This window comes from Cynocephalus volans, chromosome X (assembly GCF_027409185.1).
Source record: "Cynocephalus volans isolate mCynVol1 chromosome X, mCynVol1.pri, whole genome shotgun sequence".
Lineage (NCBI taxonomy): Eukaryota > Metazoa > Chordata > Mammalia > Dermoptera > Cynocephalidae > Cynocephalus > Cynocephalus volans.
Genome location: NC_084478.1, coordinates 98,853,924 through 98,926,012, shown reverse-complemented (window position 1 = coordinate 98,926,012; position 72,089 = coordinate 98,853,924).

Genomic DNA, 72,089 nt, shown 5'->3' with positions numbered 1-72,089 from the left:
CTCAGACCCTCTTGAAGAATGCGGACAATCCTGCTATAATTTGGGATACAATGCAGGATGGCATGAACTCGCCCATGATTGGTACTTCCTCACTGACAATTTACCCATCTGTATTACACCCAGTTGGACAAATAATAATTTATATGTTCCTTTCTCTCCTCAATGGTATATGAATTATATAATAAAAAATCCAAACCGACTTTTAGCATTAAAACATTAACTGTTTATTTCAACTGCTGGAATTCCAGGAGTTTTTCGTAATGGAAAAGATCACTCTAAGTCTAATATTCCTGTCTGTTCCCATCCCCGGATTTCCATAGAAGATGGCAGAGATTTAAACTGGGTCTCTTGCTGTTCTGTAAATTTTACTGAAAAACATTACTTAATAATATTACATTGGACAATTGGGGACCATAAAATTTATTAATATTTCATTCCAACACCACTTGGAATTATACTCTTCCTTTTAATTATTCCGGATCCTCTTATAACTGGAATCCCGGTTTGGCTGGTCCCATTTTGAGATTAAAATATAATTCTTATTGCTCTCCCCTTAAAAGAACAATTTGGCATCTTGCCATCCCGTTTTTCCCTCGCATAATTAAACAAATGACAAACTTTAAATTAAGATGGATGACACAGGATAATATTGATTCAGTTATGATTTGTACCTCTCGTCCTTACATATTTGCTATGTTATCTGCAAACTTCTCTTTCTTCTTTAATTCTGAATTTAATATCACTCTCCTGGCTAATTCTACTTCGTTTACTCCCTGCATTACTCACCTTAATGTTACCACTCTTAATATATCTTATATTTTCATACTAAAACAGAGAGTAGAAGCTTGGTTACCTGTAAACCTTCCACAACAATGGATGGGGAATTCTGCCCCAGAGCAAGTCACCTCTGCTCTAGAGCGAGTTCACATGAAGAAATTCTTGGACATCGTCATAGCCTCCATAATAGCAGTAACAGCTGTGGCTGCTACCACAGCTACTACAGTTGTGGCCTTAACTCAAACAACACATACAGTAAATGATTATTTTCAGAATGTAACTTCTAAATTTGTATCTCAAACTAAAATTGACCAAAAGATCTTACAAATATTAGATGCCTTAGAGACAGCTGTAACCTGAATTGGTGAACACCAACAAGTTCTCTGAACTCAAAGTCAGCTTAATTGTGATGCAGGATATCACTCCATGTGTGTAACTTCTATTCCTTTTAATTCCTCCACCACATGAAAGGATGTACAAAAATTTTTACATGGAGCTATTCATTCTGATTTACATGGAGATATTCAAAACTTAATAATCAAAATTCAACAACAAAAGACACAGCTTCAAAAAGAAGCTCAAAAGATTAATATTAATTATTTAAATGATTTGGCCCATTGGCTTAATCCTACCCATTGTTTTTCCGGTTTAAACACAAGGATTTGGATTTATTACCGGAATTAGTGTCTTATGTATCTTATGCTTTCTTATAGTGATTAAACTATTATTTTCCATGTTCCAACGGACTTGTCAAGCTGAAATAATGCTGACTAATCTTCGTCAGAACACCCTTGACTCCAACTCCATTGACTCTGACTCCTTCATCACTTCCAATTTTTATAATAATAAAAAAGGGGGAAATATAGACGGTTAGAAATCTTGATTCTCCTTTGATCTTAGAATAGGATTTTTAGGTAAATGCATCCATTGGGCCAAGGCCCTCGAATAGAGGACCAAAGTCCACAGATAGCTTGGCAAAAGCCCATCTAATCAATTCTAAGTACTGTTTAGGGATGGGATTGTGTACTCTGACTATTTTAGGTCACTGGTTCAATTCTGGCTTGAATGACTATTCACTATTTAACCTACTGATTGTTGTCAAGATATATTGAGGAAGTTGCTTGATTGTTGTTTAAACATGATGAGGAAATTGCTGTAGAAAAATATGTGAAAAAAAATGTTTGCTAAGGACAAGCTGTTTGTTGGTGGATCAATTTAGCTTTTCACAAATTGCATTCTGGAATGTCACACTGTTAAATTTTACTGCTGTTACTATTTTCCATTGTTTAAGCTATACTCAGCCATAATCAACTTCTATAGCCCTGCCTTTATTTTTATGTAATTCTTTGTTGATTGAATCAACTGATTTTTTTTTGTGAAACTTCCTTGTCTTGACAATAAAAAAAAGAAAGCTAATTTTAAATCAGGGCTGTGGCCCCTGATGGGCTGCAGTCCTTCCAGGCTTCATTCATGGTGCTTTGAGTAATTCTTTCCTTTTTTTCATCTCCATTACACAGAGGGAAGTGTAACAAGTGGTCATATAACTACAGCATAACAGCTTACTACTAGTCTTAAATTTAGAATAATAATTCAGCAAAAAGACATTTGTGCAAAATTGTCTTTTGTAATACATTTGGATGAATGTGCTTGGTTCCTATATTAGCTTCTAACAAAGGCTGAGTAAATATACAATACATTTTACTTCCCATTTTGTACTAACAACAGATATTGACAATTATTCATGACCCTTTTCCTCATTGAAATCAAAAGTGATTTCTTAATCCTTTTCAAGAATTCCAGGCAGTCATTACCAGTAATTTGGAACTTGCACATAGGTTGAAAACTACTTGTCATCCCTGATTTAATGTTTTATTTTATTTTACTTTATTTTATTTTTCTCTAGAGCAAGTTCATATAGAATGTTCTGACTTGATTGGGTGAGTGCAATTAGAAAATATTTGGAGTAACAGAAGTATTTGCTGAGTAATATGTGTGTAACTCTTGGATAATGTGCATTATTTCCACTTATGGTATTCACATGTATATTTGAAAATAGAAAACTTTCATTCCATGAAACTTGCCCAGACTTCAATAAGCTTCTAGTATATACAAGTTGTTCCCAATTTGACAGTGTATTTCTGGAAGTAGACTCTTAGATTGTCATAAGGCGAAATATTGGTTGTGTATATGTTCTTATTTAGGCATCAAGAAAAACCTTGCAAAGAGTAAGTTGGGCAAGAACTTATGTGAGTGTAGAGCTAACGGGGAGCATTTAAAGTCAGGCCTGACTGTACTAATCATAGGAAGATTTGCACATTTTGCCTTTTATTTCTATCCATTTCCTTTATTTTTCTGATAAAACATATATATCATATAAAATATCTTCTTTCTCTCTCTCTCCTTTTCTCTCTGCAATTCCGCTGGAAGCAGAAATTTTCTTTAGTGAAAGGAAATATCTATGAAATCTAGGAAAAAAAGATTAATCTTGAGATACATCTAATATTGTGTTACTGTAAATAAGTTGAACCTAACATATTAGAACTCCTCTTGAGATCTTGGGGCCATGAATTTACATTTTGAATAATTCACCATTAAGAAATGCTCTCCTGTATTTGGCAATCTTGATTAATCAACCATCTGCTTCTTTTCATGAACAACCACAGCCAAACTAGAAGTATAAAATATCCTTAAAAAATGCTAAGCTTGTTAGTATCCAAATAAAATTTGCACACGTTTTTAGAAAATATCAAATATGATTAAAGAAAAAAATGAAACAAGTTTTAAGTTTCTAAGCTTGAATAGGGACCATATTATCTATTTCTAAAAGTATATGACGTATTTTCTCAGATATGGGATAATAATCTACAATAGGACCATTCTTGCCAGTTGCCTGCATGGAGGCTAACTTTTGCTGAGCTGCAAAGTATGAATGCTTATACTCAAAGGCATTGCCTTTGTCATTGGCCTTTCAGTTTACTATAATTCTTGAACTAATCTGTAATGTACCAGTCATTCCTAAGACAGTTATTGAGGTAATTGAGGAATCTGACCCTGTTTTTCTACATCTGCACAGGAGTTCCTCTGTCTCTACTTAATGGATGTTTACAGGGCACTACAGGGAAAGTAAAATTTTCCTCATATTTCCTAATCTCCTCTTTATTCATTTGTTCAAAGGTAAGAAAAAGGAAACTACATTACCTCCTGCTTGGGTAACTTGTCTTAATTACCCATGAAGAACCTCATTTCAGTTCCCTTATTAACCTCCAGGCTCAAATATTTCTTAATGATTCTTTTACTTCATAAAAGGGAACTCTTTTCCTCCTAACCTCTCTGGTCATGAAAATCTTTGTGGGTTTAGCTAGTGGCAGTCGGCATTTATTTGAAATCTTTTTATTTTAAGCATACTGTACTGCACAAACTTTTATTTTTCTAAAGCAGATGAATTATTTTTCTTGCTACAAGTTTATCAGATTAGCACTCTTCTTTCAAATTTCTGCCTCAAGTGTTTGCTTACAGTTATTCTTTCACACAGAACACTAAAATCTAGTTAGACGTGATCTGCTTATAATATAAATAACATATTATTTACATATTTATTTAATCAGTGTTCCAATTTTATCCTATAATCTTTTATCTATGCCGACAGCTTATTTTCTCTTATATTAATAAGCAACAAGGGGAGAGATTTAAATTTTGTATAGTTCTTTTTATACACGCCTAAAAGAAAATCATGCTTAGTTATTTACAAATTGACATCCTCCTGGTAATGATGGTGAACTACATACCAGATTAAGCATGACAAATTCCATTAGTGTATGTCTTAATGGATTTTAAGAACATGTGTACATATGTAGCTATTATGTAGGAATCTAAGGGATGATGTTCCTGTGTTAATGGTATTAGAAAAGAGTAATTCCAGGAACTCAAAGAATCTATTGACATCCTAAGAAGTATCTTGAATGCTATGATTGTTAGAATTTTAGTTGATGGTGTTTGACAGTTGATTGATGGTTCATTTAACTCTCTGAAACTCTGAGTCATGGGGGGAATATTCCTCTATTCATTCAGTGCTTAGTATGCTGTTTAGCACATAGTAGCACTCACAAAATTATTGTGGAATCAGTGAATTCAGTACCAGACTCATTTGGTATATTTTAAGAAAAAAGATTCAAAATCTTTTAGGATAGAATTTCCCTCATACCTAATTTCATACCACTTCCATAACATAAGATTAATTAATTCAATAATTATTTTAATAAATGTTTGTTAAATTTTTAGTGTTCTCAAAGCTCTGTTCTGGTAACATTATAGCTCAAGGAACTAGAAAAAAAAAGAACAAGCTAAACCCAAAACTTTCAGAAGGAAGGGAATACTAAGGACCAAAGCAGAAATAAATCAAATACAGAATAGAAAAACTATAAAAAATCAACAACAAGAAGAGGTGGTTTCTTGAAAAAATAAAATCAACAAACCATTTTCTAGACTAAGAATAAAAGAGACTCAAATAAATAAAATCAAAAATGAAAGTGACATTACAACTAATCTCACAGAAATACAAAGGATCATAAGAGACTACTATGAACAATTTCATGCCAGCAAAATGGATCATCTAGAAGAAGTGAATAAATATCTAGAAACATAAACTGACCAATACTGAATTGTGAATAAATAGAAAGTCTGAACAGACCAATACTGAGTAAAAAGATTGAATCAGTAATCAAAAATTTCCTAATAAAGAAAATCCCAGGAAAAGATGACATCACTGATGAATTCCACCAAACGCATAAAGAATAATTAGTACCAATCCTTCTCAAATTTTTCCAGAAAATTGAAGAGGAGGGAACATGTCAAAACTCATTTTATGAGGCCAGCATTTCTCTGATATAAAAACCAGACAATGATATTGGGGGGGGGGGGAGAAAGAACATTACAGTCCAATATCCCTGATGAACATAGGTGTGGAAGTTCCAGAAATACTAGCAACTCAATTCACCAGCATATCAAAAGGATAATACACCATGATAAAGTGGGATTTATCTCTGGAATGCAAGGATGGTTCAATATATGCAAATCAATCACTTGTACACCACATTAACACAATAAAGGATAAAATCATATAATCATAACAATAGACACAAAAAAAGATTTTGACAAAATTCAACATCAGAGGTCAGGGGTGTGAGGATTGGGGTAAAGAGTACAAACTTTCAGTTATAAGATGATTAACTTTTGGAGACCTAATATATAGCCTAGTGGCTGTAGCTAAAAATATTATATTATATACATGAAATTTTCTAAGAAAGTAAGTAGACCTTAAGTATTCTCATCACAAAAAAAGGTATCTATGTGAGTTGATATGGTAATTAACTTTGTTACTTAACAAAATGGAGTCTATTTGCCCATGTGCAATGGAAAGCTAATCACCGAAGCAAGTGTCTTAGTTCACTCTTTGAATCTGGATCTTCCCCCTTGAAAGCAAACAATTCTTGAGACTCAAGGTTAAAGTGAATGCAGAAGAATGCATCCTTTAAGTTCAGGACCATAAACCAGTGAAAATCTCCATACAGAGTGATAAGTAAGGTGTATGAGTTTGGGATCTCTGGATGAATTGCTTCTACAATCTGGCTAATTGCTCCTAAATCTTGGACGAACCAATACTATTTAATACCTAGCCTTTGAATAGGCAAGATGGGAGTGCTATAAGGCAAATGGTAGGGACAAATAAGTTGTTATTCAAGGAATCCCATTCAAGGAACATGCCCTTTCTGGCATGTTCCCTCACATGTACTGCCTCAAGTTAAGAATCTTGATTTCAGGGTGTAGCCTTACCTGAACAGGTGTGGCAATCTTTGCATTTCCTTACCTCCTTTTTGCCCATGCCTATGGGTTTACTTTTTGTAGGACTTCTTCTGGAATGGCCAATGGGTGCTCTTTTCCCTAATACGGTGGTGCCACTTGCAATGCATGTGACTGTTTGGGTGGTACATTCATATCCATTTGCCTTGGGGCAAAAGACACCCTGGCATTTAATGTGGTTAATAAATCTCATCCCAACAAAGCAATTAGGCACTCAGGCATATACAAAAAGCTATGTTTTAAGTGCATCTTTCTTATTTGATAGTCAGAGGGTTGGAGGAAGGGCTTTTTCATAGCTTCCCCATATACTCCAGTAACAATCATTTGTCTCAGAGGAGGGTTTAGATGGTCAGACATTTAGGACTGAACACATGGCTCCAGTATTAATCAGAAAATCAAGAAGCTGATTTTCCACTGTCATAGTCACCCAGGGCTCCATGTGGGAAATTCCAATGCAGCTACAGAGATCCAAGGGAGCCTCCAAGCACCATCATTCTTGGTCACTCTTAGTGAGCCTGGGCATCTGAGGTGTTGCCCAATGTTTTCCTTCCCCAAAGACCTGTTTAAGTTTGGGCATTCATTTTTCCAATGTCTTTCTTGATCCCAGCATGCACATTGGTAGGGTCCAATTGCATGGTGTCCCCTCAAAGTGGGGTCCTGAGTCTTGGGAGCTCTCACCATTGGCCAGGTTCCTTGAGGGTCCAGGGCACTTCTAAACCCACCTTTGGCCAAGGAAGCAGCCATCCTAGAAGGTTGTTTTTTCATTTTCCATTGTTCCTTGTCTTCATGTTCTTGATTTCTCCCATTGAAGACCTTAAAATCAATCTCATCCTGTTGAAATAAAAGTAGTCCCCAAAGCCATCAATTGTCTGAAGTTTTTTATTTTTTCTTTGAATATCAGGAGCACTTTGGCCAATAAAGGCCATATTGACCATTTTTAAATTTTCTGGTGCTGTTGGGTCTATGTCCACATATTGGTAGAAAGCCTCAAAAATTCTTTCTAAAAATTCAGAGGTGTTCTCTTTGGATTTCTGTGTAACCTCTTGAATGTTATGAAGACATCTCTGCTTCAGGACTCCTTTGGATAATATGACAAGCATGCAATTGTGATAATGATCAAGCTTGGTCCTCTCTCCATTATTATTGTCCCAGCCAGAGTTGGCAGTTGGGATGTCTGTGATAACTGCTGTCCTCACTAAATTGCCAAAGGTTTCTGCATGCAGCCTATCTGCCCCTTCTAGCTTTTTCTAAAATCATTATGTGTTCTTCAGAAGTGAGGAGGGTATTCAATAAACTTTGGACATCTGCCAAGGTTGGATTATGGGTGGCAGAAATCTAGGAAAATATGATTTTTCATCTTTTTAGGACCATTGCTATATGTGGGAATGTTGTTTTACTGATTAAATAAGTCTGAAGTTGAAAAAGGTGAATGGACCCAAATCAACCCTGCCAGTTGTTCCTTGGTATCTATTTCTCCAGTGGACACTCTCCTCAGGGGAAATTATCATGCCTGAATTTGAGAGGTTCTCAGGCCTAATTGAGTACACATTCAGGTGTGGGAGAGGGAGATCATTCCTATTCCACCCAGATCTGGTGAGACCTGGGATCCAAGAATGGCTGGCTATGACCCCTCAAGTAGGGTTGCAGTGACTCCTTTATAAGGGAGTGGAGTGGAATGAACATTCAACTGAGCTAGTAACAAGTCATTTTCTTCTTCTTGTAAATCAAACAGGATCAGTTTCCTGGGCTGCCTTTTCTACTGAATCATGATTTCACATGTGTTTTGCACAGTTTAATTTTGATACAACAACATAAATGCTTGCACATGTGGAATTTCATCCTGTTTTTTCTTCTCTTTTACAAAACAAATTTAATTGCAGAATAGTATTATAATTCAAAACCCATTTTCTGGCCATCTCTCCCCCGAGCCTAGGTGGATATTGGAGACAGGCAGTATTAAAACAAAACACCATTTTCTCTTTCTTTATAAGCCCATAGCTAAAAGTTACCCAATTTTGGAGTATGCATCCTAAGGAGCTGCATGCATGGGGTAGGATTTGTATTTCCCATTTTACTGTTTCTTTCAAGTACAACCGGGTCCTTCAAAAGATGTTAAATTTGGTCAGTCAAGCAAATATTAGACAACAAAACTCACCACCATGTTCCAGGCCCTTAGTTTGATCCCCCTTACATGGCAATCTGGAAAGACTCAAACTTGCCCTTGCAAACACTAGGCATCTTTTACCCACTCAATGTAGGGAGGAGTGACCTCTGGTCAGTAATCAAGTGAGTGGTTCCTCAGTCAAGCTGAAGTGGGATTCACAGCTACCCTGAGTTAGGACTGCCTTTCTGCTGCTGGCTACTCCTTCAGGGATTGCTGAGAAGGTAGCCTACATAAACACAGAGCTCACAGACAGGATAAATATAAATTCACACACACACACACACACACACACACACACACACACACACACACACACACACACACATACACACACACATTCAGTCACTCAGATTATGTCCTGTAACTAAGTCAAGTTTTCAAATACTAAGGCAACCTCTGTGAGCAAAAATTCCCTAATTACCTAGCCTTTCCCAATCGTTGGGCCAGCCTGAGGCTTTCTAGGCAAAAGCTGACCAAGACCTCCTTTTCGGGGCTCAACAAGACCTCCTTTTGGAGGCCCAAACCAAGGACTTCTTGCAGAAGTCAAAAACAAGAGGAAAGAAAAATACCCAGCCACATGTACTGAGGTTATTCAACAAAAGACGTCTTCCAAACCAAGACCTGTTTCTCTATTGCAGATAGTAAATTATGTTCTGAAGGTTGTTGGCAACTCACTAGAAGAAGCCCTGGGATGAGTCTCTGGATCAATCCACCCAGGCAGCTTCTGTACACATCCGTGGGCTTCCAGTCCTGGCGAGGGGACAGCAAACCATGGGAAAGAGTCTAGAAAAGACTGAGACCCCACATTTGGTGCCACTTTTGTTAGCAAACTGAATGGAGTTCATTTGCCCACACACCATGGAAAGCCAATCATGAAAGCATGTGTTTTTGCAGCAGAGAAAAAAAAAGTTTTATTCACAAGGCAGCCATGTGAGAAGATGGGAGGTTTGTAGTGGGAAGAATGATACATTTATGGGGAAATGGTGAGGGGAAGTGCAAGCTATAGGGTATCTTGTTGATTGGTTAACAGGTTTGAAGGAGTCCTTCAGTAATCTGTACTGGTGCAGGCCATCTGCATGTTCAGAAGATGGCAGTTTTAGCAGGATCTGGAGGTGGAGCCCCCAGACCTCTGGTGTCAAAGGTAAGACATTCATGCATGCTCAGTAGAGATATCTGCAGTCTCAGCCAGCCTAGCCTGGTTTGTGTTGAGCCAAGCTAAACCCAAAGATCCTGAAAAAAAAAAGCACCTTAGGCACACAGTTCATGATACCAGAGGCATTATCTTAAAAGGCAGATAGGAAGAAACAGAATGAGAGGTTAGTTATGGAAACTTACTGAAAGAATGAACAATTTAAATAGGAAATTAACTATAACTGAAAAGCCACAGTTACAGCTTGATTTTAGCAATCATTTCACAATGTGTACATGTATCAAAGTGTTTGTTTGTCAATTATTCATCAATAAAACTGAAAAAAAGTAGAATGGATAAACAAACTGGTTTATTTATACAATAGAACGGTACTTAGTAACAAAAATGAATTACTAGGCAAAAATATCCATGGATCTCAGAAACTTTGTTGAGTAAAAACTAGACACAAAGTAGACATACTGTATAATTCCATTTTTATAAAGTTCTAAAATAAACACATATCTGTAGTGATAGAAATCATCTAAGTGGTGGCTTTGAGTGGGGGGATTCCCTAGGAAAGTGTTCAAGAGCATTTTCTGGGGGTATGGAGAGTCTCTGTATCTTGATAAGAATATGGGTAACATAGATTTGTCAAAAATGTATGAATTTTACATTTCATCTGTGCATTTCACTTTCTGTAAATTATACCTTGATAAATGTGAAGGCAGAAAGTTAAATTCACTGCCTGTAAATTATACCTTGATAAATGTTAAAGGTAGAAAGTGAAAAAACAAATTCCCAGATTACTGAGGAAATTAACAAACTAAATTTAAAATTTATATAGAAATGCAGTGGACATAGAATACCTATGACATACTTAAAGGAAAAAAAATGGAGAATTAAAATGTAATCATTTAAGACATACTATAAAACTACACTAATTAAGACTATATCTTATTATCACAGCTTGCAGACAAATAGACCTGATGGAATTTGGATGTTTTGTCCTCCCAGAATTCATGTGGAAATTTGATTCTCCAATGTCACAGTGCTGGAAACTGATTGAGTCATGAGGGTGGATCCCTCATGAATGGATTAATGATCTTCCTGGTGGAGGGGAGATTAATGAGTGAGTTCTCACCGTATTAGTTCCCATGAGTGCTTGTTGTTTAAAAGACCCTGGCACCTCCTCTCTCTCTCTCTCTTGCTTCCTCTCACCATGTGATCTGCTTGTACCTGCCAGCTGCCTGCTGCTTTCTGCCATGAGTAGAGGCAGCCTGAGGCCCATGCCAGATGCCGTTGTCCAAGAATCATAAGCCAAATAAACCTCTGTTCTTTATAAATTACCCAGTTTCAGTTATTCCATTATAGCAACACAGAAAGGAATAAGACAGAAAATTGGTACCAGAGAAGTGGAGTGTTGCTATACAGATGCATGAAAATGTGGATGCAGCTTTGGAACTGAGTGTTAGGCAGAGGTTGGAGGAGTTTGAAGGACTTAGAAGAAGACAAAAAGATGAGAGAATGTTTGGAATGTTTTAGGGATAGGTTAAATGGTTGTGATCCAAATGTTGATAGAAACGTGGACAGTAAAGACCATGTGGATGATGAGGTCTCAGATAGAAATGAGGAATTTATCAGGAATTAGAAAAAAGATAACCCTTGCTACATGATGGCAAGGAATTTGGCTGCATTATGTCCATGCCCTTGGAGTTTGTGGAAGGTAGGACTTAAGAGCTGTGAACGAGAATGTTTAGCAGAAGAACTTTACATGCAGCAAAGCAATAAGGAAGCTGCATGGTTACTTTCAACAGCCTACTCTGAGTTATGGTGGCAAAGGCATAATGTAAAGCCAGAATTTAAAAGGAAAGCAGAGTGTAAAGATTTGGAAAATTTGCAGCCTGGACATGAGGTAGAGAAGTGGAGAGCAGGAGAAAGATGCACGTGTGAAGCAGATAAACTGGCTATTAAAGACATTAGCTTGGCAGTGAGGCAGCCAGATGCTAATTACCAGGACAATGGCGAAAAAAAGCCCTAAAGGCACTTGAAAAGTCTGGAAGGGTGCCCCATCCACCACAGGCCCTGAGGCCTAGAAGGAATGAGTTGTGTTGGAGGACAGACCTGAGGCACAGCTGCCCTCGAGAACCTGCTCCCTGCATCCCAGCTGCTCTGGCTGAAGTAGCCCTGCCTCAAGTGACCCCAAGTGTGGTTCATGCAGCAGCTTCTGAGAGTAGAATCCTGAAACTTTGGTGGCATCCACATTGTGTTAAGTCTGCAGATCAGCCAAACATGAGAGCAGTGGAGGCATGGCAGCCTCCACCCAGATTTCAGAAGACACATGGAAAAGCCTGGGGACTGAGGCAGAGACCTGCCACAGGGACAGAGCTGCTGCAGAGGCCATCTACTAGAGCAATGATGAGCAGAAAAGTGGGGTCAGAGCCCCCACAGAGAGCTCCTACCATGGAAATGTCTAGTAGAGCCATGGCAGCAGGACCACCATGGAGACCCCAGACCCATGGAGCTACCAGAGTGGAACACCAGCCTGGAAAGCCATAGACATCAGTGCAGCCCACTGGGTTGCATCTGGCAGAGCTTTGCAGGTTGGGCTGCCCAAAGTTGTGGGGGCCTGGATACCCAGTTGGGCCCAGGATGTAGGACTTGGAATCAAAGAAGATTATTTTGGAGTTTTAAGACATTATATCTGACCTACTGGGTTTTGGACTTGCGTGGGGCCTGTTTCTCCTTTATTCTGGTCTATTCCTCCCTTTCGGAGTGGGAACATGTACCCAATGTCTGTTCCACCATTATATCTTGGCAGTGGATAAATTTCTTTTTGATTTTCACAGGTTCACAGCAGGAAGGAGTTTTGCCTTTGGTCTTGGATGAGACATTGGACTTTGGACTTTGGAATTTTAAGTTGGTGCTGGAGAAAGCTAAGATTTTTGGAATTGTTGGGATGGAATGTTTGCATTTTGTATGTGAGAGGGACATGAGTTTTGGGAGGCCAGGGGCAGAATGGTGGAATTTGGATGTTTTTTCCTCCCAGAACTCATGTGGAAATTTGACCCCCAATGTGCCAGTGTTGGAAACTGATTGAGTCATGGGGGTCAACCCCTCATCAATGGATTAATGCTCTCCCTGGAGGAAGGGGGATTAGTGAGTGAGTTCTCACTCTATTAGTTCCTGTGAGAGCTGGTTGTTTAAACGACACACTTAAGAAAATCCTGTGGGTCAAAAAGGAAATTATGAGGAAAATTATTTTAAAAACCCCTCAAACTGAATGGAAATAAACACACAATATATAAAAATGTATGAGATGCTGCTAAAGCAAAATACCTCAAATAAAGACTGTCAAAACTGTAAGGAGAAAGAGACAAACACAAAATACAGAGAAAAAGTACCAAATTAGAGGGGAAATAATAGCATGTTTTTTTAGTTAACTGAAAAAAAGAAATGTCTCAAATAATTTAAGCTTTCACCAAAACAAAAACCTAGAAAAAAAAATCAAAGGAAATCCAAGATAAGCAGAAAAAAAGGAAATATTAATGGTAAGAGCAGAAATCAAAGAAATAGAATGAAAAAAAAATAGAGCAAATGAATAAAACAAAAAGCAGTTGTTTTGGAAAAAGAGATAAAATTTGACAAACTCCTGCAAAACTGATGAAGAGAAAAGGGAGAAGACATATGATCAATATCATGAATGAACAATAAGCATTATTACAGATACTGCAGGTATTTAAAGGGCAGTCTGCAATTAAAAAATAACATTGCACTAATAAATTTCACAATTCAGATAACATTGAAAATTCTTTGAAAGGTACAGAATACCAAAATAGACAACAGACTAAAGAAGAAATAGAATTTAATAGAATTATAGCTATTCAAATTAAATAATTATTTAAAACATTCTTACAAGGAAAGCTAGACATCCAGATCACTTAACTGGTAAATTCTATAAAACATTTAAGGGAGACATTTTTTTTGAAAACTTTCAGAATATAAAGGGGGAGACATTTTGCAATTCTTTTTATGAGGCCAATATTACCCTGATATCAAAACCAGATGAATATATTCTAAACAAAACCAACATTAAAAACTTGTCTGCAAATATCCCTCAAGAATATGCATGCAAAAATTCTTAAAATATTATCAAATTAAAACAAGGAACATTAAAGGGATAATACAGCGTGACAAAATAGTTTTTATATCAGGAACTAAAGGTTAACATTTAAATGTCAATCAATTTATTTCCCCACATTAAAATAATAAAAGAGAAATATCTTATCTTCTTCTCCAAACATGCAGAAAAAACATTGGAAAAAATCTATTACCTATTTATAATAGAACAAATATATATCAGAAAAGTAGGAATATAAGAGAGTATCATCAACTTTTATATAAATGAATATCAACCACGAAATTGTTACATTTCATTGAGGAAAACTGCTTAAAAAGGCCAAATCAGCTCTTTAACTTGTCACTTGTTTTCACAAAGCAATACACCGTGTATTATTTCATCATTGTTATTATTACTATTTTTGTCCACTATTTCATATTGTTTATTATTATTATTGTCTCTTATTTTACATTTTCTCACTGGCAACTTAAAAATATTAAATATTTTAAAGAAGTTATTCAACAAGATACAATGTAAATTTAGTTTTTAAATATGTATTATTAATGTTAAGTGGTTAAATGGTGGCCTTGTCCTGTCAGTATCACTTTAAGATTATTATCCACAATTTGGCTAAGTGTAAATAGAAATAATGTAGTATATGTTTGTCATTAGAAAGTTATTGTTACAGTTTACGCTTGTTCGTAAATCTAGAAAAACTGGAGACATAGTTAATTTTTAAATTACTAATTGAATGAGTACTTGTGTTACTAAATCATAAATCTCCATCAGTCATACCATTTCTAAAATTTTGTTCTCTCCACTGGAAAAAAATAGAAAGATAGATAGATGAGAGAGAGAGAGAGAGAGAGAGAGAGAGAGAGAGAGAGAGAGAGAATGAGAAAGAGAGAGAAAATAATATTCAATGCTTTAGTCAGGAAAATCCCTGGAACCTTCTACCATACTGGTATAGTACAATAAATACTGGACTGCTTCTGAGGAGAGTCTTAGCCATATAATGCAGAGAAGAGCTTTGGTGGCTAGGAAAGTGAGTTAGAGAGTGTTGTAGAATCCTGACCTTACAGTAGCTGTTTCTACCAAAACCATGTCTATTTCCTATGTTGCTTTTACAGTAATGTAGGAAATTTTTGGTGCCAGCAACTACAGAGGACTCTAGCTCGCAGGCATTTGAAAGCATAATTTTTGAGGGAAATAGAGAAAAGACTTCCTCTCTATACATCAGATAAGAAATATTGTTTTTAACCTCAAATGGCAAATCAATCTACTTGAGAAATGAGTCAGAGTCTGTCATCCTTAAAAATCTGCCATTCCATTAGAATATTGAAATAATTGACGTATATGTCTACTTGAAACTCCATGTGTTGGAATTGGCTCTAACTACTATTGTAGTTACTATTTGTCCAGCTGGGTAGACATGGACTGGCTATCAAAGATGAATTTGAATATGACCCCAAAAGCACAGGCAACCAAAGGAAAAATAAACAAACGGGATTATATCAAACTAAAAAGCTTCTGCACAGCCAAAGAAACAATTAACAGAGTTAAAAGACAACCAACAGAGTGGGAGAAAATATTTGCAAGATATACATCTGACAAAGGATTAATATCCAGAATATAAAAGGAATTCAAACAACTTTACAGCAAAAATACAAATAACCCAATTAAATAATGGGCAAAGGAGATGAATAGGCATTTCTCAAAGGAAGACACATGAATGGCCAACAGACACATGAAAAAATGCTCAACCTCAGTCAGCATTTGGGGAATGCAAGTCAAAATGTCACTGAGATACCATCTCACTCCGGTTAGGATGGCTAATATTGAAAAGACTGAGAATGATAAATGCTGACGAGGATGTGGAGAAAAAGGAACCCTCCTACACTGTTGGTGGGACTGCAAAATGATGTGGCCTTTATGGAAAATGGTTTGGAGGTTCCTCAAACAATTACAGATTGATCTACCATATGACCCAGCTATTCCACTGCTGGGTATTCCACCTAGAGGAATGGAAATTATGTCAAAGGGATATCCGTACTCCAGTGTTTATTGCAGCACTATTTACAGCAGCTAAGAGTTGGAATCAGCCCAAATGTCCATCATCAGATGAGTGGATAAGGAAACTGTGGTACATCTACACAATGGAATACTACTCTGCTATAAAAAAGAATGAAATACTACCATTCACAGCAACATGGATTGACATAGAAAAAAATCATATTAAGTGAAATAAGTCAGGCACAGAAAGAGAAACACCACATGTTCTCACTTATTTGTGGGAGCTAAAAATAAATTAATATATAAACAAATGGGGGGGCGGGGAAGAAGACACAACAATCACAATTCCTTGAACTTGTTAAGATAAGTGAACAGATACGATGTTGATGGGTGCGAGGGGGTAGAGGGAAGGGGGAGAAAGGGATTAGTAAAAGGACGTGAAAATCAACTACATTGTATATTGATAAAATAAAATTAAAACAAAATAAAACTAATGTTTACAGAAGGTTCAACTCATAAACAAACAAACAAGCAAGCAAGCAAACAAACAAACAAACAAATAAATTAATTAATAAATAAAATTTAATTGTTTGGGGGGAAAAAAAAGAATGAATTTGATTGCATATCCTACTACTTCCGCCAGTATCTAAAACAGATAGGATTATGTAAATTTTATTTCCAGTAAATTTGATGTGGATTTTAGGAAGCAACTGTTTCTTTACTTCTGTCTGCCTAGTAAGACTTCGTAGAAGAAGGATTAAAGGAATTATTTACGTAGGAGAAGGGAGAAATGTTGTTGACTTTAGAAAAAGAGGAGGGCCCTTGAGATTTACCACGGGATTACAGACTTGGATATAATTATTCTTCAACTTCTTGAAATTATAATAACGAAGAGTGACAACTGCCTCTACCATTGCTTCACACACTGTGTTGGAAGAAAAAGTTTCCAAGGGGCATGTGATGAACCTCTTATTGTTTTACTGTTTCTTCAGAACCAATTTGCACATGTAGCATGTGGTAATGACAGAATGTGCCTCAGATTCTAATTGCTCTAAAGGAAATTAAAGAGAAATATGAGTAGTTTTCCTTACAGATATGCTACAAATTAAACATTTATGTAAAAAAGTGGTTTTTGTAGAGAGTCCACATGACATAAGGAAGAAATACTCAGGGTAAATATATTAGGAAATTCTACAGCAGGAAAGAAAAGGTAATTTGCAAAGTACGGACATAACCCTGTTAAGCCTACACTATTGCTAAACCTAACAGAAGACTTATTGAATTAAGATTTTTCCACAACGAGGGGTAAAATGCTGCTTACTGAAGAGTATACCTCTTTATAACACTGTCACTTCACACCCCAAGTGTTGCTAATGTGTGGACTATTAGCAACACATAAGGAAGAGATAGGGACACTTTAATATTCTGTATATACTTTGTTAAACCTTTCAATTGTCTTTTCCTTGCTGTTTTACCTCCTGTTTTATGGTTGGTAGGGATGTAGCCCCTATAAAAACATTCTTGGTATAATCAGTAATGTGGCTACCGTCTTAATTAAAAACAACTTCTCTACATGGAAGACAAACAGCTAAGAATTATATCGTTAACATAGGTATTTGGCATGCTGAAATGAGGCGAATGTTTCATTAGGTTTATTGTCTGTTATTTACTATTTTCAGTTCACTTTACCATATGCCTTTGATTGTACACTCTATAATTCTCATAGATCAGTAGAACTTAGGAAGTTTTTACTGAGTAACCTGAAATTTTGCAACGAAAGTGATAATTATGGGACAAGAAATATAAGATCCTTTTACTTCTTCGTGAGAGCAATGAATGAAGAAATAGAGTAAGAACTGCAGCAGACACATCCCCAAAGTTTATTTCCAATGCAGTTCCCATTTCTCATTCAAGGCATGTTAAAGGTTTTTACCTCAAGAGTGAATCTAGTCTTCCTGCTTTTCTGCCTCAGGGCTTTTTCTAATGCCAAAAGCTTGCTCAACCTGCCAGCAAATACAACCCAGAAGTGCGTGCGTGCGTGTGTGCGTGTGTGTGTCTTTATGTAGGGGTATTAACATTCTAAAGCAAGTAAACTCTCTATCCAGTGGGGGATGACAGTATGGGGAGAAAATTATGAGTTGCGTTATTCTTGATTCCTTGGAGGGTGTCCTGCAGGATTAGGCTCCAATTTCCTACAGTGGTAAACAACACAAACAGGCACCTATATAGTGGCTTTCCATTCTTCCCTTTCTCACTCTCGTGCCCTCTCACTTTGGCTAACCGGACTTACCTCCCCCCAGAATACCTGCCTCCAAGCATTGTCTCAAGCTCTGCTTACAAGGGAACCCAAATTAATAAAAATTTAGTCATCTAGTCTCCACTACGTGACATATTCTTTATAAAATTATATACATATAGTAATGCATTGAAATGTCATGAAACTATAACCCATTGGACATAAAATTCCTTTAAACACATCTGCTTCCAAGATTTCAAATACTCACAATGCTCTATCTCTAGTTTCAACTAAGTCCTGCCATCCAAACACCCCTGTTAGACAGATTTAAAGCAACTCATTTTAACACTGTCTCCCTCTCCCTCCACACACACATGCAAACAAGCCATCTTGTATTGCCCATCTTGGGAAGGCTAACAAAAGGCAGTGGTGATGAGGATGTCAGTAAAATGCTTACACATGCACATAATGAGTGGTAGTATTGATAAGAACAGATATTGTTGGGCAAATTGGTTAAATATAACAAAATTTCAAATATGCATGTATTTCAACTAAAAAAATACATTATAAGGAACTTTTTGATGTAGAGAAATATTTATAAATGTACCCAAAACACCAAAGACAATTTTTTCCTTGTTATACTAGTACTTCATTAACAGTAAAAAGTTGGAAACAGGAATAAGTGCCCATCCATAGAAAAATGATTAAAAATGTTATATGTTATATGTTATAAAAAAAATTGAAAGAATAAGGTAGAATTGCATGTATCGACATGGCAAAATTTCCAAATCTTAGTGTAAAGTAAAAAAAGAGCCAGTTGTCATACCAATAAGAATCACATTATACAAAGCAAAACCAAAATTAAATGCTTATATACATATAAGTACAAACATATATTAGGATGCTCATATAAGAAAGTATATGTGTTTGCGTGTTAGTGTGTATATAGATAAGAAATTTTCTTGAATCATTCACACTAGATTGTGAGCCTCATTAACAGTGGTGAAGGTGATAGAGTGAGTGATAGGGGATTTATCCATTTTTAGAATATATAATTGCATACTAAAAAATTTCTGCACAGCAAAAGAAACAATCAACAGAGTGAAGAGACAACCTACAGAGTGGGAGAAAATTTTGGCCAACTATGCATCTGACAAGGGACAAATATCCAGAATATGCATAGAACTAAAGCAATTATACAGTAAAAAAATAAACGACCCAATTAAAAAATGGGCAAAGGAGATAAATAGACATTTTTCAAAGGAAGACATAAAAATGGCCATCAGATACAGGAAAAAATGCTCAACATCACTAGTCATCAGGGAAATGCAAATTAAAACCACATTGAGATACTATCTCACTCCAGTTAGACTGGCTATGATCAAAAAAACGGTGAATAACAAATGCTGGCAAGGGTGTGGAGAGAAGGGAACACTACTCTACTGTTGGTGGGACTGTACAATAGTATAACCACTTTGGAAAATAATTTGGAGGTTTCTCAAACAACTACGGATAGATCTTCCATATGATCCAGCATTCCCTCTTCTGGGTATCTATCCAGAAGAATGGAAATCATCATGATAAAGAGGTACGTGCATTCCCATGTTTATTGCAGCTCTGTTTACAATAGCCAAGATATGGAACCAACCAACACTCAACATAAGTTTCTTCAGGTTCACCCAGGTTGTTGCAAATGGGAGTATTTCATTCTTTTTTTATGGCAGAGTAGTGTTCCATAGTGTATATATACTACAGTTTCCTTATCCACATCTCCAATGTGGGAGCTAAGAGAGAAAGGAAGGCAGGAAAAAAAGACCACACTAGTCCTGTGATCCAACAGAGGGAGGGAATATTCCTAGGGCTACAAATTGAAGTTGAAGGGAGAGGGGGATGGGGAGGGAGGTTGGGGGATAATTAGAAGGGGACAAAGTGTACAAAAGCAGTTTCTGGTAATGGGTATGTCCCCAATATGAATCTGGCTCTCACATCATGGGCATGAAGGGGAACAATCAGCTTTGTATCTCATGAACATTAAAGAAGAGAGAGAGAGAGAGAGAGAGAGAGAGAGAAAGAGAGAGAGAAGAATGGCTTATAATGAGATACACTAGATTATTTTCAATTCATGAGTAAAATAAGTTCAATAACGTCCTGCTGACATTTGGAAACTTTGTAAATTGTCTCACTCATAAGGTACTCTGAAAAAATAAATGTATTGATTACAAATATATAACCACCTTGTGTTTTGGTGGATGATCTGCAGAGAGATCATTTATTCCTTTAAAGTTTTCATTTATTGAGTGGCTATCAAATTTTTAAAAAATCTTTAATCATATATTCCAAACATATCATTATCATTAAAGTGAGAAGGTCTGTATACTAAACATAATAATAGAACAGTCACGTAACTTTCTGACTTACACATCCAGTCTTTTTCTCAGGTGTTCTAAATTAAAATAGTATTATGAGCAATATGGTCAGAAGATATATTTTCAAATTCTCCTAAAATATGATTTTAACTATTTTTTACGTAACTCATTGAACTAGCACAATGGTATGTCCATGAACAACATGATTTACTGCCAAAATATTATCACTAGTGTTGATGTGCAGAGCTGATTTATGAAGAAAAAAATCTTTTAAAAGGTGACTTACATGTCAAGATTTTGATTTATAGAATTTGTGACAGATACAGAATACAAGTAACTGATTTATTATGGTGGTGTTCTTCACACAACTAAAGTTAAGGCTATGTCAGCATTTCCATTATAAGCTCTTAATTTTAGAAATCTATAACTTGCCTGCAAGATGTTATTCTAGGTGAAAACTTTTTTCTAACAATTTTTTGCTTAAAAATTGCAAATCAGATAATTGGAAAAAGGAGGAAGATAGTGGAGAAGAGAACATACCACTTATAATGCATTTTTATGGACATGGATTGAAAGACTGTTTCAAAATAGCAAATTCCTTGCACAGAAAAGAGTCTCTTCAAATTATTTCCCTTCTAAGACCCTTTAAATATTCACAGGATAATAACTTGTGGACAAATAGTAAGAAAGAAGAATTTGTGTTTCTATCGAATGTTGGTCAAATAAAGGGAAAGTTTCAAGAATAATAAAATTTTCCTATAAGAATGTCCTTAGAGAAATGAGAGGTTGAATAACTTCCCTTTGCATGATATCTCTAGAGACCTTGTTTTTTGTTGGATAATTCTGTGTCCAAATTCATATTAGAGGATTATGCAAAGGATTGGTTGATGCCTATCATTTTTAATCATTGTGGGGAAAAGGTTGTATGTCACTCATTTCTATATATTGGCACTACTAATTTCATACTACTAATAACAACAATAACAGTAATAGTAGTAGTAGTGGTAGTAGTTTTCAGAGCATATTATTGCTTTAGGTGTAATAAAGAACACTAACTTCTTTCAAATTTTATTTTTAAATTGATGATTATTAATTTATCTGATCATATCAGTTTTGTTTTCTAGTGATGCTCCCCCAAAAGAAGACTATAATTCTCCAATACTGGATTCCAAACAAGGAAATTAATGAATTACCTGAAGAATAATCCCAAATGGCAATACTGAGGAAACTCAACATGATGGATGCATATATAAATAGATAGATTCTCAATGAAGTCAAAAAGAAAATCCAGCACATGTATGAGAAATTTGACAAAGAGATAGACACATAAAAATAAAAAATAAAAAATAAAAAAATAAAACAGGCTGAAATCCTGGAAATGAAAACATGCTCAGTGTCACTAATCACCAGGGAATTGCAAATCAAAACAACATTGTGATATCATCTCAGCCAAGTTAGACTGGCTACTATCAAAAAAACAGAATAACAAATGCTGGTGAGGATGTGGAGAAAGGGGAACTCTTCTACACTATTGGTGGGACTGTAAATTAGTATAGCCTTCATGGGAAACAGTATGGAGGCTTCTCATACAACTATAGATATAACTACCGTATGATCCAGCAATCCCGCTACTGGATATACACCCAAAGGAATGGAAATCATCATGTGGAAGGGATGCCTACACTGCCATGTTTAATAGCCAAGAGTTGGAACCAAACTAAATGTCCATTGACAGATGACTTTCTTTTTCCCTTCTTCCTTCCTTCCTTCCTCCCACCTCTTTCTCTCTCTCTGTATATATATTTACAAACACACATATTTATACATGTATATGTACACACACACACACACACACACACACACACACACACCCATATCCCATATTGGTTCTGTTTCTCTGGAGAAACCTGACTGACACAAATGCCAATATCATTAAAATTTTTTTCCACCCCTGAAATCAACAGTTGTTTTGGCATCTTAGAACTACAGTCTTCATATAATTTATGCCAGAGTATAATTCATAAGGTTACTTGACTGAAATGAATTTTCAGAATTTGATTTTATATATACTTTATTTGTTTCCGAATAGTTGTTTTAGTCAATTACATATTCTTTCTAGGAGCTACATCTATTTAGCATTATCCTTGTGCATTATATTAAAAATATACAAATTCAAGGTAGTCTCAGTTAATGTAACCTATGTAATTTTGGTCCTATTCGATGCAAAATACTAAGAATTAATGTAATGTTAATCACATCTATAAAATAGCTTTTGAAACTACCTGATATTAAATTTAAAGGCTAACAAGCCCTTTTAAAGCAAAGCAGATCCTATTCTTGTAATAAAACAAGGCTAACTTATACTCCCTTGTTTCTTACATTCTATGTCTAATCCAAATAGCAAAGAAATCTATCACACCAATTCATTTCTATGGAAATTCAATCACACTTTCTCAAATGGTACTTAATGCAGGAACACAGCTCTATATTGATTTGATGATGTAGGGACTTCATTCAAATAAATGTGTCCTGCAATTCAAAGAGTCAATCAATCAAACAAATTAGATAAATTATTGCAAGGAATGTGGAGGAATCAATGCATAGAAAGCTCTTATGTCTGAAATGTTAACCATTCATTCTGCAGCTCATTGAATTATATTTTGGGTTGTGTAATGGCCTATTTTCTAGAGTTTACATCTGAATATTAGACTATTATTCATTTGAAATCACAGGAAATGGATTGCTCTCTCCAAAAGCTATTTGAACATAAAGGTAGTTGAAAGGAAAGAGGCATTTTACCCCCACTCCCACACACGAATACGTACTATTCCATAGGAAATTGGCATATTGCAATCTTGGCCCTCAACCAAAAATAGCATACATTTTAAGTTGTTCATAGCATTTAGATACCATACATACTCTTTCTATAAATTAGCTTATAAAAATTTAGTAGCCAGGTAAAACTGTGAAATATTTTTAATAAACAAAGAAAAAAATCAAAGGAATATGCAGTAATGGCATTTATTTGAGAAGAAATAGTATAGTGTGTTATTTGAAACTTCAAGAGAACAAGATGGTCTCTTGAGTACTGTATATACTACATACTCTTCAAATAAGAAACACTAGGAACAATATTCCACCACCACCAGTACCACCACCACCACTCACAATGTGTATTGTTGTGAGTACAGTAAGATCATAGGCTATGACTGACAAGCACTGTCAACAACCAGGAGGAAAATGTGGCATATGTATGATGAAAAATGAAATCAACTTGTTTTCAAAATTTTAAATTTTCAAAAACTGCTACATAAAATGATTTCCATAGTTCTTCTATTGAAGGTAACTAAAATGACAGATCCACCAAAGATTTGACTATTACTATGCATATGGAATTGCTTACTTATCTGTTACAATATTTTGACCTCCTAATCACTTTCATAAGTTTTGATCATTTGTCATCCTATTAGAATTTAGATTCTAACCAATAATTCCCATTTGTCAAGAACATTAAGACACTCTTTCAACAGTCTAGAAAATAAGATATAATTTGGCATGCTGGTTCTTCAAAACCAGGCATTGCTGTCTTAGTACAACTACACATCAATTTTAGTTGCTAATACACTAAAGTCTCTTGAATAATGCTCATAACATTCTTGATTTACACTGTGTAAGCTCAAATATTTTTTGCAGTGGTGAATATTTTTGGATCATATAATACGAGAAAATTATATACAGTGATGTGTTGTTTAATGAGGGGGATATGTCCTGAGAAATGCATCTTTAGGTAATTTCATCATTGTCCAAACATCATAGAGTGTACTTACACAAAATTATATGGTGATGTAGCCTACTACACACCTGGGCTATATGATATAGCCTATTTCTGTGACCACAATTGCATATGCTGTCTGTCATTGACCAAAATGTTATGTAGTGCATCACTGTATATGAGTATGTATAGCCAGATTTTCAAAAAGAAGCCTATTCAATATTTTACCTGGAGCTCTTTAGTCATTTGAATTTATGGAAATTATTTTAGTTGTCTTCAACTAACTAAAAATAGTATCACAGAAACAAAACCACTGAGGTACCACAATATGCCACCAGGTATTATTTTCTTTTGAATTCAACGTTGTTGGGTGCAAACAATATAATATGCCTTGAACTTAGTTCTTCTAGGTTGTGCCAATATCATCTACTTTTAGAATGTATGTGATCCAGAGTTAGAAAATTCAAAAAAGCCAACAAATGAGTAATTGTGGAAGAGGAGATCAAGATTAAAAGGCAGGAATCTGCATTCTAGAAATATTTCTGCTACTAGATAATGATCCCTTATGTTGTTCTTTGCATAATTGGGGAGTTTGTATATTCTAAAAATTTCTACTACTGTATTCAACACACACAAAAAAATTGGCTAAGGGTCTATTTGTGATATTATAATAGTAAAAAAATCACAATCTTTTATCAAATATAGATTACGTTTATTATAGCCAATTTATAATCAAATATGACATCAATAGATCTCTATTTCTTGCTCTCTCCCTCTCCCCCTCTCCACATACATGTGTACATGCACACACACACAGAGACACACACACACACACACACACTTTGTAGGATTTTGAAAGGTTGCTAAATAGATTTGGTCACAGTAAAATATTTATCGAGAACACTACTGAAAATACATGTATTTTTTATGTATGAAGAAGAATATCAAACTTTTGGAAACGTATTATGACTTAAATTTTAGAATATTAGGCAGATTTCTGGAAAAGCTATTTGAAAGAGCATCTCCTGATTGATAAGCCTTTAGATCTTTGCCTGAGAGTTTTCAGGAAAACAGATGCCATCTGAAAATGACTTGTCTAGAGATTATTTCCCTCTCTATCTTCTACATTATGAGCATAAAATATTCTGCTCTTTTATTTCTTTTTTCCTTCCTTCTTTACTTTATTGGGGATCCTTTAAGTTTAAAATTGGATACCTTAAAAATTAATATATCAACAATTAAAACCTAAGACACAATGTAGTTTCCACTATAATATTTTGATAAAGATGTTAAATAAGTTAATGTTATAATAAATATTTGGATTTTATTTCAAATAATAATTATATAAAGCATAACATTTAATGAGATTTTACCTATATTATTTTAATGTTAGTAAATAATCATCAAAACATATTCAGCATGATAAAGGTATTTGAATATTTTAGAAAAAATTTTTTTAGAAATTTTGTTTTTAGAGTCCCAGTGGCTAGAGAGGCACAAGATTTGGCAGGACCACAGGCCCTGATCCAGCCATTCTGGAAAAGGCAGGATCCATGCTGAAGTACCCACGGCCTAAGCCATTCCCCACTTCCCAGAAAGGCCCAAGAGCTGCCAGACAAATAGGCCCAGAGGCTGTCATGATGGACCAGACAGGTGCCATGACATGGGACCCCCAGCCCAGGTGAGTCCCCACCATCCAAAGAGGCCCAAGAGCTGCTGGGCCCAAAGACCCCAAGGCAGCCATGCCAAATTTTCAGTCCCTACAGGATCCAGGCCAGTCACCAGGGTGGAACAAGTGGACCATGAAATCCCCTGCCACAATGACTAAACACTGAAGGAAAGATACCAGAAATGTGAAAAACTAAGAAAGTATGACACCACCAAAGGAAAATAATCACTCTGAAGCTCTAGATCCTATAGAACAGGAAGTCCTTGAAATGACTGACAAGGAATTGTGACCAACAATTTTAAGGAAACTAAATGAGATACAAGAAAAATCAGTTAGACAAAACAATGAAATGAGAAAAAGTATACAGAACCTGAAAGAAGAAATGTACAAAGAAATCAATGCCCTGAAAAAGAATGTAGCAGAGATTGTGGAGGAGAAGGATTTATTCAACAGAATAATAAACACAACAGAGAGTTTAACCAGCAGGCTAGAATAAGCACAAGAGAAAATTTCTCACCCTAAAGATGGTCTGTTTGAAATATCACAGGCAGACAAAAAAAAAAAAAAAAAAAAGAATTAAGAAATTGAATAAAATCTAAGAGAGATAGCAGACAACCTTAAGCACTCAAATATCTGAATCATGGGTATTCCAGAAGGAGTGAGAAAAGGAAATGGCATTGAAAACATATACAACAAAATAATAGCAGAAAACTTCCAAGGTATAGGAAAAGACACAAAACTTCAGATTCAGGAGGCTTAAAGATACCCAAAAATATTCAACCCAAAAAAGTCCTCTCTGAGACATGTTACAGTCAAACTGGCAAAATCCAAAGACAAAGAGAGAATCTTAAAAACTGCAAGAGAGAAGCCTTAAGTCACCTATAAGGGAGCCCCAATCAAGCAAACATCAGACCATTCAACAGAAACCCTAAAAACAAGAAAAGAATGGGATGATGTTTTCAAAACACTAAAAGTCAAAAGTTGCTAGCCAAGAATACTTTACCTAGCAAGGCTACCATTCCAATATGAAGGACAAATAGTAAAAACTGCAGGAGTTCACCACCACATGACCAACCTTGTAAGAAATTCTCAAGCAGTACCAGGTTTGGTACCTGAAAATCAACTATCATGGCCATGAATACTCAAGAAAGAACAAATCCCACCATTAAAATAAAAATGCTAACAACAAAGAGAAAAAAATGGTTATCTACCATCCCAAGAAACCAACTAACACAGAAGACAAGCAGTAAATCAGAAAGAAAGGAAAAAAAGATACTTAAGACATCCAAGCAAAAATCAATAAAATGCCACGAGTACATCAACACCTTTCAATAATAGCTCTAAAGATAAAAGGATTAAATTCCCCACTCAAAAGACACAGACTGATTCATTGGATTAAAAAGATGGACCCAACAATATGCTGCCTTCAAGAGACTCAGCTCACCTCTAACGACACACATAGACTACGAGTGAAAGGATGGAAAAAGATATTTCATGCAAATAGAAATGAAAAACGAGCTGGAGTAGCTATTCTTATATCAGATAAAATAGACTTTAAACTAAAAACCATAAAAAGAGATAAAGAAGTCCACTACATAATGATAAAAGGATCTATCCATCAAGAAGACATAACAATCATAAATATATACACAGCCAACATTGCAGCAGCCAGATTTATAAAGCAAACACTATTAGACCTAAAGAATAAGATAGACACTAATACCATAATAGCAGGGGACCTGAACACCCCACTCTCAACATTGGACAGATCATCTAGGCAAAAAATCAGGAGAGAAACACAAGATCTAAACAGTACTTTAGATCAATTGGACTTCGCAGATATATACAGAACATTCCATCCCACAATTTCAGAATATTCATTCTTCTCATCAGCACATGGACCATTCTGCAGTATAGACCACATGTTAGGTCACAAATGAAGTCTCAACAAATTCAAAAAACTTGTAATTATTCCATGTATTTTTTCAGATCCAAATGGATTAAAATTATAAATCAATAACAAATGAAACTGTGGAAACTATACGAACACATGGAAATTAAACAACATTCTACTTAATGACATATGGGTTCAAGAAGTGAAACAGAAAATCAAAAAATTTATTGAAACTCATGAAAATAATGACACTTCATACCAAAAACTGTGAGATGCTGCAAAAAAAGTACTTATGGAGAAATTTATTGCATTAAAAGCTTACTTCAGAAGAATAGAAATATGGCAAGTAAACAAACTTCCACTTCACCTTAAAGAACTAGAAAAACAAGAACAATCCAAACCCAAAGTTAGTAGACAGAAAGAAATGATTAATACCAGAGCAGAACTAAATGAAATATAAACCTAAAAATGACACAAAACATCAATTAAACAAAAAGTTGTTTTTTTGAAAAGAAAAATAAAATTAACAAACCATTAGAAAGGCTATCTAAAAAAGAAGAAAGACGACCTAAATAACAAAAATTAGAAATGAAAAAGGTGATATCACAACTGATACCTCAGAAATGCAAGGAATCATTAGAGAATACTATAAACAACTACATGCCAGCATATTTGAAAATCTGGAGGAAATGGATAAATTTCTGGATACACACAAACTACCAAAATTGAGCCAAAGAGGTGTAGAAAATCTGAACAGAACAATAACAATAAAAGAGACTGAAGCTGTTGTCAGAACTCTACCAACAAATAACAGTCCAGGACTGGATGGGTTCACTGCAGAATTCTAACTAAAGTTCAAAGTGGAATTGATACCAATTCTCTAGAAACTATTCTGAAAGATTGAAACTGTGGCCATTCTCCCAAACTCATTCTATGAGGCAAACATCACCCTGATAACAAAATGAGAAAAAGATAGAACAAAAAAAAAATACAGGCCGATATCCTTGATGAATATAGATTCAAAAATACTTGATAAAATACTAGCTAATAGAATAGAGCAACATATACACAAAATTATAAACCATGATCAAATGGGATTCATCCCAGGGATGCAAGGTTGGTTCAACATATGCAAATCAATATATATGATACACTATATCAATAAAATCAAAGACAAAATCAAATGATCATCTCTATAGATGCTAAAAAAGCTTTTGACAAAATTCAGCACTTGTTAATGGTAACAACCCTTTACAAGTTGGGTATAGATGGAAAGTATCTCAACACAATTAAAGCCATATATGATAACCTCACTGTCAATATCATCCTGAACAGGAACTAGACAAGGAAGCCCCCTCTCGCCACTGCTATTAAACATAATGTTGGAAGTACTAGCCAGAGCAATCAGAGAGGAGAAGGAAATAAAGGGCATCCAGATTGGAAAAGATGAAGTTAAGCTGTCCCTGTTTGCAGATGATATGATGCTATGTATTGAACAGTTTAAAGTCCCTACAAAAAAACTATTAGAGTTGATAAATGATTTCATTAAAGTTGCAGGATAAAAAATCAACAAACAAAAATCAGTAACATTTCTATACATGAACAGTGAAAATGCAAAAAAAGAAATCAAGAAAGATAGCCCATTTACAGTAGCGCCCCTCCCCCAAAAAATATTTAGGAATAAAGTTAACCAAGGATGTGAAAAATATCTACACCAAGAACTACAAACCACTGTTGAGAGAAATTAAAGAGGACACAAGAAGATGGAAAGATATCACATGCTCTTGGATTGGAAGAATTAACATTATGAAAATGTCCATATTACCCAAAATGATCTACATGTTCATGGCAATCCCTTTCAAAATTCCAATGACTTTTTTCTCAGAAATGGAAAAACTACCCTAATTTATATGGAATAACAAAAGACCATGAATAGCCAAAGCAATCCTAAGCAAAAAACTAATGCTAGAGGCATAAAACTACCTGACTTTGTACTACAAAGCTATAATAATCAAAACAGCATGGCACTGGCATAAAAATAGACACATTTGTCAGTGGAATAGATTAGAGAATCCAGAAATCAGCCATATACCTATAGCCATCTGATTTTTGACAAAGGCACCAAGTCTACACACTTGGGAAGAGACTGCCTCTTCAGCAAATGGTGCTTGGAAAACTGGATATTCATATGTAGGAGAATGAAACTAGACCTGTATCACTCACCATGTACAAATATCAACTCAAAATGGATTAAAGAATTAAATATACATCCTGAAACAGTAAAACTCCTTAAGGAAAACGTAGGGGAAACACTCCAGGAATTAGGATTGGGTACAGACTTCATGAATATGACATCAAAAACACAGGCAACCAAAGGAAAAATAAACAAATTGGATATCAAACTAAAAAGCTTCTGCACAGCAAAAGAAACAACTAACAAAGTGAAAGGACAACCAACAGAGTGGGAGAAAATATTTGCAAAATATACATCTGGCAAAGGATTAATATCCAGAATATACAAGTAAATCAAACAGCTTGACAGAAAAAAAAAAACAAAAAACAAGTAACCCAATTAAAAAAAAGGGGGAAAGGAGATGAATAGGTATTTCTCAAAGGAAGATATACGAATGACCAACATACACATGAAAAAATGCTCAACATCACTTAGCATTCGGGAAGTGCAAATCAAAATGACACTGAGATACCATCTCACTCCATTCAGGATGGCTAATATCCAAAAGACTGAGAACAATAAATGCTGGTGGGGATGCAGAGAAAAAGGAACCCTCTTATCCTGTTGGTGGAACTGCAAAATGGTGTAGCCATTATGGAAAATGGTATGGAGGACCACCCAGCTATTCCACTGCTGGGTATATACTCACACGAATGGAAATCATCATATCTAAGGGATATCTGTACTCTCATGTTTATTGTAGCACTACTTACAATGATCAAGAGTTGGAATCAGCCCAAATGTCCATTATCAGATGAGTGGATAAGGAAAATGTAGTATATCTACAGAATGGAATACTACTGTTCTATAAAAAATAATGAAATGCTATCATTTGCAGCAATATGGATGGACTTAGAGAAATTTGTATTAGTTGAAATAAGCCAGGCACAGAAAAAGAAATACCACATGTTCTCACTTATCTGTGGGAGCCAAAAATGAATAAATAAATAAACGAATGGATGAATAAACAAACAAACAAACAAACAAACAAATGTGGGATGGGGAGAAAACAAGAAAACACAATGATCACAAAAATTTCTTGAACTTGTTAAGTGAAGAGATATGATGTTGATGTAGGGGAAGGGGAAGAGAGAAGTGGGAAAGAGGGATTGGTAAAGGGAAACAAAAATCAACGACATTTTATATTGATAAAATAAAATAAATTTGGTTTTTAGTTAATTAAATTGCACACAAATACAATTACTGTATTTGTCATTAGAAACAAAGTGAACCAATAACGAAAGGGAAAAAAGAAATAAATTTCAATATGTAGCAAATAAATATGAATTGCACTATATACTTCTGTATCCAAATAAAACTACTTATTATAATTCATGTTGGAAACTTATAAATTACTAAAAACAGAAATATTAAATAGTGTGTGATATTCAATCTTACTGTACTACCATTTGAAACCTTATTTTTGAATATATTAATTGTCTTGGGCAACTGCATCAGGTAATTACATGAGAAAATGTTCCCAACAAATAAATATAGATAATGAAACATAAAATTTATTTTGGGATACAGCTCTAGGCTTAATCTTTTTTTAAAAATAGAAGAATTTAAACAAATGAATCATAACTTACTATGTTACTGTGTTGAAATAAAGGTACCAAATAGGAAATATATTTAATCAATACTATTTGTGAATATTGCACCTTTTAAGTATTTTTCAGGGGGAGGAGGGGATGACTGGTGTCTATAAATGAATAGCTTTTAAAAAATTATAAATCAGTTATCATAATACTGGATTGCCCTAGTGCTTCATCTTTGTCATTTTTGTTTTACACAGTTTTTAGAATAAAATTTTAAAACAAGATTGAATAGCTCAGGCTAATTTCAATATGTTAAGTTGTGGCTTTCTGTGTTGGGCATCAGTATTGCTTAGATATATCTGTCTTTAGATGAAAAACATAGCAGTGTCTTTATATAAGATTTTTATAGACCTAGGGAAATCTATGCATCCAAAAGTTATTTAAGTGAGCCAGATTTTTTTTTTTTTTGCCTCCATCTCAGGAGAGGCCAAATGCTTAAGAATGTCTTGTGGATGCTAGCCAGGCCTAAATTTAACAACTTCAAAGAATTCTCCTTTAGCTGTTTGTGACTAAAAGGGGTAGAAATCACTCTAATTGGAATTAATTTAGCCAGTGTAGCATAACTACTTGTATACTCTTTAGCACAAACTCAAAATTTAGCAAATATCAGAGAATCATGTTATCCTGGAAAAATTTATGTGTGACAAAATTACCGGACTCAAAAGTAAAATAATAGGAACAGAATTTGTTTGAAGAACTATAATGTTAAAGAAAAGAGCCAAGTAAGCACTCATTGACCAAACCCACTTAAAGAATTTGAGAAATCCTGCATTTGGGTATGCTAGTTGAAAATAAATTCTAAATTGAATTAATTCCTGGAAAGAAAAAGAAGTGTTCTTTAAATCTCTTAACTCAAAATTCTATTAACATAAATCATGGAGATCATAAATATAGAGGGAAATGACAAATAGTGATCTTTCGGCAAATTAGTTATGATTAGAAAATAGAACTGAAAATGGGTAGGCACTATCTTTATTAGAGACGTTTTCACTGAGAGAAAAAAAATATCTGTTTTTCCCTGATCTCAGCTCATCTATTCAGTACAAAGTAAAAAGGTATAATATTGAAATATTTCTTCACAGTTGATTAATAGCAATCAAGAGTCATTATACTGTCAAGTCAAATTTTGCCAATCTCTGCTAGATAAAACAACATGAGAAGAGGATGATAAAGAACTGTAGGTGCTAGATTATCTCAGGATATAACCCATACCTTACAGATCTGCATCCTATTTAATAGACAGGCAGCCTCTCTGACGATTCTTCGAACTTTCAGTTTTCTATTTACTATAGAGTTCTAGATATGAGGAATATTTCACTTTTCATTCTTACTGCAAGAAAAGTGGCAGTGTAAACTCAATGTTCATTGACAACTGACACTGTACCTTTGTGTCAGGGAAGCAATAAATATCAGACAGTTGAAAATTAGGGGAAAAGTAGCCACTATTTAGCTTCAGCTAATTGTAGCTATGGGACATTTAGGCCCAATAATGCCAGATCTAGTTTTCTGGAAAAAAAAATTCCTCATTTGTATGCAAAATATCCCTATAAAAATATTGGCCACTAATTTAAAATTTAAAACATATGTCAATACTGTACAGGCCAAAGAGAAGCCATCTACATGCTGAAATAGGCCCAACATTTGTTGATTCACAACACTTGAATAGGTGAAAAACATTCATAAACTCATAGATTTATATCAAGGGGAAAACAGTAAACCAGTTTGAGTATAAACTTCTAATTGGTACTTTGCTCTAAATGTTATTTAATCTCATATTTATGGTACGTTTTTCCCATATTAGAGTATCTCTTAAGTTACTTTAAAAATGGCAAATATCAAGTTGAGAACATACTTGATCAGTAGTAAGAAGGGACGATTAAAGAAGGGAAATTAGATTAAAAAAATAAAGGACGGGATTTTCTTTCTTGACTGAATAAAAATAGTTAAAAATACTTGACATCATTTTATCATTAAAACAATTTTATTTCTCTAATAAGCAAAAAGCAGTCAGAAAAAGGAATATTTCAAGAGATATCAATTTTATTTCCATAAAGAATATCAAGTATCTAGAAATAAATTTATAAATGCAAACTATCTAAAGGGAGCATTGTGATAGTTTGTGTGCATGTGTTGGACAGTGCACATTTCCAGATATGAAAGCTCTAAGCTCTCATTTCTGTGTGATGTTGAGACTGCACAAGTAGGCACAAGTAGACTAAGGCAGAATTGTAAACTGAATTAGCATTAAATGAATTAGCACTATACACATGTTGGCAAAGGCTGAAATACTTACTGGTGCCAGACATCAAAGGAAACCTTTATCCAATTATTAGCTAACCTGTAAAACTAACTGAGCAGATACTTCAGTGGCCAACATGACAAAGAATACAGACTTGACAGAATTAGAATGTCAAGAATGTCGCTAAACAAACAAGCACCCAAAAACAATAATGATAAAGAGCAACAATAACAAACCCAAATTCCAGGGAGGTGGAATGAACTGATTTCCAGACTAGTCCAATTAGATCATTTAATATGTTGAAAATAATATGAGACATGCAAATACAAAACAAATATGCCCAATATACAGAAAACAATAAGCAGTGAGTAGAAACTGATCCCAAGGGACTTTAGACATTGGATTTACTAGAAGAAGTTTCAAAATCAGCTATTTCAAATATGCTAAAAGAACTTATGGAACTTCAGTTCTCTAAAGAAGACATATAAATGGCCAATAAGCACTCACAAAAACAAGAGGTTCAATATCACTGACCATAAGGAAAAAGTAAATAAAAACCAAAATAAAATACCTTTCGACACCTATTAAAATGGGCATAATCAAAAAAGATGTATAACATGGCTTGTGGGGAAATTGCTATGGGATCATAAAATGATGTGCTGCTTTGAAAAATGGTCTGGAAGTCCCTCATAACTTAAATATAGTGTTGTCATATGCCCCTGTAATTGTACTAAAAGTTATACACTCAAGGGAGTAAAAGACATATAACCACTAAAAAACTTGTACATGAATTTTCATAGAAGCATCATTCATAATAAGTATAAGTTGGAAACCATCCAAATGTCTATTAACTAATGAATGGATAATCAACAGGTGATATATTCACACAATAAAGTATTTCAATAGTACATGGAATGATACATGCTGCAACATGAGTAAAATCTTGAAAACATTATGCTAAGTGAAAGAAATAAGATGCAAAATGACAGTTTATATGATTCACTTTATGTGAAATGTCCCAAATAAGAATTTCCATAGAAGCAAAAAGATTAGTGATTACGACAGGCTTGGAAAGGGGGGAAATTGTGAGTGACTGCCAACAAGTACAAGTTATCTTTTTAAAGTGATGAAAATATTCTGAATTCATATACAAGGGACTTAAACATCTCAACAACAAAAACAAAACAGAACAAAAAATCAAATAGTCCAATTTAATAAATGGGCAAATGGACAAATGAGCTTAATAAATGTTTCTCAAAAGAGGACATACAAATGGCCAACAGGTATATGAAAAAGTGCTCAGCATCACTAATCATTAGGGAAATGCAAATCAAAGGCACAGTGAGATATTATCACACCCCAGTTAGAATGGCTATTATCAAAAAGACAGAAAATAACAAATGCTGACAAGGATGAAGAGCAAAGAGAACTCTTACATACTATTGGAGGGAATGTAAGTTAGTATAGCCATAATGAAAAATAATATTGAGGTTTTCCAAAAATCTAAACATGGAACTGCCATATGACCCAGCAATCCCATTACTGGATATTTGTCCGAAAGAAAAGAAATTAACATACAGAAAATATACTGCACCCCTATGTTTATTACAGCACTATTCACCATACTCAAGGTATGGAATCAACCTAGGTGTCTATTGACAGATATGAAAGACATGACAGATAAAGAAAATGTGGTATATATTTGCAGTGGAATACAACTCATCCATAAAAAAGAATAAAATCTTGTCATTTGTGGCAACATGGCTGAGTCTGAACAACACTCTATTAAGTGAAATAAGTCCAGCACAGAAAGATAAATACCTCATGTTCTCACTCATATGTGGAAACTAAAAAAAAAAAAAAAAAAAAAAAAGTTGAGCTTATAGAAGTAAAGAGTAGAATAGTGGTATAGTGGTTACTAGAGGCAGGAGGATGGATAGGGAGAAGTTGGTTAATGTATACAGAATTATAGCTAGATAGAAACAGATAAGTTCTAGTGATCTAGAGTAGTGCTAGGCATCTATAATTAACAATAATTTGTTATGTTATCAAATGGCTGGAAGAGAGGAGCTCAAATACACTCATCACAAAAAAATGACAAATTTTTGCAGTTACTGATATGCTAATTACCCCAGTTTGATAATCACACATTGTATATATGTATTGAAATATAACTCTGTACAAGATAAATGTGTTCAATTAAAAAATAAGTGAGTATTCTGAAATTAAATATGGTAATAGTTGCTCAACCTTGTGGCATAATAATAACCACTAGACTGCCAACTTTAAGATGCTGAATATTATGGGCACATGAATTATATCCTAATGGAAAAAAACAAAAACCCCAAGAACTATGGATACAGAAAAAATTGCCTAAAGAAAACTGATGTTAAGGAAATTTTCTGAGAGAAAGGTTAATTGACATTGAGAATAGAATCTTAATTTTAATTAAATTATTAACTTGGTCCTGCTATGTGCCCAGCATTGCCCTAGGTACTGTGGTTTAGAAAAGTATACACTTTTTTTCTCTCCTCAAGGGGTTTCCAAAATAGCTATAACACGGCCTTAGGTACGTTTCCTTAATCTTACCACCACTGGCAATTTGAGCCAGATAATTGTTTGTTTTAGGGGTTGTCCTATCCTTGTAGGACACATAATGGAATTCTTGGCTTTTACCAACTAACTGCAGGTGGTACAACATCCACCCAGTTGTGATGACCAAAAATGTCCCTGACATTGTCAAATGTTCCCAGAAAGGAAAATTCTTCTTCATTTGAAAACCACTGACCTAGAGTTTGTACAATGTATTTCCTAAGTTTATGACTGATTTTTTTCCATTCATATCATAAGATTCTTCAGTATTATAATACATACCCTGGTCTTTATTTTGTAATGACATGAAATTTTGAATTTGGTGTTGGATACCCCTGAACAACAAGGTCAAAAATAGGATGAGAGAATTATTTGCCTTTCAGAGAAATACACAAACCTCTTTCTGAATTTAAAATGTGCGTAGAATGGTGATTTTCTTGAGAATGCCCTTCTTAATTTTTCCCTTCCTTTTTACCAAGTTTTTCTCTCTCATATGTTAGGTTCTTTTTCTGCCTTTGATTAACCTGCCCAGTCTCTATGGATAGGTGAAAGTCATGGCAAGCACTTTTTAGCTCTTAAAATGTACCTTTTGAGAGTAATGTTGGAAAGATGCCAACTAGGATGTTCCAGTACATCATTTTCTGTGGAAAGATTAAATAAACAACTGTAGACTGACAAACAATTTTACAGGAAATCAGCAAACCAAAGATCTATGAGGGTACTTCAAAAAGTTCATGGAGAAATAGAATTTAAGATAATATTATTATTTCCATGATATTTTTGAAGTACCCTTGTATAACAACCAAGAAAAATGCCCAATCAACAGACACACTCAAAATGTTAGAAAATTGTGGGTGTTTTTATTCACCCTTGCCTCGTTTGCTTCCTGTATGGCATGGTGCAGTTGTGAGGGAGTGGACTAATTATAAGTTTTCCCTTGATCAGGTGAAAAAGGTAGAGTAGAACTTGTTTGTAACATTCTGGCCCATCTGTGAGCTATCTAAGGAACTGTCTTTTATTTCAACTGACCTAGTGATCAAACAAAAATCAGTATACATTGAATCTCAGATCAGTGGAAGCTACAAAAGTCAAGGATGGTTGCCATGGCATATGAAAACTGCAGAGGGACTACAAATCCACATATGTTTAGGGACAAGACATTACAGGCAGAGGATTATAATAAAACATCTGAAGCCTGAAGAATAGGGTGTGATGGGATTATCTAATTAACATATGTAAAATCGGTCATACATACAGAGGAAATTGGTGGTGGTGGTGGTAAGAACAGAACACACCGTCATGCCCAGACAGATCACATGCCCAGAAAAAAAAACTGAGAATGCTTAAGCCTTCACTCTAAAGCCCACTAATTAGCAAATAACTTCCACGCCAGTCTGCAAAATCTAGACAAGGTGGTTGTGTCTTCAAATACCCATGGTTCAACAAAAGGGCACAAAACATACAAAGAAACAGGAAAACATGGCCCACTCAAATGATCAAAACAAGTCTACACACAACATCCCTAAAGAAAGATATATATTCAAACTACAACACAAAATTTTAAAACAACTATCTTCATATGTTCAACTAGCTAGAGGAAAACACAAACAAAGAATGAAAGAAAACTGGAAAAAAATACACGAAAAATATCTACAAAGAATTAGAAAGTATAAAAAGAAACAAAACAAATTCTGGAGCGGAAAAATGCAGAAACTCAATTGAAGAATTCACTGGAGGGTTTCAACAGAAGACTCAAATAGGAAAAAGAAAAAACACAGGCCTTTTGAAATTATTGAGTTAGAGCAGCAAAAGAAAAAAATGAATAAAAGTAAATATAACCTAATGGACATATGGAACACCATCAAGCAGATCAAAAGACATACTATGGGAGTGCAAGGAAGAGAAGAGAGTGAGAAAGAAGCAAAGAGTTTATCTGAAGAAATCATAGTGGAAAAGTTCCCTTATTTGAGAAAAGCCTTGTAAACACAAAGAAAAGAAGCTCAATGAATGTCACGTAGGACAAACTCAAAGAGACTTTCATCAAGACACATTATAACCAAATTGCTGAAAGACAAGGACAAAGAGAGAACACTGAAAACAGTAAGAGAAGAGACCCAACTAGTACAAGGGATATCAATAAGACTATCAGTGGGTCTCTCAGCAGAAACATTGCAGGAAAGAAGGCAATGACATAATACATTTAAAGCTATAGGGGAAAAAAATCTGTAAACTGAGAATTCTATATCTAGCAATGTTGCTTTGCGTTGCTTTGCCCCCCATGGATTTGTCACCCCAATTCCCCTGGGTGACAGAGATGCAAAGGATTACTCAAAGCCCATCTCTTCTGAGCAGTGAGAGGCCCCAAAGAGGTTAACTTCCCAGGTACCGTCCACTGAGAGGCAGCCCTTCCTTGGGTAATTAATACCCAATTGGGGTTCTCTTCCTGCATTTATTTTCCAGACCAGGAAATTACAGGAAGAGAACAAAGGTGGGGTTATAGTTTAACAACATAGGCTGGTAACTTTCAGTGAAACCAGCCAGATGACATTCCAGTAGACAATTAAGTGGCCTTATCAACACAAGCTTGATCTTAGCAAACATTCCTTCATATAGCAATTTCTCAGTATCCTTACATAACAATCAGTAACTAGTCTGTATTTGAGCCAGCAACCTGCTGTGCCAGAATTCTTATCTTGCAACAGAGACTTATAGCCTGAGGAAAATTTCCTGTCCTTGCAAAGTCAATATCTGAAAATGCAAGGCTTTGGAAAACCAGGCCCTGTGAAGTACATATGCTTTTTAGTATATTCCTCATAGCAAAACTGTTGTTCAAAAATAGGAGAGAAATTAGGACATTCCCACACAAACAAAGGCCAAGGTAGTTCATTACCACTAAATATTTCCTACAAGAATTGTTAAATGGAGCTCTTCCGGTTGAAATGAAAGGATCCTAGACAGTAATTTGAAGCCATAACCAAATATATAAACTTTTCCAGAGAGTGTAAATAAATAAATATTTTTAAATTAGTTTTATTAATATTTTAATTGTATTTCCACTTTTATTTTCTACAGAATTTAAATTATGAATGCATATAAATTAATTACATATCTATGTTAATTGTTACACAAGATATAGATACCATTTGTGACCTCAGTAATATAAACTGGTGTGGGGGAAGCTGTAAAGAAGTAGAGTGTTGCATGCAATGGAAGTTAAGATGGTATCAATTTTTGATACAGTTTCATAACTTTAGGCTATTTTACATATACTCTACATGATAATAAAAAATAAAATAAGTATAAATTATACACAAATGGAAATGAGAAGGGAATCAAAACCTACCACAAAAATAAAATCAAGTAAACACAAAGGTACTCAATAATGCAGGAATGAGGGATAAAATAGGTATTGGACAGACAGAAAATAAATTACAAAATGGCAAATGTAAGTGCTTCCCTGTCATTAATTATGCAAAATGTAAATAGATTGTAGTTTTCAATGAAGATACAGAATGTATTAAAAAGAAGATCAAACTGTATGCTATCAACAAGAGATACTTTAGATGTAAGGATATGCATAGGTTGAAAGCAAAAGGATGGAAAATGATGTTTTATGCAAATAATAATGAAAAGAGAGAAGAGCTGAGTATATCAATATCAGAAAAAATTGACTATAAGTTAAAAATAAATGTTACAAGAGACAAATAATTATATTATAGAATTATAGAATAGGAAAAGTGCCAGGGCTGGTCATGTAATTCGGTTGGTTAGAACTCAGTGTTATGATACCAAGGTCAAGGGCTCAGATCTCTTGACAAAGAACTGCAAAAAATAAATAAATAAATAAAGAAAGAAAGAAAGAAAGAAAGAAAGAAAGAAAGAAAGAAAGAAAGAAAGAAAGAAAGAAAGAAAGAAAGAAAGAAAGAAAGAAAGAGTCCAATTAACAAGAAAGATATAACAGTTATAAACATATATGCACCATACATCAGAATTCTGAAATGTAAGAAGCAATTCTTGACAAAGTTGAGGAGAGAAATAGGCAACTCTATAATTAAAGTGGGAAACTTTAATACTCCAATTCAAAGAATGGATAGCAAAACCAGACAGAAAATCAGTAAAGAAAAAGAATACTTGGGAAATACTATAGACCAATTGGACCTCACAGACATATACAGAATACTCCACTCAAGAACAGCAGAATATATATATATATATATTTGAAATGCACATTGATAATTCTTAAAGATAGACCATACCTTTAGTCAACAATATTAGTCTTAATAAATTTTAAAAGCTTTAAGTCATACAAAGTATATTTCCCAACCACAATCTGCTGTTGACTACTAGTTTAGGCTATTGTAATTGGAAGAAATTCCACACAAAATATCTGTTAGAACCAATGAAAAAATTCAGCGAAGTTGCAGGATATAAAATCAAAACAAAAAAATCAGTTGCATTTCTATACACTAATATAAACAATATGAAATAGAAATTAAGAGATCATTCTATTTACAATAACATAAAGAATAAAATACTTAGGAATAAACTTAACCAAGGAGGTGAAAGAATTCTTTAATCAAAAGGGTAAAAACTTGCTGAAAGAAATTAAAGAGTACATGAATAATGGAAAGGCATCCTTTTTTCATGGATTGTAAAACTTAATACTGTTAAGATGTCTATACTACCCAAAGCCAGTGTACAACTTCAGTGTAATTCCTATCAAAATAATGGTGGAGAGAGATGATAGATAGATAGATAGATAGATAGATAGATAGATAGATAGATAGATAGATAGATAGATGGATGGATGGATGGATGGATGGATGGATGGATGGATGGATGGATGGATGGATGGATGGATGGAGAGAGAGAACTAAGCTTTCTCTCATCTTTTTCTATAGAGGCACTAATATCATTCACATGGACTTCACCTTCATAATCTTATTAACTTCCAAACACCCCACCATATAATATCACCACATTGGGAGTTAGGATTTCAACATATGAATTTCAAGGGAATGCAAACATTCAGTCCATAGTATTCCACCCCTGCACCCAACCAAATTCTTGTTCTTTTCACATGCCAAATACATTCATTCTATCCCCAAATCTCCAAAAGTCTTAACTCATTCCAGCATCCACTCTAAAGTCTTAAGCCCGAATCTTCATTTAAATATCATCTAAATCAGATATAGGTGAGACTTGAGATACAATTCATCCTGAGGCAAAGTTCCTCTAGCTGTAAACCTGTGAAACCAAATAAGATATGTGCTTCCAAAATACAATCGCAGTAGAGGCACAGAATAGACATTCCCATTCCAAACGGGACAAATAGGAAAGAAAGGAGTGATAAATCCCAAGAAAGTCTAAAACCTTGCTAGTCAAACTCTATGAGATCTGAAGGCTAATGAAAAATCTTTGCCTCAATGCTCTCCCTTCTAAACCCACTGGGGTGGCAATGTCACTGCCACAACTCAGAGGGACACTGTCCATGCCATGGTTTTCTGTAGTGACTCCATCTATGCCCATGATGGGGCTGTCTGCCAAGGCCCCAACCATTCTGCTGGTCTTCTGGGCAGTTATTGCATCCTCTTGCTCTGCTGGGTGGCCCTAGCCCTTTGGCTTCTGTAGGGCACCTTCTGCCCTATTGTTCTCTGAATTACCTTTGGGGTCCTCCTCCTTCTATTAAAAGATAGCACACATTTGCAGCCTTGATTTATTCTCTTCCATTTTTTCTGTTTCCTTTAGTCCCAGCTGGTAGTGATGCTGCTGGTATAATCCCATCTTTATTCCTGGCTTTTACTGAGATGGCTGATTAAGTCCATTGTTCAAACTGGCAGTTTTCCTGTTGGGGTAGTTGATTAAGTCCATGGTTCACATCCATTCTAATCTCCTTATCAAATAGTTGCTTTGCCACACCCTTTGTGCTCTCTTCAGAACACACTTTCTCATTTTTTGAGATATGAATAGGCTCAGAATTTTTTTAATTTGTGTGTTCTCTTTTGTTTTTACTAAATAATTCTGTCTTCAATTAATTTCTCTCTTATCACATTTTACTATAAGCAATCAGGAGAAACCAAACTGCTTCTTCAATTCTCCACTTAGAAATTCCCTAAGGTAAATAGCCAATTTAATTGCTCACAAGTCCTACCTTCTATAAAACACTGCAACTCAAACACAATCCAGCCAAGTTCTTTGTCATTTTAGAACAAGCATTGTTCTTTCTCCGTTGTCCAGTAATATATTCCTCATTTCTGTCTGAGACCTCATCAGAATGGCCTTTACCATCCATATTTTCACCAATATTTTATACATTATTATCTAGGTATTCTCTAAGACAATGGGGGCTTTCCTTATAGCTCTCCTCTTTTCTTTCTGAGCCCTCACTATAACCACCTTTTAAAGTTCCTTCATGGCAATATTGGCTTTTTCTAGCATACATCTCAAAATTCTTCCAGCCTCTATACATTGCTCAGTTCCAAAGCCACTACATTTTTAGGTATTTATTACAGCAGCAGCCAACTTCTTGATAGCAGAATCTTTCTTAGTTGGACTGCTTTAACAAAATACCATAGACTGGGTGGCTTAAACAACAGAAATTAGTTTCTCACAATTTTAAGGGCTGCATAGTCCAATTATCAAGGTACCACCAGAATGAATGGGTACTTAGGGCCCTCTTACTAATTTTTGGACAGCCATCTTCTCCCTATACCCTCACATGGCAGAGAGAGAGAGAGAGGGAGGGAGGAAGCTAGGGAGGAGAGAGAGAGAGAACAGAGATTTCTCATGTCTCTTTTTATAAGGACACTAATACCGTTCATGAGAGATCCACCCTCATGACCTAATTACCTTTTAAATGCCTCACCTCTCAATACCATCTCAGAATTTCAACATTTGAATTTTGGGGGAACACACTCACTCCATAGCATAGACCAATGTAATAGAATAGAGAGCTGCCCCCCCCCCCCCCAAATAGACCCTTGCATATACGGGCAAATGATTTCAGACAAAATCATTCAATGGAGATAAAACAGTCTTCAATAAATGGTAATGGGAAAACTGGATATCCACACAAAAAAGAATAAAATTAGACACTTACCTTATAGCATGTACAAAAGTTAGTCAAAATTGATCAAATACCTAAATGTAAGAGCTGAAAGTATAAGACTCTTAGGTGGAGACATAGGGGAAAATCTTCATGTCATAAGATTTGGAAATAATTTCTAAAACATGATACCAAAAACATAGGTGAAAAAGAAAAAAATAGATTAATTGCACTTTATCAAAATTAAGAGCTTTCATGCGTCAAAGGATACTATGAACAGGGGGAGAAAGCAACCTACAGAATGGGAAAAATATTTTGAAATCATATATCTGATAAGGAGTTAATATTCAAAATATACAAAGAACTCCTACAATTCAACAACAAAAAAGACAAAAGACCTTGAATAATAAATGAGCAAAGAACTTGAATAGATCTTTCTCCAAAGAAGACATACAAATGACCATTAAGCACATGAAAAGATGCTCAAAATCACTAATTCTTAGCAAAATGTAAATTAAAATTACAATGAGATGCTACTTCACACCCATCATGATGGCTAATATTAAAAATAAAAACAAAACAGAAAATAACAAGTGTTTGTTAGGATGTGGAGAAATTGAAATCTTTGTGCCAAAGATTACAAGGAATGTAAAATGGTGCATCCATTGAGAAAAATGGTATGACATTTTCTCAAGAAATTAAACATAAAATTACCATATAATTAAGCAATTCATCGAGGTATATATACTTCTGGGTGTGTATACAGTAGAGATTGGAACAAGTGTGGGTACATTCATATTCATAGTAGCTTTATGCACAATAGCCAAAAGGTAGAAGCAACCCAAGTATCTATGGGCAGATGAATGAATAAACATGTATTATGAGGGAATTTCAAAAAGTTCTTGAGAAAAATAAATTTAAAAGATACTGCAAATATTTCCATGAACTTTTTGAAGACCTCTCATACACACACACACACACACACACACACACACACACACACACACACACACACACACATACAATGGAGTATTATTCAGCCTTAAAAAGAAGAAAAATTCTGACACAGGCTAGAATGTGGACTGAAGATATCAGACTATGTGAAATAAGTCACAAAAGGACAACTACTATATGTCTCCCCCTTTATGAGGTACATACAGTAAGTAGTTAAATTCATAGAGAAAGAAAGTAGAATGGTAGTTACCATAGGCTGAGGAGGACAGAATGGAAAATTACTATTTAATGGGTACAGAGTTTCAGTTTGGGGAAAAAAATGTTCTAGAGAAGGTTATGGTGATGGTTACACAACAAAGTGATATGCTTAATGCCATAGAGCTTCACACTTAAAAATGGCCAAAATAATAAATTTTATATTATGTACTTTTTACCACACTGAAAAGATTTTGTTTTCCAAGTGGCACAAATGGAAGATTTGATTTGAAGTGGAAAAACAAGACTAATTTCCTCAATGCGGGATCCTGTAGAGGATTTATATATCCTTGGGACTACTTCATATTTCATGGGAAGTTAGATACCGGAAGCAGGTGTCCATTCGACAGGAGCCAAGATTATGGGCTTTGGCTTCATTCTTTGTTTCTTTGATTAAATCTCTTGTTAGTCAACGTGGTCAACACTGGGTCCAGATAGCAATCTGTAGTAAATCAACAGCCTGTTAAGCCTAAAAACTAATATTATCTAGGCCTATTTTCAACATGTCAGGGCAAAGGGATATTGAGGGACAAAAGGAAGCCCAGAAGTTTCTATAGTCATGTCTTTAGAGGGCATGCTCTGGGTAATTGCATGTCACTCTTTGTAGAGTTCAGAGCCAGGTGAAGCACACTTAGACCATAGCTCTGGAAGGTAAAAGTAGAGAGTTCTCACTGATGGCAATCCTTTGAAGCACCATGACTAAAATTTGCTTGAACTTGAGTGACATGGGTTGTTATATAATTCCTTTAAAAATTAGAGAAACAGGGAGTTTCAAGATGGCGGCGGCTGCGGCGGCTGGCGCGGAGTAGCTGAGGTGGAAAAGGTGGCCACTGGGCCTCAGGCAGCCGGGAAACTTGTGGACCTTTCTCTGGCCATCTCTTAAGGGAGGACTGCTGCTGCTGGCCGGTCGTGGGGGCTCAACGCCACTTTGCCCCCGGCAGGAGAGGCTGCCTCATTTACAGGCAACAGCTTTGAAGTGTGGAGCAGGAAAAGAACTGATTCTTAGCTGCAAAAGCGAGTCTTGAAACAGGGAACACGGCGCCAGGGCTGCTGTGGATGCAGCCAGGATCCCGGAGGCTGGGGCCGCACTGAAGGCGGCCAGCTGCCCTATCCAGGATTCGAGGTTTCAGGCCGGCATTAAAGAAGACTCCTGGGAGCGCCCGAGCGGCGCCGCGACTGAACAGCCCGAGGCGGCAGCGCCGAGAACACGGAAGGCAACAAACCAGAGACAGAGCGAGCGCCCGACCTGGCACAGCACTGTGAGTGATCCCTGGCAAAGCTCTGTTCGGGGGGTGCATGCCCACGCGGCTCCCCGCCTGCACCACCAGGCCACTCATTGCCCCGGTGCTGCCTCCATTTTCCCAGGTGCGGGCAGCTCTGCCCTGCTCGGCCATCACAGAGCCCATTTGCTTGGCCTGGCGCCGGGCTTTCCGGACCCTGCGGGCCGACCTCCTCTCCCACTCCCTCCACGGTTCTCTGGCAGGGCTGGGGGTGTGGGGCGTCCCGACCAGTTTTGGGAGGGCTAGGAAGTACGGGCGGGCCGACTGTCACTCCACCACACCCTGGACTCCGGCCCCGGTAAACTTCCTGTTACTGGGAGGCAGATACCATCTCTGCGACCACCAGTTTGGAAAAAAGCCTAATGAATTTCTGGTTGGGAATAGTGTGGTAGGAGAGTTCCCAGGTCTGCTTGAACCTGCCAGAGAGCAGGCTGCAGGCGGGCACTAGATTCGGTTTATACCGGGGGGATACAAAGGTGAACAAGACCCGAGAAAGATCTACACAGTGCTACAAAGGCACCCAGAGAGACTGGTCGTCTGTGCCTAGCAGAAACCTGGTAGACTTCCTGGGCGAGGCGGTGCTGAGCAGGGTCTTGAAGGCCCAGCTGATAGACGAGGGGTGCAGAAGACACGCCCCAACCCAGCACAGTGTGCACAGAGGGGGGAGACGTGCGGCCAGGGAGGCGGAGACTCGACAGAAACCACACACCCGGTGGGGTCGCCACTGCACGATCTAACAGCCTGGGCCAGAGCACACGGAACGGGGAGAAGTCCTGTACAGAAAGTGAAAGCTCAACAGAGATCACACACCCTGTGGTACGTGATCCACCAGCCCAGCAGAGTACAAGCTGACCAGAAAGGTGGATCCCCGGAGAAGCCCAAGACCCGAGGCAACCACACACACAAGACACTAGAGGCCAACTGAGCAGTCACGGTGGGAGCCATACCAAATTGGCAACCACAGCAACATCCTAGTTAGTCATTAGTCTTAAACCGGTGGACTGTGAAACCCCCTGCCACAATGAATAAACACCAAAAAAAAGACACCAGAAATACAAAAAATCAAGAAAGTACACCACCAAAAGTTAATAAATCTCATACTCTAGATCCTATAGAACAAGAAGCCCTTGAAATAACTGATAAGGAATTTCGAGTGATAATTCTAAGGAAACTGAATGAGATACAAGAAAACTCAGCTAGACATCATGATGAAATGAGGAAAAGTATACAGGATCTGAAAGAGGAAATATACAAGGAAATCAATGTCCTGAAAAAAAATGTAGCAGAACTTGCTGAACTGAAGAAGTTATTCAGCGAAATAAAAAACACAACGGAGAGTTTAACCAGCAGGCTTGTCGAAGTTGAAGAGAGAACCTCTGAACTTGAAGATGGGCTGTTTGAAATAACACAAGCAGACAAAAAGAAAGAAAAAAGAATCAAGGACATGGAAGAAAATCTGAGAGAGATATCAGACAACCTCAAGCGCTCAAATATCCGAGTCATGGGTATTCCAGAAGGGGAGGAAAATGGAGATTCCATTGAAAACATATTCAACAAAATAGTGGCAGAAAACTTCCCAGGTATAGGAAAAATCACAGATCTTCAGATCCAGGAAGCTCAACGATCTCCAAACGTATTCAACCCAAAAAGGCCTTCTCCAAGACATGTCATAGTCAAATTGGCAAAACTCAGAGACAAAGAGAGAATCTTAAAAGCTGCAAGAGAGAAGCGTCAAATCACCTATAAGGGAGCCCCAATCAGGTTAACATCAGACTTCTCATCACAAACCCTAAAAGCTAGAAAGGAATGGGATGATATTTTCAAAATACTAAAAGACAAAGATTGCCAGCCAAGAATACTCTACCCTGCAAGGCTATCCTTCCGAAATGAGGGGCAAATAGTATATTTCTCAGACAAACAAAAACTGCGGGAGTTCACTACCACAAGACCACCCTTACAAGAAATCCTCAAGGGAGTACTGGGTTTGGTTCCTGAAAAATAACTACCACTGCCATAAAAACCTAAGAAAAATCTAAACCCGCTAGTACAATAAAAATGGCATTCATGAAGAGAAAACAAGCTAACAAAAACACTATCTACAACCTAAGGAACCAACAAACAAAGAAACCAAACAGTAAATCAGAAAGCAAGGAACAAAAGACACCTAAGACAACCAAACAACCAATAAAATGCTAAGAATAAATCAACACCTTTCAATAACAACTCTTAATGTTAAAGGCTTAAATTCCCCAATTAAAAGACACAGACTGGCTGACTGGATCAAAAAGCAGGACCCAACTATATGCTGCCTACAAGAGACCCACCTCACCCATAAAGATTCACACAGACTAAGAGTAAAAGGATGGAAAAAGATTTACCATGCAAACAGAAAAGAAAAACGAACTGGAGTGGCTATTCTTATATCTGACAAAATAGACTTTAAACTAAAAACCATAAAAAGAGACAATGAGGGACACTACTTAATGATAAAAGGACTGATCCATCAAGAAGGCATAACAATCATAAATATGTACGCACCCAATGTTGGAGCAGCCAGATTTATAAAACAAACTCTATTAGACCTAAAGAAGGAAATAGACACTAATACCATAATAGCAGGGGACCTGAACACTCCACTGTCAATATTAGACAGATCATCTAGGCAAAGAATCAGTAGAGAAACACAAGATCTAAACAAGACTCTAGACCAATTGGAATTGGCAGATATCTACAGAACATTCCACCCAACAACCTCAGAATATTCATTCTTCTCATCAGCACGTGGATCATTCTCCAAGATAGATCACATATTAGGTCACAAATCAAGTCTCAATAAATTCAAAAAAATTGGAATTATCCCATGTATCTTCTCAGACCACAATGGATTAAAATTAGAAATTAATAACAAACAAAACTCTGGAAACTATACAAACACATGGAAATTAAACAGCATTCTACTTAATGACATATGGGTCCAAGAAGAAATCAAGCAGGAAATCAAAAAGTTTATTGAAACTAATGAAAACAATGATACATCATACCAAAACCTGTGGGATACTGCAAAAGCAGTATTGAGGGGAAAATTTATTGCATTAAATGCTCACTTCAGAAGAATGGAAAGATGGCAAGTGAACAACCTAACACTTCACCTTAAAGAACTAGAAAAACAAGAACAATCCAATCCTAAAGTTAGCAGACGGAAAGAAATCATTAAGATCAGAGCAGAACTGAATGAAATTGAAAACCAAAAAACAATTCAAAAGATCAACGAATCAAAAAGTTGGTTTTTTGAAAAGATAAATAAAATTGACAAACCATTAGCATGGCTAACAAAAAAAAGAAGAGAGAAGACTCAAATAACAAAAATTAGAAATGAAAAAGGCGATATTACAACTGATTCATCTGAAATACAAGGAATCATTCGAGACTACTATAAACAACTATACGCCAACAAATTTGAAAATCTGGAGGAAATGGATAAATTTCTGGACACACACAAGCTCCCAAAACTGAACCGTGAAGACGTAGAAAATTTGAACAGACCAATAACAATAAAGGAGATTGAAGCTGTTATCAGAAGGCTCCCAACAAAGAAAAGCCCAGGACCAGATGGATTCACAGCAGAATTTTACCAAACATTCAAACAGGAATTGACACCGATTCTTTACAAACTATTCCAAAAGATTGAAATGGACGCAAATCTCCCAAACTCATTCTATGAAGCAAACATCATCCTGATACCAAAACCAGGTAAAGATATAACCAAAAAAGAAAACTACAGGCCGATATCCTTGATCAATATAGATGCAAAAATCCTCACTAAAATACTAGCAAACAGAATACAGCAACACATACGAAAAATTATTCATCACGATCAAGTGGGATTCATCCCAGGGATGCAAGGTTGGTTCAACATACGCAAATCAATAAATGTGATACACCATATTAATAAACTCAAACACAAGGACCATATGATCATCTCTATAGATGCTGAAAAAGCATTTGATAAAGTTCAGCACTCATTCATGACAAAGACCCTCTATAAGTTAGGTATAGAGGGAAAGTATCTCAACATAATTAAAGCCATATATGCCAAACCCACTGCCAATATCATCCTGAATGGGGAAAAGCTGAAAGCTTTTCCTTTAAGAACAGGCACTAGACAAGGATGCCCACTCTCACCACTCCTATTCAACATAGTGTTGGAAGTACTAGCCAGAGCAATCAGAGAAGAGAAGGAAATAAAGGGCATCCAGATTGGAAAAGATGAAGTCAAACTGTCCCTGTTTGCAGATGACATGATCCTATATATCGAACAGCCTAAAACCTCTACAAAAAAACTGTTGGAATTGATAAATGATTTCAGCACAGTAGCAGGATACAAAATCAACACACAAAAATCAGTAGCATTTCTTTTCTCCAATAGTGAACATGCAGAAGGAGAAATCAAGAAAGCCTGCCCATTTACAATAGCCACCAAAAAAATAAAATACTTAGGAATTGAGTTAACCAAGGAGGTGAAAAATCTCTATAATGAGAACTACAAACCACTGCTGAGAGAAATTAGAGAGGATACAAGAAGATGGAAAGATATCCCATGCTCTTGGATTGGAAGAATCAACATAGTGAAAATGTCCATACTACCCAAAGTGATATACAAATTCAATGCAATCCCCATCAAAATTCCAAAGACATTTTTCTCAGAAATGGAAAAAACTATTCAGACATTTATATGGAACAATAAAAGACCACGAATAGCCAAAGCAATGCTCAGCAAAAAAAATAAAGCTGGAGGCATAACACTACCTGACTTTAAGCTATACTACAAAGCTATAATAACCAAAACAGTATGGTACTGGCATAAAAACAGACACACTGACCAATGGAATAGAATAGAGAATCCAGAAATCAACCCTCACACTTACTGCCACCTGATATTTGACAAAGGCACCAAGCCTATTCACTGGGGAAGGGACTGCCTCTTCAGCAAGTGGTGCTGGGATAACTGGATATCGTTATGCAGGAGAATGAAACTAGATCCATACCTCTCACCATATACTAAAATCAACTCAAAATGGATTAAGGATTTAAATATACACCCTGAGACAATAAAACTTCTTAAAGAAAACATAGGGGAAACACTTCAGGAAATAGGACTGGGCACAGACTTCATGAATACGACCCCAAAAGCACGGGCAACCAAAGGAAAAATAAACAAATGGGATTATATCAAACTAAAAAGCTTCTGCACAGCAAAAGAAACAATTAAAAGAGTTAAAAGACAACCAACAGAGTGGGAGAAAATATTTGCAAAATATACATCTGACAAAGGATTAATATCCAGAATATATAAGGAACTCAAACAACTTTACAAGAAGAAAACAAGCAACCCAATTAAAAAATGGGCAAGAGAGCTAAGTAGGCATTTCTCTAAGGAAGATATCCAAATGGCCAACAGACATATGAAAAAATGCTCAACATCACTCAGCATCCGGGAAATGCAAATCAAAACCACATTGAGATACCATCTAACCCCAGTTAGGATGGCTAAAATCCAAAAGACTCTGAACGATAAATGCTGGCGAGGCTGCGGAGAAAAAGGAACTCTCATACATTGTTGGTGGGACTGCAAAATGGTGCAGCCTCTATGGAAAATGGTATGGAGGTTCCTTAAACAATTGCAAATAGATCTACCATACGACCCAGCCATCCCACTGTTGGGAATATACCCAGAGGAATGGAAATCATCAAGTCGAAGGTATACCTGTTCCCCAATGTTCATCGCAGCACTCTTTACAATAGCCAAGAGTTGGAACCAGCCCAAATGCCCATCATCAGATGAGTGGATACGGAAAATGTGGTACATCTACACAATGGAATACTACTCAGCTATAAAAACGAATGAAATACTGCCATTTGCAACAACATGGATGGACCTCGAGAGAATTATATTAAGTGAAACAAGTCAGGCACAGAAAGAGAAATACCACATGTTCTCACTTATTGGTGGGAGCTAAAAATTAATATATAAATTCACACACACACATACACACATACACACACAAACGGGGGGGTAAGAAGATATAACAACCACAATTATTTGAAGTTGATACAACAAACAAACAGAAAGGACATGGTTGGGGGGGAGGGGGGGAGGGAGAAGGGAGGGAGGTTTTGGTGATGGGGAGCATTAATCAGCTACAATGTATATCGACAAAATAAAATTAAAAAAAAAAAAATTAGAGAAACATCCTACAAAACTAAGATGGATAATTATTTAATTCTTTGATACTTGAGATATATGCTTCATGATTATTGACCTTGTGTTTCTAAAAGTTCCTCTTTTAGAATATTGGCTATTAGATGGAAAAAAATGCTTTTTTTAGAAGCAATATGTTATCTTGGATTGAATTCTGGAAAATAAAAAAGACAATAGAAATCGTGTTAAAATCTAAGTAATATCTGTACTTTAGTTAATGGTGTTGTAGCAATGTTTTTTTATTTGGTATTTTAGTTTATATTTATTTGATTATATGCAAGTCCAATAATTTTATCATATCTTCATTGGCATTTGTTTTTCTTCTTTAGGAATAATCCTCATATTCGATGCTTATTTTTTTTTCATTGTGTGTTCATGTGCTGCTGCTTATAGAATAAAAAGTAAGAAACATCTAGCTGTACCCACTGAAACATTTTACATGTTGGTTACTTGTTTTTTAATTTTGAATATTCTGTTTTAAGATATACAGCAATCTTAAGATTTTATGTATTGAAATCTCTCAATTTCTCTTTCACAGATTCTGCTTTTTCTCATATTCTTAAAGAATCCTTCTCTTAATTCAGAGAGATATATACAGCTTATATTTCCACCTGATTTTATGTATTTGTGCTAATCTTCACATTTAAATCTTTCATTAGTTTGAAAGTTATTTTGGCATATGGTGTAGGGTGGGGCTAAACTTTACTCTCTTCCAAATAGTGACAGCAAATAAATATATGAGGTAAATTATCTTCAAATATAAAAGTATCAATGAACAATTTGTTCTTTTGTTTTGCTTAAATTTACACCCTGGATGGTTGGGAAATATTTCCTCATTGGTTTGTTATTCAATGTGGGATATTTTTTTAAATATATATTTTATAAGAAACTTTTATTCTAAATTATATTTTTAGCCCATCTGGGGGTGTTGGTGCTATGACTAAGAATAAATGTTTCTATGGCTGCTGATTACTTTTTTTTATAAGCTTCCCCAAAAGATTTCTACTTTTATTTTATTTTATTTTTTAATTACACTTTAAACATAATTGATTATATGTATTTATGGGGTACAGAGTTGACTGTCAGCATTTGTGTACAGTATGTGATGATCAAATCAGTACTATTAGCATGTTCATCATTGCAAATCGTAATAATTCTTTGTATCCACTACCCAATTTTTCCCTAACCCCCATCCCTCTCCCCTGTTCCCACTTCTAGTGACCATAGATCTGTTCTCTCCTTCTGAAAGTTCAACTTATTACTGTGGTTGTTCATTTGTTTCTTTGTTTTTATTCTTTCAGTTTCAGCTCCCACTTATGTTCGAGGACATGTGGTATTTCTCTTTCAGTGCCTTGCTTATTTTATTTAACACAATTTTCTCCAAGCTCATCCATGTTGCTGTGAGTGGCAGAAATTCATTTATTTTTTATGTCTGAGTGGTATTCGATTGTGTGTATATACAACATTTTCCTTATCCAGTTGTATGTTGATGGACATTTAGGTTGGTTCCATGTCTTTGCTATTGTAAATAGAGCTGCAATGAACAGGGGAGTTCAGGTATCCCTTCGACATGATGATTTCCATTCCTTTGGGTACATACCCAGTAGTGGGATTCATATGGTAGTTCTACCTACAACTGTGTGAGGAACCCCCATACTATTTTCCAAAATGGCTATACTAAATTGCAATCTTACCAACAGTGTAAAAGAGTTCCCCTTTTTCTGCATCCTCATCAGCATTTGTTATTCTCTGACTTTTTGATAGCCAGTCAAACTGGGGTGAGATGATACCTCAAGGTGGTTTTGATTTTTATTTTTCTAATTATTAGTGATAATGATCATTTTTTCATGTGCCTGTTGGCCATTAGTATGTCTTCCTTTGAGAAATGTCTATTCAGCTCCTTTGCCCATTTTATAATTGGATTGTTATTATTTATTTTATTTTATTAATTTTTTTTACTAAGTTGTTTGAGTTCCTTGTATATTCTGGATATTAATTCCTTTTTTGAATGTATAGATTGCAAGGTTTTTTTCACATTCTGTAGGCTGCCATTTTACTCTGTTGCTTGTATCCTTTGCTGTGCAGAAGCTTTTTAGTTTGAAAATCCCATTTGCTTAGTTTTTCCTTTGTCACGTGTACATTTGGGATCTTATTCATAAAGTCTTTGCCCAGTCCTACATCCTTAAATGTTTCCTCTGTTTTCTTATAGGAGTTTTATAGTTTTAGGTCTTATACTTAAATCTTTAATCCATTTTGAGTTTATTTTGTTATATGATGAGTTGTATGAATCTAGTTTCATTTTTCTATACGTGGATATCCAGCTTTGCCAGAACCATTTACTGAAGAAGCTGTCCTTTCCCCACTGTATGTTGTTGGTGCCATTGTTGACGATCAACTGGCTGTAAGTAAATGGGATGATTTCTGGGTTTTCTATTCTGTTTCATTGGTCCATCGATCTGATTTTATGCCATCACCATGTTGTTTTGGTTTTTATAGCTTTGTAGTATAGTTTTAAGTCAGGTATTGTAATGCCTCTGGTTTTATTTTTTTTCCTCTGGGTTACTTTGGCTATTTGTAGTCTTTTGTTGTTCCATATGAATTTTAGGATTGTTTTCTCTATTTCTGTGAAGAATACTATTGATATTTTGGTAGTGAATGCACTGAATCTGTAGATCACTTTGGGCAGCATGGACATTTTCACAATGTTAATTGTTCTACTCCATGAACGTGGAATGTCTTTCTGTCTTTTAGTCTCCTCTTTAAGTTCTTTCAGCAGTGTTTTGTAATTCTCATAATAGAGATCTTTCCCTTCTTGAATTTATTTCTACATATTTTATTCTTTTGATACATATTGCAACTTGCTTGCTTTCTTGATTTCATTTTCTGCTTGTTTGTTGTTAGCATATAAGATTGCAGCTGATTTTTGTGTATTGATTTTGTATCCTGTAAATTTACTGAATTTTTTTATGAGCTCTAGGAGTTTTTTGGTAGAAGTTATGGGTTTTTCTGTGGAAAGGATCTTGTCATTTGTTAATGGTGACAATTTGACTTTGTCTTTTATAATTTGGATGCTCTTTATTTCTTTCTCTTGCCTAACTGCTCTGGCTAATACTACCAATACTATGTCAAATGAATTTTTTGTGTGTATTGAGATAATCATAATGTTTTGTCCTTGATTTTATTGATGTGGTGTATCACATTTATTGACTTGCATAAATTGAGCCATCCTTCCATCCCTGGAATGAATTCAACTTTATCATGTTTTATAATCTTTTTGATGGACTGTTGTATTCTGCTTGCTAAAATCCTGTTGAGGATTTTGCATTAATATTCCTCAAGAATATTGGACTCTAGCTTTTATTTTTTATTGTATGTTTGTCTGATTTTGGTATTGGGGTGATTCTGACTTCACAGAATGAATTTGGGAGAATGAACTCTGTTTTGATTTTTTAGAATAGTTTGAAAAGCATCTGTCTTAATTCTTCTTTAAAGATTTGGTAGAATTCAACAGTTGAAGCCATCTGGTCCTGGGCTTTTTTATTGTTGTTGAGAGACTGATGATTACTGCTTTAATCTCATTGGTCATTATTGGTCTGTTCATGTTTTCTATTTTTTCTTGGCTCAGTCTTGGTAGTTTGTATGTGTCCACAAATTTATCCATTTCCTTCAGGTATTCAGATTTGTTGGCATGTAGTTTTTCATAATAATCTCTGATGATTCCTTGTCTTTCTGTGGTATCAGTTGTGATGTCTCTTTTTTTATTTCTGATTTCTGTTATTTGGGTCTTCCCTCTTCTTTTTTTAATTAGTCTGGCCAATGTCTTGTCTATTTTGTTTATCTTCTCAAAGAACAAACTTTTTGTCTCATTGATTTTTTTAATGTCATTCTTTTGTTCTATTTCATTTAGTTCTGTTCTTTAATTATTTTTTTCTGTCTACTAATTTTGTGATTTGATTGTTTTCAATTTTCTAGTATTTTGATATTTAACTTCAGATTGTTTATTTGAAGTCTTTCAATTCTATTGATATGTCTTATTGCAATAAACTTCCCTCCTGGTACTGCTTTTGCAGTATCCCATAAATTTTGGTCAGTTGTGCTTGCATTTTCATTAGTATCAAGGAACTTTTTGATTTCTTGCTTTATTTCCTTTTTCACCCATTGGTTATTCGGGAGTATGTTGTTTAATTTCTATGAATTTGTAGAGTGTCCAAAGCTTTTTGTTGTTAATTTCTAATTTTATTCCATTGTGGTCTGGAAATATACTTAAAATGATTTCAATCTTTTTAAATTCGTTGAGTCAATTTGTCACCTAACATGAGGTTTATCGTGGAGAATGATCCATGTTCTGATGAGAAGAATATATTTTCTGGTGTCATTGGATGAAATGTTCCATATATGTCTATTAAGTCCATTTGGTCTAATGTCCTGCTTAAATCCAATATTTCACCACTAATTCTTTGTCTAGATGATCTGTCCCATGCTTAGAAGTCCCCAACTATTACTCTGTTGGGGTCTATCACCCCCCCTTAGGTGCAAGAACTGTTGTTTTACACATCTGTATGCCATGATGATATTTATGATTGTTATAGCTTCTTGTTGTATTGATCCTTTTATCATTATATAGTGTCCTTCTTTGTCTGTTTTTATAGTTTTTGGTTTGAAGTGTATGTTATCTGATATAAATGTGGCAACTCCTGCTTGTTTTTGGTTTCCACTTGCATGGGATGTCTTTTTACATCCCTTCACTTTTAGTCTACACTATTAGTCTATGTGTGTCTTTATTGGGGAATTAAGTTTTTTGCAGGCAGCACATACTTGGGTGTAGTTTTTTAAACAAATTCAGCCAATACATATCTTTTAAGTGGGGAATTTAGTCCATTGACATTCAGGGTTGTTATTGAAAGGTATTGCCTCGTTCCTGCCATTTTATTAACTTCTCTATGGTTGTTTTACATTTTCTTTGTTCCTTTCTTTCCCTTTTATTGTTTATCTTTGCCATTGTTTCTTTTTTTTTGTAGTGATGAGATACATTTTCTTTCTCTTTCTTATTTGTGTATCTGTTCTGCTAGTGGTTTTTATTAATTCTCATATATTTATTGTTTTTTTTTTTTTTTTTTGTGTGTGTGTGTGTGTGTGTGTGTGTGTGTGTGTGTGTAATCGTCTTTTGATTCCAGATGTAGGACTCCCTTGAGGATTTGTTGAGGGACTGATCTTGTGCTGCTGAATTCCTACAGTTTTTATTTATCTGGAAGATATACTATTTCTCCTTTCCTGAAGGAAAGCTTTGTTGGATATAGTATTCTTGGTTGGCAGTTTTTTGTATATTTTTAGACCATTGAATATGTCATAGTCCTTTCTCCTAACCCATAGGGTTTCTGTTGAGAAGTCTGCTGGTATCCTGATGGGGATTCCATTGTAGGTGACATAATGCCTTTCTCTTGCTGTTTTTAGACTTCTTTCTTTATCTTTGACTTTGACAATTTGACTATGATGTGTCTTGGGGACTTCCTTTTGGGGTTGAATCTGCTTGCATATCTTTGAGCTTCTTGGATCTGTAAGACCATATCTTTCTCAATATTTGGGAAGTTTTCAGTTATTATGTCATGAAATAGGATTTCAGTGCCTTTTGTTTTCTCTTCCCCTTTTGGTATACCCATAATGCAGATGTTTGCACACTTATGGTTATCAGAAAGATTTTGTTGGTTTTCTTTCTTTCTTAAAATATTTTTTCCTTTTTCTTTTTTTGGTCCAGCTTAAATAAATAAATAAACATACAAACAATAAAAAATGCAACAATCACAATAATTCATTGAACTTTTTAGGAGAACAGAATTGAGGTTGCTAAGGGTAAGAAAGGGAGCAAAGGAGGGGGAAAAGGGAGGAATTGGTAAAGGGCCATGAAAATCCAATACACTGTGTAAATTTTAAAAAATTAAAAGAGAAACAATGATAGTAATTGATTATTAAAATAATAATAGTCTGTCTTCTAGTTTGGGAGATTATTTCATCTGCTTGTTCTAAACTACTTCATGTGAACTCATGCTCTCAGTTGTATTTTTTATTTCTTTGAATGATTTCTTCAGTTCCAGGATTCTGCTTTTTTTTATTATTATTGTTGTTTGTATCTCTTTGTTGCATTTCTCATACATGTCCTCAAATTTCTTTTTGACTTCATTTTGATTTCTATTTTATCATCCATTATTTTGAGTTTCCTTTGTGTTGCCTTTTGGAATTCCTCTTCATGTAATTCTTCAATTTCCTGTTGTTTGAGGTGTGGTAATGGAGAACTATAGCCTTCTTTTGGGGGAATCATGTTTCCCTGTTTTTTTGTTTCTTAAATCACTGCATTGATGTCTGTGTATATGGTAGTTTAGTCACTTTTTGAAATTCTAGGTTTGGCTTTTGAAGGGGGAGACTCCTATAGAGGTATTCTATATTGGCATTTGGGTTAGTTGGCCATCTTGGTATGTTTCAATTTCTTAGTTTTTACAAAAGTTTCATAATTATGTAAGATGTTATCATTAGGTGAAACTGGGTGAAGGGTATACAAGGAATTTCCTGTATTAAGTTTACAAGTTTTCTATAAATCTAAAATGATTCCAAAACATGAAGTTTAACTAGAAACTGCTATTACATTGGTTATCCAATTTAAAAATAAATGAAAGGTAAGTCAGACCTCTACATCATTCACTAAAGCTAATTCCAGGTGGACCATTAATCTAAGTGTAAAAGACAAGAAAGAGAGAGAGAGAGAGAGAAAGAGAGCAAGCTTTTAGAAAATTATATAAGAGAACATCTTCAAGACCTCAGAAAGGAAATAACTTTTTTTTTTGGAGGCTTGCCAGAATGGGTATCTGAACCCTTGCCTTGGTGTTACAAGGCTGCCCTCTAACCATTTGAGGTAACTGGCCATCTCCAGGGAATAACTTCTTAATCAAGATATAATACAATACAAATGAATTGATAATACGTTAAAATTAAAAATTTCAATTTGTCAAAAATGGCATTAATAGTATGAAAAGAGAAACTCACAATGGAAGAATACATATGCAGCGTGTATCCACAAATATTTATTATCTAGAATATATGAAGCACTCAAAAGAATCAATTTAAAAAAAGATAGACAACCCATTCTAAAAAAATGGGCAAAACAGTTGAAAAGGTACTTCACGTAAGTGTAAATCCAAAATGTCAAAACATATCAAGAAGTGTTGAATCTCATTAGTAATTAAGGAAATACAAATTAAAACCACCATGAGATACCATAATGTACCCACCAGACTGCCAAAAATTAAGAGATGTTGGGCCGAGCCCGTGGCGCACTCGGGAGAGTGTGGCGCTGGGAGCGCAGCGATGCTCCCGCCGCGGGTTCGGATCCTATATAGGAATGGCCGGTGCACTCACTGGCTGAGTGCCGGTCACGAAAAAGACAAAAAAAAAAAAAAAAAGAGAGAGAGATGTTGGCAAGATATTAGAAAAACAGGAGCTCTCATACACTTCTGGTTGTAGTGTACATTAATATAATCTTTCAATAGCAGTTGGTGTCTAGTAAAGTTGATGATACGTGTACCCTATAACTAAGCAATTATCACTTTTAAGTGTATGAGTATAGATAAAATAACACACACAAACATACAAATGTAGATATAAATATAGATATATAAGAGATCTATTCTCAGATGGTAAACCTGTGAAGAACAAAATGAAGTGATTAGTATAAATGTCATTATACATCTTATGTCTATTAGGGAGAGAAGGTGTTGAGATTAGGCCGATAATGGGACAGTGAAGGGTTTCTGGGTAGCTAGCCATGTTGTTTCTTGAGGCAGGTGGTGATTACACAGATGATTGCTTCATGATTACTTATGTTTAAGCTGTATATTTTTGCTTTATATACTTATTAAATGTGTGACATATTTCACAACTAACATTTTTACTGAATGATAATAAGAATCATTAAATATACCATAGAGTATAAAGCTTACTGTTTTAGTCTTGAGCATTTATAGAATAAAATTCTAAAAAGAATGCCACAAAGGTGTTTTTCATGTTTCTAAAATAATCTTAAAAGAGTTGTAAAGTAAATACTTCAAGGTTTTGGATAATTTAAACAGCATTTTCATTTGTCTAGTTTATATGAATATTAATGAAATGTGTTTACATCCAGTTATCAGATTTAGCTTTCACCAAGAAGAATTGTTCCTGATTATATAAAACAAAAAGTTTTAAATTTCTTCCACTATCTGAAAGAAACTGCTAAAGAAAATAAATCCAAACACTTTGGCAAAAAGAAATTTTTAAGTGTTTTTTTTAGTGCCAGTTTTCCCCATGATAACTTCATTTTGCATATATTCTACTTTTATTCAAGTAGTATTTTGAAATATACTTCTGTTATTGCTCAAATGCTTGTAGCATTTGAATTGTGCTATCATGGAAACTCAAAGCTTATTGATATATTTTAATAGTGATGACTGGTGAGAAAAATATTTTGACTCCCTGTTATTTGCATCTTAAAAATTTAGTCCAAGACAGCAATACCAAAAAAATCATTTATGTAAAGTCAAAAGTACAGCACAGGAGAAGTCATTATGTAGCTGTTAAGAAAATCTATTTCATTCTTAACCTGAGTTTTAAAACAAATTTTTGCACAAAAATTTTAGACAACTAAAAAGAAAATCTTACAAAGTCTGTATACATTCCACACACATAGCACATATATAACTTTCTGTATTTGCATCATTTTGTCATTAGAGTGTATATTTATTTTCATGTTGTATTCACTGTTCATATTCCAACAAAAAATGGACTCATAAATTCTTTCAAAGTGACTTTTACTAATGTTTTTTCTAAATTTTTTTTATTTTTTTACTATTATTACTTTGTTAGTGTAATTTAACCTTTGAAAAAATATATTACTTTTTTCTTTCTTATAAAAAGACAAGGTCTATGAGCACCAGTAGTTGTCTATGTATGTTTACTACAATGAACCCTAAAAATCATTATTTTGAATTGTTGCCTCACAGGTAATAAGTGAAATTATAGCCTTTAGAGTTTGGGTTATTGTTGGACATGAAAGTTTAGTTTGTGAGTTTGGGCCCAAAGGAACTTCAAGAGAAACAACATAGGAAGTTACTTCCAATAAGATCTTCTGAAGTGTTTGGATTCACAGTCTGATAACATTATAAAAATGAATTACAGGCCTGTGTTGATGCATTACTCATATTGAAAAGAAGTCAAGAAATTGTTGGGCAAAATTTATGATCTGGTTTCTTATCGATGGGATTAAAAATTAACAGGTTATATGTAAACTATAACATTTAGTACTTAGGTGCTTGGACTTGTTTAGTTGCATCTTAAACTTTAATGTGCTCATGGATAACCAGGGGATTTTGTGAAATGTGGATTCTCTGATTTGGTATTTCCACGGTGAGGCTGGAAATACTGCACTTGTAATAAGTTACCAGGAGATGTCCATGCTGCTGACCCACAGATCACACTCCGTATAGCACAACTGAGATTACATACTGTTTGGGGAGTTACATAAGGCCAACTATCTATCAGTAGCTAAATGATCTTTGAGATTTAAAGTTCATAAGATATTTTTTTCTCCATGGCTTTTAGAGCCCTCACTATTGGCAGAAACATTAGCTCCAGATCTCCCCCCCCCACCCCGTTCTTATGTCTTTTGCTTGACCTCAGTAAGAAGCTATTTCTGGCCCTACAGATCTGTTTGGTGATCCTCCTGAAAGCTCCATTTGCACCATATGTTTGGCCCTATTGTAGCCCTTATCACATTCCATGTTAGTAATCTTATGTAGGTTTATGCCTCCTTTTGCAGCTGAGGTTAACAGCAAGTCTAATACCGATGATGAAGCTAGTGAAAGGTAACAAAAACTTTGTTGTTAACTTTAATAAAATGAATATTTTATGTTTATGGAAGAAATAATAAAATAGAAGGATACAAAATATAAAAAGGAAAGCCTTCCATCTCACCCACTGACTCTCTTCCATTAAATCTTTGTCTCCACAAGTAACCATTTTTAACAGTTCCTTATTACTCACTCTTTAAATTTCTTCTACGAATGAATATATATATATAAATGTACATGTATATTTAAATATATGTGTGTGTGTGTGTGCGCGCGTGTGTGTGTGTGTGTCTGTATATGTATGTCAGACTTTGTACATGGCCATTAAGGGCTCCAAGTGCGTGTTCCAGCCTCAAAAGTAGTGCAGTATCTCTTCCAAAATACTATATTAGTTTAAGCAGTCATAAGACCAGCCATATTCAAGAAGAGAGAAAGAGAATTACATCTCTTGAGGGGAAGAGTCCACCTCTTGAGAGTGAGTGGCAATGTCCCACTGCTGAAGAGCAAGTAGGAGTGGAGTAACTTTGGCAGACATTTTTTTGAAAATACTAAGCTGCCACCATGTGATGTGCATTTAAAATTTTGATAGATACTGTCCAAGTGCACTTCAGAGAGAGTATACCAAATTCCGCTGGAGTGTGAGTGCCTATTTCTTCATATCCCTGACAATATTTGGTATTATTAAACTTTGAAGTCTTTTGTAATCTAAGAAATAAATAAAAATATCCCTCTGTTAATTTACATTCCTGTGATAATGAGGGAAGTTGAACATCTTTCAAAAGTTTTTTCACCATTTGTATTTCTTTTTCTTTTAACTCTTAACAACCTTTGCCATTTTTCATGTTTTTAAACAGTTTTTCTATTGATTTATATCAGCTTTTGATATATGAAGGAAAATGATTCTAATCTAAATTACATAAAATAATATTTTACTCACTTTGCAATTTGCCTCTTACCATCGATTGTGGTGTATATTTGCTTTCGTCAGATAGTAACTTTTAAATTTTATGTAAGCAAATTTGTATATAATACATACTTGGGAAGTTTTATAGGCCTGATAACTTAAAGTTTTAGTTTACATCATTGTTTTTAATGTAGATGTGTTTAGGCCAAATAGGTCATTAGATTTCATGATGTCTTTGTTTTAGGCAGTATTTGATTGTTTCCTTACTTTCAATCTTTCACTGCATGCTCTTCATTTCCCACTTTATATCTTTATTTTAAAAAATAATATGGTAAGTTTACGCATTTTTAAATTTTGGGGTTGCTACTATCATGCCTTTAAAAAAAATATTGATAACTCCTTTTAAATAATTTATCAACTTACAAAATGAAGTATTATCAATAGACTTTCTGTTTTGAAAATTAGTTCATGCCAGCTTCATACTATCTTTCAGCCCTTTCCTCTGCTTCCAAAATTCTAGTAATAAGCTCTGAAATTGTTTTCCTCTATCATTAAATTATTATTTTTTACCATTGTATGACATTTATTTCAGGGTTAAACATCTACATTCTTTTTTACAACCATTATTCCCACTTAAAATGATTTAATAGTAAGTTCTGTTTTCTTTATGTTATAGCTTACTCATTTCTGACAGATTATTTTGGTGTCTGTGACCTTTAGCTTTAAGTTCAGAGATTCAGTTGTTAATGTCCCCAGATTTGCTCAGATTCCTGGAAACTGGCTCTTGCCAACCAAATTCACAAAACCAGAATGCTGGTGTAAACTCTTCTAAGAAATGTAAGTATCAAGAACACAAGATATTCTTGCTCCTTAATTTTCACATTCATCCCTTGTAGATAAGTGTACATGAGAAGATATAAGGGAGCTAGAAAATTACTTGGTGAGCCTCAACCTGAGGTTCTGCAAGTATCTTGGTGATCATGATGGCTGAGAATCTACTGCACCTGCAGACATCAAAATTGCATATTTATCTGAGAAAGCTGTCTCTTTTCTGGGTTGTGCTTGGATGTGCTCTAAAAATCTTTTCCTTACTGTTTTCTGTGACTAACAAGACTCTTCTAATTGACATATTCTTTTTTTTCATAGGATGTTCCTTTTTCGGAGGTTATGTTTAAGTCCTCATTTAGAGATTATCTTGTCCTTTTAAGGTAACTGCTAATTTCTGCCATGTGTTCCATTATACATTTTTAAAGATTCTCTCAGAGAATAAATGCATTTTCTTATTTCTAGATTTTTGGGGGACACCTCAATGTTTCCCTCATGTAATTTTAGAGTTGCCAGCTAAGGACATAATTTATTTTAATATAAACAAAGATTTTGCAAATGTGTATTGAATACCAATATAGGTGAACTGGTGCTGGTCGATATAATGAAATATTTACACCCTCACAAAAGAGCTTAGTTTTTCCTAAACATTTTTCTTAAAATACATAGCTCATTAAGTAACAGTTTTGTCCAATAATAATTAATAGAAAATTATGACACCAGTAGTCAACAGACTGAATAATTTTATTTTGAATACCTTTGAGATGCATTCTCTGTCCTAGTCATCATAGTCTTTGACACTATTATGTTCACCAAATAGTTGTTTATTTTACCTTCCTGATCTCTGAAGAAATTGAAATGTGTAACCTCTAGTAGAGCATGATTATTACTAAAAAAGAAAAAAAGATAAAAGAAAGCAAAACATTTTATTAAAATCAGTATTTTTCACTGAATTGAATAAACACAGAGTGTCAATCAGGGTCCAGCCAAGGAAAAAGATAATCTGTTGAGAATTTCAAACACAAGGTATTCTGTTCAGATAATGTTCTAAGAGATTGAAAAGTTTGGAGCGACAAAAGGGAAAAAGAAACTACAGAAGGTACAAAAGAAAAAGAGAAGGAATGATAGCCAGAGGTTAGGAAACTGGTAAAGCCCCTGGTCTGGTGTCTTATGCACCAGCACCTGCTGCTGTGCTGCTTGAGACTCTGCCAGCTCCCAGAAACTGCTAAGAGGTGCTGCTGCATTTAGGACTGACGTTACCAAAGTGTGCTGTCACTGGTCAGGCTGCTGAAATCTGCAGTTGCCCTCTTGCTGTTGCTGCGCCACAACCACCAGCAACTGCCTCGGCTGTTGAGAGACAAAAATAGGACGGTTTTCTCTTCCTACCTCTTTCTGTTTTTCCACCAGAGCCTCCCCCCTTGCAAAACCTAATAGGCAGCCAGCTGCAAGGGAGTCTGGGAAATAACATTTGCCAATTGATGCCATGTTCAGCAGTACAGAGTACAGTTAGTTGCTGGAGAAATTTTCAAGCCTTTCTATGACCCCAAGAGACAGATTTGTATCACTCCAATAACCGAGCATGCTCAGTAGAGGGAAATTTACTCTTTGACCTTCCACTGCAGGTGCTAGACAGCACTGAATATTCTAGGTATTTTCCAGTGGGTATGTTGGAATTAGACCAATAAGTGGGCTCTAAAAAGAGACCAACTGAGCATATACAGCACTATGTTACACAAGTGGGAACCACTCCCGTAGTTAAATATTCATTAGATATCACGAATATGGATTAATAGCAAAATGATAAAAGTTGAATCCCTGTAGAAGGCAGGGTTGGTTGCTCGCTATCCTAGAGTGCACTTACACTTCACAAAGAGAGGTATGTGTACTTTACTTTTGTGTTAAACTTATTTCTAAGGGGCTGCTGCTGACTGTCTTGAGCCAGCCTACATTTTGCACTAATTGTTAAGTGTGCATTTCTTACTTTTGTATTAAACTTGGTTCAGTCTCTGGAGTTAGGCCACACTTTCTCTGTGAAGCCTATACTTCTTAATCTTTATATTAGATGTGTTTTTACTTTGCACTGTGACTCTGCCCTTGAATTCTTTCTGGTGGAAGAGGCAAGTACTAGAGAATGGAGTGGTTTAAGGCCAGCTACTGGGACTTCCCAGACCCTATCCTCCCATATCAAGTTATCCTGGAAACAGAATCTTAGGCAAAAACATAGGTGTCTCTACTTCATTAGGGAGTACAGCACCAGGAAAGCAGGAGTGAAAGGACAGGGAGTGAGTCAGAGAGGGAGGGAGAATTAGTATAAGGGTATGCTGTGGAGCTGAACCACCCGTATCAATCAATCACCCAGGACCATCTTCTGAGGGGCCGAATGAGCTATTACATATGAGGACAATCCATCTAAGGATGAAGGGAGTAGAATTTTTCTCTCAGTCTTGTAGCATCAAAGATTCACCCTATGGAGTATTTTCTTCCCTGCATCTCTGCATTGTGAATAGTACTTAGATATCCTGTGCTCAGCATTAATAAGGAAAGCCCGTGTAGAAAGGCAATAAATGAGTGCTTCAGACATGAAGCTAGGTGTTGTGAGGTTGTGTCCACTCAAGTTTCAATATCCATGTGGATTTGTTCTTCCCAGAGGTTGCCGGGGTGTAAAAAGTGACAAAGTTCCAGAGTTGGATAAGGCACAGAAGATGTGAGGTGATGACTGATATTGTTAATATTAAGAGATTAAAAAGTCCAGAGACAAGAGAACATTATAAGCAAAGGAAATGATAATGCCCATGATTATTTTTGAGAACAGTGTGTAGCCTGTTTTGAAAGGAACACTGCAAATACAGAGTAAAAAACAAACAACAACAAAAAACAAACAACAGTGGAATATGAACCTTTAAAGCTAAGTGGAGGCATTGATTTCTTTAGAGTTTATTCTGGGTTCTCAATTCTGCTCTACCAGTCTGAATATCTATTTTTATGTCAGTACCATGCTGTTTTGGTTACTATAGCTTTATGGTATAATTTGAACTCAGGTACTGTTATGCCTATGGCTTTTTTTTTTTTTCAGAATTACTTTGGCTATTTGGGGTCTATTGTTCCATATGAATATTAAGACTATTTTTCCCATTTCTATGAAGAATGTCATTGGTATTTTGATGGGGATTGAATTGAATCCGTAGATTGCTTTGGGTAGAGTAGACATTTTAACAATGTTAATTCTTCCAACCCCAGGACATGGAATGTCTTTTCATCTTTCTGTGTCATCTTTGATTTCTTTCAGTAGTGGTTTGTAGTTCTTATTGTAGAGATCTTTCACCTTCTTGGTTAAATTGATTCCTAGGTATTTTATTTTTTTTTTATGACTGTTGTAAATGGGTTTACATTCTTGATTTCTTTTTCTGTTAGCTCATTATTGGAGAATATAAATGCAACTGATTTGGGGGCATTTATTTTGTATCCTGCAAATTTACTGAAATTATTAATCAGCTCTAGGAGTTTTATGAGAGAGTCTTTAGGTTTTTCTATGTATAATATCATGTCATATGGAAATGGGGACAGTTTGACTTTATCTTTTCCAATCTGGATGCCCTTCATTTCTTTCTCTTACCTGATTGCTCTGGCTTGCAACTCCAGTACTATATTAAATAGAAGTGGTGAGAGTGGGCATCCTTGTCCTGCTCCTCTTCAGGCTTATAGTCATCTGATATTAGACAAAAGCAACAAAAACTTACAGTGTGGGAAAGACTTCTTCAATAAGTGGTGCTGGGAAAATTGGATATCCATATGCAGAAGAATGAAACTAGATATGCACCTCTCACCATATACTAAAACCAACTCAAAATGGATTAAATACTTAAGTATAAGAGCTGAAATTGTAAAATTATTAAGGGAAAATACAGGTGAAACACTTCAGGAACTAGGTCTGGGCACAGACTTTATGAACATGAGCCTGAAAGCACAAGCAACAAAAGAAAAAAATAAACAAATGGAATCATATCAAACTAAAAAGCTTCTGCACAGCAAAGGAAATAATCAACAGAGTGAAAGGACAACCTACAGTGTGTGAGAAAGTTTTTGCCAACTATGCGTCTGACAAGGGATTAATATCCGTAATATGCAAGGAACTCAAGCAATTACACAGTAAAAAAACACAACTAAATTAAAAGATGGGCAAAAGAACTGAACAGACATTTTTCAAAGGAAGATATACAAATAGCCAACAGGTACATGAAAATATGCTCAACATCACTAGTCATAAGGGAAATGCAAATTAAAACCACATTGAGATATCACCTCACCACAGTTAGACTGACTATACTAAAAAAGACAGAGAATAATAAATGCTGGCGAAGGTGTAGAGAGAAGGGAACACCCCTGCACTGTTGGTTGGACTGTAAATTAGTACAACCACTATGGAATATGGTATGGAGGTTTCTCAAACAACTACAGATAGATCTTCCACATGATCCAGCAATCCCACTTCTGTGTATATACCCAGAGGAATGGAAATCATCATTTCGAAGGATTACCTGCACTCCCATGTTCATTGCAGCTCCATTTACAATAGCCAAAATATGGAAACAACTGAAATGTCCATTGATGGACAATTGTGTAAGGAAAATGTGGTATATATACACCATGGACTACTACTCTGCCATAAAAGAATGAAAGTCTCCCATTTGAAACAACATGGGTGACCTTGGAGAAACTTACGTTGAGTGAAATAAGCAAAGCCCAGAGGGATAAATACTGCATGTGCTCACTCATATGTGGGAGCTAGGAGAGAAAGAAGGAAGGTAAGAAAGACCACAGTTTTGCGTTGGACTTGCAGAGAGAGAGAATATACCTAGGGATACAAAATGGAGTGGGGGGAGGTGGGATAGGGAGGGAGGTTGGGGATAATTGGATTGGGGACACAGGGTACAATCACAATTTGTGGGAATAGGCATGCTGCCAGTATAGATCTGGCCTTCATGTCTTGGGTACTAGGGGTTACAGTCATTTTTGTATCACATGAATATTCATAACCAATTAAAAAAAAGAAGAATTCCACATTTAAAAAAATAGAATTTATTCTGTAGTCAGTGAGAATCCATTGAAAATTTTTAGAAAGACAGTGGCATGATAGCACTATGCTTTAAGATTATTCCCAGGAATATCAAAAATTCTCACATATGGATATAAAATAGGAAGGACTGGGGGATGAGAAAATAAGAGGAAGAAAGCAGAAATGTAGATGAACAGTTATGTCATCAATATAGTCATTTAATTCGTAACCACTAAAATGAAAGCACCTTAATGCAGTCTGGCAAACCTATTTCATTTCCCTAGTCTATTCACTTTCCCACTCTTCTAGAATCTAGATAACTATTGCACAACTTCTCCCTTCTGTCAAACCTTCAAAATTTCCTTTCTTCCTTTCATTCTCAGCTGATGAAAATGCTTTCTTATATCCTGAGAAAGTAGAAGCAATCTAAAGAGATCTTTTACACCTCACACCCTTCACCTATCTCCCTTCTCATACCAGTGTCCATAAAATCAGCCTTGTCTCCTACTACTATACATGAAATCTGTACACAAGATGCCACCTCCTCTTGCCTCTTCAAGGACTTTGTGTATAAATATAACGTGTGTGTGTGTGTCTGTGTTTTCCATCTTAAAAACAAGCAAAATGCCAAATATATAAGTTCACTTGACTCCCCATCTTCTTCCAGCTACTGCTTTGTTTCTCTGATCCTCTTTATAGAAAATCTTCTAAAGAGGGTCTTCACTCTTTGACTCCACTCTCTCCTCTTCTGTTCTGTCTTGAACCAATATAAATAAAGCTCTTATCACCACCATTCCAAAGAAACGGCTCTTATCAAGGTCACCAATTGTTTCTGTGTTGCTAAATACAGTGATCAGTTTTCAATACTCATCTTACTCAACCTGTTAATACCATTGGGCACAGTTAATAACTCCCTCTTTTAAAAAATACTTTCATCCTTTGACTTCCACTTCTAAATACCATTCTCCTCCCACATTATTAGAGGCTTCTTATGGTCTTCCTGGTTGGTTCTACCTCATCAACCTTATCTCTAAAAGTAAGAATGCTGTAAGACTCAATTGTCAGACAGCCCCTGTTCTGTATGGACTAGAATTCTCTAGGTTCCTTTTTCTTCAAACTGTGGGTAGACATACATCAGCTGTTCATGAAATAAGTGTTGTGGGGTGGGGCCAGAATATTTTTAAAAAGAAAGAAAATAGAACAGAATATATCAGATTTTATAACACTTAAGAACATTTTTCATATGCATTGGGTCACAAGGTAAAATTTACTTTTTGGTTATAATTTATGATCAAAAGTGAAAGCCACTGCCCTAGGCAACCATCTGGACCTATGGCATTAAATACCCTACCATATTTAAACATCCAGGCCATTCTTTTTCCCTGAAACCAGGAATATTTATCAACCTACATATTTAATATCTCCACTTGGATGTCTCATAGTCATCTTAATCATTAACACATCCCAAAATTAAGTCCTGGTTTCCACCTAAGCTTGCTCTTCTTGCAGTCTTTTGCTTCCCATTAAATAAAAATTCCCTTCTTCCAGTTGCTCAGGCCACAAACCTTTTGGTAATCCTTTACTCCACTTTCTCTGACACTCCACATGCACTGCAGTCTCTAGAGATTCTTCACCAGTAGATCTGGTGTGGATCTGGGCAACTCTATGTTTAAAAGCCCCTTAAGTGAATATAGAGATATAGCTTTGGGAACCACTGATTTACATATAATTTATTTGGCTGTTGACCTAGGTGATATTTCTGCAGGATTGATTCCTATGTTGAAGCTTAGAGAAATTAGAGTACTATAGAAGGAAGTGGAGAATGAGTTAACAGCACCATTGAGCAAACCTACAACCATTTCAATGAAATGAATGACTGACTTACAATATAATCTTCATCTGTACACAAATATTTGGCACTGGCCGGGGTACATTTACTTTTGAGACAGTTGACATGAGTAATTGAGAAAGGTCATTATGCAGCTCTACCACTGAAGGTGTCTACATAAGAATACTGAATAGGGAGGAATTCCAAAGCTTTTTGGCACTATGACATACCCATCATTTCTTTGATTTATTATCTTTGTGCTCTACCCATCCACCTGTACATACACTGCCCATTCAAGGAAAAAATAATGATAGTGATGATAAAAATACAGTTAAATGTTTCAGAATAAAAAGAAATTGAAATAAATTGGGTTTTTAGAATAGCACAATCATTATTTGAGATAATAAGAGAAACCATAGGACACGGCCAAAATGAGTGTGGAAAAGGCCACCTATGGTTCTGACTATGCTAAATCTACAGAAATCAACAGGTCACTCTCATGTTCTAAAGATCTGGGAAAGCACAAAGAGGAATGATGAGGGTCATAGGGATCATTATTTAGAAAACATTATTTAGTCAAGAGCTGTTCCTGGAATTAGAAGCTGTAAAATTAAGACTTTGAAACAATTTCTGTTTTCAATAACTATAATAAATTGAGGTATAGGCATGACATGGAAGAGTAAACCGATATAAAAAATATTTTTGAGGAATATTAAATAAAATTTAAAATGTACAGAATTAAATATTCTGTTAGGATAATGCATATACAATATATAAGCTTTATACACGCGAGCAATTTTACAGTCTCGATGCTTACATACTAAAATGTTAAGAGCTGTTATCTCTTGGTAGTGGGATTGTAATGCATTTCTCTTTGTTTCTTTTAGTTGTTTATACTTTTTAAAATTTTCTACAGTTTGCAACTATTGTCACAAGCACACCACATTCCTGAGAGATTTATTTCCCTGAGTGTGGCCATTAAAAAATTGGTGACAAAAGATATTTGTGCACAAGTTAAATTTATTCTGAATATTACTTTCCATCTCTCCCTTTTGCTGCTGAGAACCACAAAAATGCTTGCTTTCCTACGTGTGCATTTATGTACAGGGAGTTTTACATTGGGGTTTCAAATGCATGCCCATTTTTAACCTATGAATATGAG